Source organism: Lampetra fluviatilis, chromosome 51 (genome assembly GCF_964198595.1).
Source record: "Lampetra fluviatilis chromosome 51, kcLamFluv1.1, whole genome shotgun sequence".
Taxonomy (NCBI): domain Eukaryota; kingdom Metazoa; phylum Chordata; class Hyperoartia; order Petromyzontiformes; family Petromyzontidae; genus Lampetra; species Lampetra fluviatilis.
This window is the reverse complement of record NC_136325.1, coordinates 5793927-5866015: the sequence shown is the minus strand read 5'-3', so window position 1 is coordinate 5866015 and position 72089 is coordinate 5793927. Positions and strand designations below refer to the sequence as shown.

Genomic DNA, 72089 nt, shown 5'->3' with positions numbered 1-72089 from the left:
GAAACTGCTCTCTTATCTTCATTATTATTTGTGACCTACCAATGTCTGCAGCCAGGATCGATCGATCGATGACAATCTGATTACCTGCAGATATTTAACAGATGACATGCGTTGCACCGTTTATTCCTCCTGTTTGATTATAACACTGGTCAACACACTTTTCTTGGCATAAGGTATTCCAACGGGTTTAAGATAATTTTGGGGTGCCGATTCCAAATCTGGCATCAGTTTTTGTCTATCACATAAGGTTTTTGAGATATCAAATATTGCATTTTCAATAAAAACTGCAGAAGAAAAATATTAAATAAATGTGGATATCTACATAAAATTATATTATAAACGCACTATCCTAAAAATACAGCACCATATTTTAACACTAAAGTAGTCACTGACTCGCAACAACTTGCAATCATAAGTGACAGAGTTAATTTCGGGTAAAATCAATGAAAATGGGGTATGCCGATAGCATAAAAATGAGATGTGATAGAGCAAATCTGAGATCAGATTTGGAATCAGCACCCTGAAATTAGTCTAAAACAGCTGCAAAAGTCCAGGCCAGAAATTTTTTTTTTTGTTGTTGACCAGTGTTATAATACTTCTCTTTTTCGATTTAAAGCTTTCGTGACTGCAGGGATTCATATTCTTGGTTCTTTCGGTAAAGTCACGTAAAAGGGAAATAATAAAATAATAATAATAAAACAAAATTCTCACAACGTTTCGGCCACAACGCAAGCAGCCGTCCTCAGGTGAAGAAACAGAGCTGTCGGAAAGACAGCGTCTTATTTCCCTTCTACGTTACTTTACCGAAAGAACCAAGAATATGAATACTTCTCTTGTCCGTACGCATCTGTGCAGATAGGTTTTTTGTTGTTACGGTTAAGCCATAGTCCCCACACACCGATTGTATCAATGTGGATAATAGGAGCGGCCACCCACTACTCTGTAGAGTAACTTTGGTATAAACGCTTGTGACAATATGAACAGCGCATTGAAAACGCGTACTATTTCATGTACCGTTTGCAAAGTGTGTCCACAATTCCACACACTGAGAAACACGATGATTGACAGAGGGGTGTAAATTATTTTTTCGATAGTGTATTTAAATAGAGGTACTGCAGGTAAGTAGTTTTTAGTTTTAAAGGCATCGTTTAACAAGACAACACTTGCCTTCAAACCCATTGGTGAAAAAGAGAACAGTTTTTGTTTATATTCTTGGTTCTTTACCGAAAGAACCAAGAATATGAATCCCTGCAGTCACGAAAGCTTTAAATCAAAGTTTTTGTTTACATTATAATATAATGTTTACATTGTAATGTAATGTTTACATTATAATGTTTACATTGTAATGTAATGTTCACATTATAATTTAATGTTTACATAATGTAATGTTTCCATTATAATGTAATGTTTACATTGTAATGTAATGTTTACATTATAATGTAATGTTTACATTATAATATAATGTTCCCATTATAATGTAATGTTTACATAATGTAATGTTTACATTGTAATGTAATGTTTACATTGTAATGTAATGTTTACATTGTAATGTAATGTTTATGCGAGAGCCGGGGGCTTATGGGACCCCGGGGTCCAACCATCAGATTAATTTCATGAATTGTTAACTTTAATGTACACACGTGTAACAACACTGCACATTAATTCAAATGTGATACATTGAACTCAGGTGGGAGGTGATATTGGACACAGTGGTCCGGATGTCTTGTGACCCCCAATTAGTGCAAGCTGTCATTGTGTGAATTGTCAACATTAATGTACACACGTGTAACACTGTCAATTCATTCAAATGTGATAGCTTGTACTATGAAGGGGGGGGGGGGGCGGGGGGTACAGGACAGAGTAGTCCAGTTGACCCCTAATATTTTTTATTAAAAATATTCAGGTTAAGAGAATTGGGGGGGGGGGGGGGGCACAAGACATCTGGACCACCTTTTGCTGTATAGGCAACGTATCCAACACAAGTTTACAAGCATGATGGACAATGTCAGTGTGGAAACACAACCATGGACTTTTCAACCCACTCCATCGTAACCACTCTCTGCCCACTATTCGTGTGCTATTTAGGGCCATTTCCCAAAGACACCTCTTATATATTTAACCTTTTAAGGCCGCACAAAGTGTTATGGATGAACGTGTTGGGTTGTTTTTAAATCCTTTATATTAAGTTCACTTGCTTGCGCGCTTACGACCGTGCAAATCTTTCGGTCGTTTTTTTACCCACTTCCCGTGATCCAATCGAGCTGAAATTTTGCACACAGACTCGTTGTGCGTGACAATTAATTTTCGTGAAAATTTGTTTAAATTTTTTTACACTTTTTAGGAAAAAAAATGTATATGTAATTACCAATTGCTTAATGGTGGCAGGCAATCATCTGACCCATAGGTGGCAGCCATCTCAAGCCAGAGGACGAGATGACTCTAGCCGCCACGCATATAAAGGATTTATAGTGAAAAACTTTGTTTTTACGGGTTAATTTTTTAAATGTTATTATAATGGCTGCTTGGCGATTTGATTCTGTTCCTTGGCAATCGCCGCTTGCGGTCATCCTTGCAGTGGCGGCCTTCAGATGCGCATCTGCGGCCTGTCTTGAACGCTGTTCCTTCCAATATCACTGGTCAACACACTTTTTCTGGCATAAGGTATTCCAACGGTTGTAATGTAATTTTGGGGTGCCGATTCCAAATCTGGCATCAGTTTTTGTCTATCACATCAGGTTTTATGAGATATCAAATATTGCATTTTCAATAAAAACTGCGGAAGAAAAATATTAAATAAATGTGGATATCTACATAAAACTATATTGTAAACATACTATCCTAAAAATACAGCACCATATTTTAACACTAAAGCAGTCACTGACTCGCAACAACTTGCAATCATAAGTGACAGAGTTAATTTCGGGTAAATCAATGAAAATGGGGTATGCCGATAGCATAAAAATTAGATGTGATAGAGCAAATCTGAGATCAGATTTGGAATCAGCACCCTAAAACAGCTGCAAAAGTCCAGGCCAGAAAAAATGTTTTTTTTGTTGACCAGTGTATTAGGAAACCACTAGGAGTTATGGACTTTTAAATATACAGTAAAACATTGGATTGCGAGTAACTTGGTCTGCGAGTGTTTTGCAAGACGAGCAATTTTTTTAAATAAATATTAATTTGATAAACGAGCGAGGTCTTGCAATACGAGTAGCACGTGTGTACGCTTTGTCTGCCGAGCGTCACGTGATCACAACTGATGTACGACGAGTGCTTTGGATGACAAACACGTTTCCAGAACGAATTATGCTCGCAATCCAAGGTTTTACTGTATGTTGAAAAAACTAATTTCTTTATAACTGCAGTTTGTGTTTAGTTTGTCGTCGTCCCCCCGCACCCCTCAGATTAGCAACAACAATAATTAGTTAACAAAAAATCTCAACACATTCGCCACTCTCTGGCCGATTCACCTGCTCTGAAAAAGTATAATTTAATCTAACATCACATATATTTACAGTATTTATATTCCTCTTAAGGCTGTTTTTTTAGTTGTGCTTGTGCACCACAGCTAATGCAGTAATCGCCAAATAATCGACCAAAATGTAGTAATATAGGTCAGCGACAATATACGATTTTGCAAGCAACTAAATAAGTACGTGTCAAATACAGGCAATATAAATGAGTGCACCGTGGATGAACAGTAACACCCCGGTTTAAGTCGGAGATGTGTTCCTGAAAGTTGCGACGGATAAGGAGACAGGACGGACGATGCTGTCAGCGACGTGAGTGTGGGCTTGAGGCCACGTAAATCAGGTGGCGGTGTTAATCAAGTATTTGCGACTTTAAATGGGGAAGACGTAAATCGGGGCATTACTGTGAACGTTAAGCCAATCGTACACAAGCTTTTACATCATTGGAACCTCATTTGCCAGTAAAAAAATATGATAATTGGTTTTTTACCCTTTTATCTGGCAACAAAACTGACACCTGCGCCTTTTGGCGTCATCTGGTCCAACACCATTTGAGACTAGGCTCTAAGGAAAGCTGTCTCGGGTGTGGACCAATCAACTTCAAGGACAGTGCATACATTATCAGAGTTATGTTTTTTGTTTGCATTATGACCGCAGGTATTGTGGTCAATGCAAACATGACTCCTTGTAAAAAAGGTGTCAGTTTTGTTGCCAAATAAAAGGGTAAAAAAACAATTATCGTACACAAGCTACTGACTGAACTTCATTAGCATCATTGATCAGCAGGTGCCACCCAGCCGCTAGACACAGCAACCACGTTACATTCACACGGTGAGCGGGAACCTGTAAAGGCCGGCACACGGCTCACGGCGGAGTGGGTGGGCCAGCACCACGCCCGGCCACCCTCGACTCCACGGTGGCGATCTTGACACATCGCGACCTCGGGGAAGCCCAGGACCAATGCAGATAATCGTCACCGGTGTTGGCCGTGAGCGGAAATCTCCGAGCTACGACGGCTGGACGCCGACCGCCTCCCCCGCGTGCTTCTTCTGGTGGCGTACGAGGTGGTGCTTGACGCGGAACGGCGTCCCGCAGACGTGGCACGGGTAGGGCTTCTCGCCCGTGTGGATGCGGCGGTGCGTGCCGAGCTCCGAGGGCCGCGCGAACGCCTTGCCGCACTCGACGCAAGCGTAGGGTCTCTCGCCCGTGTGGCAGCGCCGGTGCATGACGAGCCAGGAGCGGCGCGCAAACCCGCGGGCGCACACCTCGCACGCGTACGGACGCTCGCCCGTGTGGCTGCGCGCGTGCGTCGCCAGGAAGCCGGCGCGAGCGAAGCTCTTGCCGCAACGCTCGCACACGTAGGGGCGCTCGCCCGTGTGGCGGCGCCGGTGCAGCGTCAGGTTGGAGGAGTGGGCGAAGCGCCGGCCGCACTCCTCGCACACGTACGGACGCTCGCCCGTGTGGACGCGCCGGTGCGCGGCCAAGTGCGCCCGCTGCCCGAACGCCTTGCCGCACTCGGAGCAGGCGTGCGGCCGCTCGCCGGCGTGCACCAGCTTGTGCGCCTGCAGGTTGCAGCGCAGCGAGAACGTCTTGCCGCACTCGTCGCACATGAAGGGCCGCTCGCCCGTGTGCGAGCGGCGGTGGCGGTTGAGCACGGAGGCCTGCGCGAAGGCTTTGCCGCACTGCTCGCACGCGAACGGACGCTCGCCGCTGTGCGTGCGCTCGTGCTTGCGCAGGTCGTGGCGCCGCGAGTAGCGCTTCCCGCAGACGCCGCACGCCAGTCCCGCCGAGACGCCCCTCTTGCGGCGGCCGGGCCTGTGAGGGGGCCTCTCCATCACGTCCGTCGCGCTGTCGACCTCGCGATCCTCGACGGCTGCCCCCCCCCCTCTCGGACGCGTCTCGCGCCGCTCCCCTTCCCCCTCCTCCTTCTCACCCTCCTCCCCTTTCTTATCCTCCTGCCGCTGCTCCTCCGTGGCACCCATGATGACGATCACCACGGCCGCGTCGTCCTTGTCTTGGCCCCACACGCTGGCGGCCGCCGCGTTGTGATACACGGACACGTCCTCCTGCACGCCGCACGTGCTCGAGGCTTCCGTGACGAGCTCGTGATGTCCGTGCTCCGTGCGCTGTTCGTGCTGCTCCTGCTGATCGTACTGCTCATGCTGCGTGTGCTGTCCGTGATGCTCCTGCTGCTCGTGTTCCATGTGCTGTCCGTGATGCTCCTGCTGCTCGTGATACTCATGCTGCGTGTGCTGCTGTCCGTGCTGCTCCTGCTGCCCGTGCTCCGTGTGCTGCTCGTACTGCTGGTACTGCTCATCCTCCGTGACCTGTCCGTGCTGCTCCTGCTGCTCGTGATACTCATGCTGCGTGTGCTGCTCACGCTCAGCTGCGACCTCGGGGCAGGACTCCGCACCTGGTTCTGTCAGAGACGCCCCCCCTTCATCTGCGAGCGAGGGTCCAAAACGTACGTGAAAAATAAAGCCCTTCCCAAAATGAGACATAAGCACACACGCCTCTATGGTAAACAAATTATAAACTAAAAGCGTTTTTTTATTTTACCAGGTAAGGCCCACTGAGCTATAGATCTTTTTTTCAGAAGTGACCTGGCCACAGATGATAGCTCAACCGAGTGGCTTATCATGTGGACATTTATAGCAACCAAATACTCTAAACGCATGTTTCTAAATATGGAGGGAACATCCGGAAGACCCGGAGAAAAATCCACGCGACCAGAGTGAGAGACATGAAATCTCCAAATACAGTAGAACCTCGGAGATCGAACGCACCAGAACTCGAACAAATCGGTATTCGAACGACATTTCCGAACATTTTTTGCCCCGGAAACCGAACGAAATTCGGAGGTCGAACGGCCAATCGTGACTTGAAAAAACCTGTACGGCTGAGACGCGTATGGCCAGCGTGCATGACGCTTGCCCAGACAAAGCGGACTCCCCTTCCAAACAATAACACCACCACCTCCTCCTCCTCACCACCTTCCACTCAAGCCATCAACTCTCCTTACTACATTTATTTCATTTATTCCATTTATGTATTGTGTTTCTTGTTTTTTTGTATGATTTTATGCATCTAATTACTGCAAACTTCGTGTAAAAATGCTTTATAATGAGAGATTTCCTTGTGTCTGGAACCAATTAATGTCATTTACATTCATTCTTATGGGCAAAATTAATTCGGTGTTCGAACAAATCGGTGTTCGAATGGCCTTCTGGAACGAATTAAGTTCGATCTCCGGGGTACCACTGTATACAGAAGGTGTCAGGTTCGAGATCGAACCCACGATCTCCTGCATACCAGGCGAGGTAGTTAGCGTCTCTCCATCGTGGTGATGCTACTGCATTGGCGGCGATGCCTAATCGCAGTTAACAAACGTCAATAACACTGCCCTTAAAAGTCAAAATATTTAACAAGCGACGTTTCGGGTACTGATCCGTCTTCATAGCCCATGAGTCGACTTAGGGGGAGGCCCATGTGCTATGAAGAAGGCCCGATGCCTGAAACGTTGCCTTTTTTGTACACATACAAAGATCCCCCCTGTAGACTTTACAGACTTCTGGGGCAAGTGCTGTTAGTGAATACCAATGAAGGCCGGCACACGAGGTGGGTGGTGGCCACCACCACGCCCGGCCGTCTTTGTCTCCCCAACGTTGACGTTTTTACACAAACATACAACGACCACCACACAGACGCCACCGCACAATCTCACCTGGCTGTACTGGGGTCACAGAAGCAATATGAATAATCACTTGCGTGCATTCGTTTGCAGGGTCACAATCTTCGTCTGCAAAACAAACAAAAAAGGCACGAATAATGCCGTTATCAAAATAACATCTTGCGCTGAGCATTTTCCAAACAAGACGCTTTCTATGAGACCTCCTTTACCAGTGGCAAAATATAGTAGTAGGTTTTTACCCTTTAAACCTACTACTATATTTTGTCACTGGTAAAGGAGATGTCTCATAGTGTAAATGCTTACCCCGAGCTCTCAATACTCTGATAGTGCGCTGTCTTTGAGTCGTACGCCTTTTGGTGTCATCTGGTCCAACACCAATGGAGACTAGGCTCTAAGGAAAGCTGTCTCGGGTGTGGACCAATCAACTTCAAGGATAGTGCATATCATTATCAGAGTTGTTTCTTTTTGTTTGCATTTTGACTGCTTGTGTTGTGGTTATTGCAAACATGATGCCTTGTATAAAGGTGTCAGTTTTGTACCAGTTGAAAGGGTAAAAACCTACTACTATAAGACGCTTTCTACCGCGCGTTTCTTGATCAATGTAGTTATCGGGATCAATCCGCTGGCGTCTTGAACCACCTAAGGGCCAGTGAATGTCTCTCAACCATGCAGGGTGCTAGCGCTGAATCCTATTCATCATCTGCCATGGTCTACCCTCTGCTGGACGAAGCCCTTCCCCAAGCAGTCGCCATCTCGCTCCGATTCAGATGATCGTCGCTGATGTTGACTGTGAGCGGGAATAAAACTGGTGGCCAGGTTCGGGGAAGCGCAGTGCGCTACCCACGATACCACTGCTCCCCACTCGCCTTACGCAAACAACGATCGCTCGAAGAGCATTTAACAGAATGTTGGGTTCAAGTCCTGCTCGAAGGCAACGATGAAGGCCGGCACGGTACACGAAGCACCGTGCCCGACGCCCTTTGTCTCCCCAGTGCTAATGTTTATGCACCGCCTTCAGATAGACATTTCAGGTTGAGTTTCAAACAATGAAACTATTTTTATTTTACCAGCGATTAGCTAATTTTTTAGAAGCGACCTGACCACAAATGATAGCTCAACCAAGTGGCTTACTGCGTGGAAATTTATAGCGAGCAAATACTGTAAACGCACATTGATGCTAAATGTGGAGGGAAAAACCGGAGGACCCGGAGAAAAATCCACGTGACCACGGGGAGAGAGACGCACAAACTAAAAATATACAACAGGTGTCAGGGTCGGATTCGAACCCATGACCTCCTGTATACCAGGCGAGGTCATCAAATGTCGCCACCATGGCGCCCAACATCTAGACGAGGCTTCGGACAGGTTCAGGATAAGCATCAAACGGTGTTGGCGGCCGTGACCGAAGTCGGGTCGCCATCCCCCGTGCCCCCTCACCGTCGTAGCTGTCTCCACGGTCCAGCACCTCGCGAAGCACGCGGCTCAGGTCGGCCTCGTGTAGCTCGCTCGGCTCCACGGCGACGAACTTGATGGACGGTGGTGGCAGTGGCGGTGGTGGCGATAGCGGCGGCAGCGGCGCGTTAGTCGCTCCGGGTCCCAGGCCTGGGCAGCGAGCGTGGGGGGATCGGGCGGATGCGTCAATTCAACCGTCGGTGGGTATTTTCGCGAGCAGTGAAATCAAACCGAATCGTCGTCGCATCACTCCGTTCGTCGGAGCCTCCCGCCGGCTGCAATTCAAATCCCAGATCGACTCCAAACTTAGTACAGTAAAACCTTGGATTGCGAGTAACTTGGTCTGCGAGTGTTTTGCAAGACGAGCAAAATTTTTCAATACATTTTAACTTTATAAACGAGCGAGGTCTTGCAACACGAGTAGTACGTGTACACGCTTTGTCTGCCGAGCGTCACGTGATCACAACTGAGCCGATGGTTCTTCTCTCTCTCTCTCTCTTGCTGCGGGATTGTGGGTAATCGTCTTCCATGCTCAGTCTCAGTCGGCGTGCCTCACTCGTATAGTCAACATCCGTGCGAGCATATACCGTTTACTATAGTGTTGTGACCACGTGTGTGTGCGTAAAGTGTCATTGGATAGGTTCCTTGTTAAAGTCGCACAAGAAGAAAAAGATTCCAGTGAGCCAACAGATGGCAGTGATTCCGTTAGTGATGGTGAAAGTCGTCCTACACAATAACCCTCCTCCTCTCCTCTCTTCTCTCTCGTCTTCCTCACACCAGCCACGATTCAATTTAATGAATAATTGTGATTACTTTATATTACATTTTAAATAATAAAAATATAAAAAGGTATTTTGTATCAATCATTTTTTTAAAAATATTTTTGGGTTGTGGAACGAATCATCCGAGTTTCCATGATTTCTTATGGGGAAATTCGCTTTGATATACGAATGCTTTGGATTACAAACACGTTTCCGGAACGAATTATGCTCGCAATCGGCCTCGGTCGTCCTCGCAGCAGTAGCCGTGGCGGCTTTTAGCTGGTCGTCAAACGAAGACAGATCACCGCATCGAGCGCTATCAGGTGCGCTTCTGCGGCCGTCTGGAACACTCTTCTATTCGATGTTAGGAAGGCACTGGAGTTATGCAATTTTAAATCTCGATTTAAAACTCATTTCTTTACGACTGCTTTTTGTGTTTAGGTTGTTGTCCTTCCCCCGCACACTCCGATTAGCACTGTTGGTTACAATCTTGTTGAACTTTGTAGTTTGCTCTTCAACACACCGGTGGCGCTGCTAAAGCAGTAATAAACAGGTTTATTCAGGTGACTTGATTAATCGGCTGTGTTGGGTGGAGGAGGGTTTACAACACACATTTTACTTTTGTGATCCGACCCAAATTTTTGCTTTTCCATACATCTGTCTTTCCATATATCGCCACAACCGCCGCCACCACCACCGCCAACACAGCCTCTCGTGGCAGAGGCCTACACAGCGCGACTCACCCTGCATGACGCCCTGGCACGTGACAAGGTGGGAAGAGGTGGCCACCTCGACTGTCCACGGCGCCAGCACCTCCAGGCCGCACGAGAGGGGGGCCTCCTCCACTGCGGAGATGAGACAATCCCGGCAGGGATAAGACCCGACTAGCCATCGCCCGTGGCACGAAGGGTAACTCATCAGCCATCGCCGAATCGATCGACCCTCATCACCTTACCATTAGTACGGTTAGCTACGTACGGTGCGAAAGAAGTTCTACATACAGCGAGGACGAAGTGAGCAGGGACCAACGTGAAAAGGACGTCATCCTTTTCACGTTGGTCTCTGCTCACTTCACACATCGCACTACGTTCCATTCACCAAAGGCCTGGGTCAACAGGTCAACAGGTCAACAGGTCAATGCCATCGGTGCCACTGCACTTCGTCAGTTTCCTTCAAGCCGTTATATCCGGCGGTTCTGTCCACGGTCGACACCTGACCTCCGTGGTTCATTCTTACAGATTCACCACCACAACCGCCACCACTTGAGGTCTTCCCTTCAGTCTGGGCAAACTGCCCTCCATCCTACACATATCGACACCTCGCCTACTTATCCAATTACATCGACGACAATGAACAGAAACTTAAGATCTCTGCCCCCCATAGCAACACGGGCACTATTCCTTTCTCAAACACCTGGCAAGTAAACACTTAAGTTGACCTCTCTACTTGTCTTAAGTAAAAACTATTAAACTATTTGTATTTTACGAGGTGAGGTCCACTGAGCTACGTAGCTATTTTTCAGAAGCGACCTGGCCACAAATGACAGCCCAACGAAGTGGCTTATCGCGTGGAAATTTAAAGGAGCCAAATACTCTAAACGCATGTTTCTAAATGTGGAGGGAAAAGCCGGAGGATCCGGAGAAAAATACATACGAGCACTGGGAGAGAGACACGCAAACTCCAAATATACAGCAGGCGTCAGGGTCGGGATCGAACCCACGACCTCCTATAGACCAGGTGAGGGAGTTAACATCTCGCCGCGGTGGCGATATATTAAGTGGCTCGTGTAGCGTTTGCCACAGACAGATTAAACTCAACACAGTGGGGGGACAGGCCGGATAGTGGCGGTGATCAAAATAAAAGCACGGCGCGGCGGCCGGAGACCGACAGCCGCACAGGGGCGGGAGCGAGCGCCAGAGGTCGCAACCGGGTACCCGATACCCGTACCCTACCCTGGTGCGGCCGGGTACGGGTAGGCCGTGAGTCACTGGTGAGTCACCGTTTGTCACTCATTTCCCAACGTCTTGTCTCTTCTCACGATTCAAGTTCCTAGAATCAACCCACCCGCGCCTGCAACATGGCTTCATCCCAGAGGTCGCAATCGGGTACCCGATACCCTACACGATACCCGGCCGGGTACGGGTAGCCGGGTATCGGGTAGGGTACGGGTACCCGTTTGCGACCCTGGTGCGGCCGGGTACGGGTAAGGAATCAAAACCCGTTTGCGACCTCTGGCGAGCGCGCGGCCTCCGCGGCCCACCCACCCTCGTCGGCGCAGGCCCCGTGCTGCCGCTGGTGGCGCGCCATCATCTGCTTGGTGCGGAAGGCCTTGCCGCACAGCTCGCACACGAAGGGCCGCTCGCCCGTGTGCACGCTGCGGTGCTGCGCGATGGCCCAGGCGCGCGAGAACCCGCGGCCGCACACCTCGCAGCGGAAGGGCCGCTCCCCGGTGTGGCAGGCGCGGTGCTGCGCCAGCCACGCGGCGCACGCGAAGCCGCGGCCGCAGCGCTCGCAAGCGTACGGCCGCTCGCCCGTGTGAGCGCGCCGGTGCACCGCCAGGTTGGCCGAGTGGGCGAACGCGCGTCCGCAACGCTCGCACACGAAGTCGCGGGCGCCCGCGTGCTTCCTGGCGTGCACGGCGAGGTAGCGCGCCTGGGCGAACGCCTTGCCGCACTCGGCGCAAGCGTGCGGCCGCTCGCCGGCGTGCACCAACTTGTGCGCCTGCAGGTTGCAGCGCAGCGAGAACGTCTTGCCGCACTCGTCGCACATGAAGGGCCGCTCGCCCGTGTGCGAGCGGCGGTGGCGGTTGAGCACGGAGGCCTGCGCGAAGGCTTTGCCGCACTGCTCGCAGGCGAACGGACGCTCGCCGCTGTGCGTGCGCTCGTGCTTGCGCAGGTCGTGGCGGCCGCTGAACATCTTGGCGCAGACGCCGCACGCCGCCGGCTTGGGGTCGAGGCGCGGGCGCCCGCGGGGGCGGGGGAGGCGCGGGGGCAGCGTCGGGCTGCCCTGCCCCGTCTCGTCGCTCGCGACGTCCGTCGGCGGGGTCGGCGTCTCCACTGTGACCGCTTCTCCCGCTTCACGGCTACTAAGCGTGCTCCTCCTCGTCCTCGGGGGCTCCCTCACCTCACCTGCGCGTCCCTCCGCCGCGTCTCTGCCTTCTGCACTCACGAGTGGACATGCGCGGTGGTCAAGTGACCCAATTCATAGAGCTCCTTAAAAAACTAAAAAAACAGACCTCTTAGCTTGGAGATGTCAAGCAGCCTGAATATTACCAAGCACTCTGACGTCTTCACGATCACTAGAATGTCTAGGCAGTCTGACACACGTTTCAAGCATTGTTAATAACAGCGATGAAAAAAATACTTTATAGTTACAATCAAGCCCACCATTCCAGGCGGCTGGGAATTAATCTCCTAAGGAAGCCGGCAGCACGTGGAGCGAAACTAGGGACGTCGCGTTTGCAGCAACCCCCGCCCCCCCCCCCCGCCCCGAGCAAAACGTTTCATCTCCTCACCGCCTGTGCCATCGGGAGGCTGTGGTCCATCCCCAGCGGCGCTCGGTCCAGCGACGCTCGCTCCCCGTCTGCGTCTCTGCGTCCCCCGTGGACTGTCCCAACCGGGGTCCCGTCCCCCGCGCCCCCGACAACCTGGGCCCCTCGCATCCCCGGCTCCCCCGGGCCGCTCAACGGCCACGTCGTCGTCCGTGGCGCCCAGCAGAGGCGACGCGGGAGACTCGAAGTCAGCGGCCGCCCCGAGGGCTCCCGTGTCTCGCCCTGCGTGCAGCCGATTAAGACGCAGATCCCCCGTGTAGGCCTCGGCAAGGTAAGGTAAAAGTGTAAAAACAACGAGGCTACCTTTACCCTACCTTTTACCTTACCACAATACAATCACTCTACCCTACCTTTTACCCTTTAGCAGGTAAGGTAAAAGGTAAAAAGCAACGAGCCTACCTTTTACCCTACCCTTTACCCTTACCCCTTGGCATGTCGACACCTTTACCCTTTTACCCGGTAAAAAGGGTACAATTACCTTACCTTGCCGAGGCCTACTCCCGTGTAGGTGGCAGGGCGTGGCGGTCCCCCGTTCACCGCCGAATCTCAGAACACGTTAATTTTATTTATAGAGGCGTAACGCTGCTGCTTTTAAAGACATTGCACTCACCGCAGGGGACTGTAACGACACGACCGCACTCTATGATAGCCGGCGCCAAACTGAACCAGCCGCCCTCCCGCATGGCCTCTTCTGATTCCGTTCCGATGACGGAAAAGGTTGAACAGACCGTCAGGGCAAATTCTCTTCTCCATTAACTATTAATAGCGGCATGACACGCGAGGGGATGGCGGGGTCACAGCACCATGCCTGGCCGCCTTCGTCTCCCCAATGCTAATGTTTACACACCGCAGCAGGCGATTGTTTAAGGCTGAGTCGACCTAGAGGAGGCCCAGGACCGGTTAAAATATTCGTTGTCGCGCAGTGCACAAACCACTACAATAACACTCCCCCCCCCCCAATTAAATACACACATGCGCAACAACAGGCATAAACTTTTCCCAGGGTGCATCACTGATCCTAGAGACTATTTTCAAATGTCGTAAAAAATGGACATAGGCACACCCCATGGGAGCAAGAACTGAGCTAAGATCAGATGTAGTGTTGTTATAAACGAAGGTGTGTGCTTTTATCAGAAGTTACCATTTGCCTTCACCCTCTCCTACCAGTGAAATACAAGCATGCTTGCTGCTATCGGGTTGTGACTATGTACCGCTTTTACTGAATAAACACTTCTGTGTAACTGGTTCAAAGTAAAATGACATTTACAACCATCAGTCTATGGGCCTCCCAGGCCAATATTTCCCACGGGCACGTGTTCTCCATCTCAGAGACTAATCGTCATAGTGTAGCCCGCTATATGTATGCCGCTGTACTATCTAAACGGCTGACTCAGGCCCTGTTTCTGCGCTGTACGAACGCTGGAACCATCAGCAGCAGCTGTAATACTGGGTAGAGAGGGGAGGGTGCGGAGGGGCTGGGTGGGGAGGGAGGGACTGGGTGGGGAGGGGAGGGTGGGGAGGGTGGGGCTGGGTGGGGCTGGGTGGGGAGGGGCTGGTCACCCCGTGGTGCCCTTATAAAACTCAACGTTTAACCTACTCACGCCGGCTTGTGCCCGCCCTCACAGTCGGGCATATTTGCGAAATACACCACGCCGCCGTTGACCCTGGCCATTGACCGAGCAACCCAACGTTCCTACCAGCTCCCTCCGCAGGAATGTGTTCGAGTTCTCTGAGGTCACCTTCACTGTGGTCGGAGATCCGGTGTGCAGATTTGGCACCGAGCTGCTCCTCTTCCCTGGATGAGTTTGCATTTACATCCATGCCTGGCGGTGTGAGAGGGACAGAGCATTCAATGCTATACGAATTACATGGTGGTGCACAAGAACAAATATCATGAGAAAAAAACAACACGTGTCAATAACACTTTTGCCTCAAAATAAAAAATATTTGTAACAGGTGACGTTTCAGGCAATTGCACAAAGTATTTGATGTGTTGTGAAAAAATGGCCATGGCCTGAAACGTCACCAATTAGATTTTTAATTTTATGTTGACGCACGTTTTGAGTTTCAGTCCAGACCGCTTTACAGTTTGTTCAATTCATCAATTATAACCCAAATTTTCAATACGATACGAAGCATACGCGTTCCGTGCAGAGGTCATTTCTGTGTGATCTCATCTGCTGATGACCGTGTGACCTGATGAGGCCAAGAGATTCATTCAGTCGACAGGATTATCTTGAATCTGTAGAATCCGATGGTTAGAGATCATTAAAAGTGTCTGGGTTAAGGCTAGGATAGAGACAAAGTTAATTCTATAGGTAAAATGGTAGTGCCATTTTCTCGGCTATAGTTAATGCAGGAGTCAGGATGTTGTTAGATGAATGGTCAAAGTTAATCAGGTCACGATTAAAGATATATTCAGCACTTGAGATAATGCCATTGTCAGGGTTAGGGCTAGGGCTAATCCAGGGGTCATAGTCTTAGGGTTTGAACCAGGGTCAGAGAGAGGTGGAATGCTTGGGTGAGAGCTAAGATCATGGTTATCGTCAGGGACAGGGTTACAGCCAAGGTGTGGGTAAAATACTCCGGTCAGAGTCAACGCAAGAGTCGGTGTTTGGGGTCAGTGTGGGAGGTCAGGTCAGAGATAATGCAAGGGTCAGAGCAGGGGTTAGGGTCATTGGAACAGGGATGGTTTGAGGGTGAGGGTTTTGTCTCGGATCAAGTTTAGGATCATGGCTAGAGAAAGGGTCAAAGCTAGGATCAAGACTAGTTTTAGAGTCGGGGCTAGGGTTAGGATCAAGGTTAGGATCGGGGCTAGGGTTACAAACACATTCCTGCGGAGGGAGCTGGTAGGAGCGTTGGGTTGCTCGGTCAATGGCCAGGATCAACGGCGGCGTGGTGTATTCCGCAAATATGCCCGACTGTGAGGGCGGGCACAAGCCGGCGTGAGTAGGTTAAAACGTTGAGTTTTATAAGGGCACCACGGGGTGACCAGCCCCTCCCCACCCAGCCACACCCTCCCCACCCAGCCCTCTCCACCCAGCCACTCTCTCCCCACCCAGCCCCTCTCTCCCCACCCAGCCCCTCCCTGCACTACGGACGGACGGACACAATAATCCCCTGTGGGCTGGTGGAACCAGGTGGTTCCTACCAGTATTAAGGTTAGGATCAGGGCTAGGGTCAGGATAAGGGTTTGGGGTTAGAGTCAGGGATGGAGCTAAGATCACTGCGAGGGTTTAAGATCAGGGCTATGGATAGGATCTTCTTTAGGCCCAGGGTCAGGATCATGGCAGGGGCCAGGATCATGGCAGGGGCCAGGACCAGGGTTCGGGCCAGGGTCCTGGGAACCATAGGATTACCTGAATCTCAAGGCCCAAACCTCCCTCCCCGCGAGGATTTCTCCACGATGCCGACCCGCCCGCCTGCCTCCTCTCTCTCCCCGTGCTCTCGGAGTGAGACGCGTGGAGCCAGGGACACGGGAGGACACAGAGGGACACGGGAGGACACAGAGGGACACGGGAGGACACAGAGGGACACGGGAGAGACACGAGGTCGTGACAGAGGAGACGACTGCTGCCACTCGACTTGCAGGACAGCAACAACTTGAGCGTGCCATAAACCGGCGTGGATCGATTACCGGCTTGGGTCGATTACGTCGGTGTCGATTTGCAAAGTTGCCGATTCCGTTGGCGTCGATTCCGCACGTTCACGCAAACTTCAGGGGTAGTTCATTAACGTGGCCAACGTCATCCATAATATTGAGGTTTTTTGGGGGGTTAGATCGCCTAAATCAGGGGTGTCCAAACCTTTTGCAAAGAGGGCCACATTTGATAAAGTGAAGATGCCCGAGGGCCAATAGTTCCTTTGGACATTGTTTTAACCACAAAAGTTACGTGGAAACACACACTGTTATAAAACAATTTTCATTGTCACAATTACCTTTATTTTCCAAATGACAATGTAACCAAATATAAGCCACTCAGGCAGACGGGAACAACTCTAAAAACGCAATTCTGCCTTTCATTCAGTCAGATAACATTGAACAAACTGTATAGAATACCTTAAATTTCCATGAGATAAATATCTTTGCCTCATGAACATTTTAAACAGGAGTTATAAGTAATGCAAAGTGGTCTGTTATCATTAAACTTTAAAACAAGTGCATTTTGCCCTTGTCTTTTACAAGATCTTTCAGAAAGCAATAGTTTGTGTCACATCTACAGGTACATAACATCAACAGTTATAACCAAATCTTATTCAAGAGTTTAATAAAACAAGTGCCATAAGTCCAAGTGCATTAGTGTGCTTTAGGCTTTTCACTGTTAATAGTGACATGTTACCGTTCAAAACACTCAATTTCAGATTGATCAAGGAACAGATAACTTGCTGACACTAATGAGAAGGGTGATACTGAGATCTACATTTCAGTAAAGAGATCAGGTCTGGCTTGAGGACAGTGGTTGAGATGCGTAAAATGTCACGCAAGTGGGAGTCACTCATCCTTGACCTCAATCGGTTCTTGTTTAAGTTCATGACTGAGAATGTTTGCTCACACAAATATGTGGAGCCGAATAAGCTCAGCATTTTCTTAGCGAATGACCGCATTTCTCTTTTTTGCAGTCGCCATGGCAGAAATGACTCGAAAAGGGTTTGCGGCACGGATGCAGACAGATATAATTAGAATGGTGCTGCCACCGTGTGGTGAAAGGAGGAATTACAACTTTAAAGTTTTATGATTTATAAGACCGAAGCTGCGGGCCGTATGAAATCTGACCGCGGGCCGGACTTTGGACATGCCTGGCCTAAATATATGAATGTGTCGTTAAACCCGCCACCCGACACAGCTAATTTGTAGTAATCTTTGTCACGTAAACAGAACGTGCCAATTCGTTACTAGTCCAGCACCACCGGTGTGTTCTGTTTACGTGACAAACCTTACTAATGGGCTGTGCCGTGTTTAACGACACATTTATATTTACTCGATCTAACCCCAAAAAAACATTATTATGGATTATATTGGTCGCGAAATCCTAAGTGTTTAACGTGTTCTAATAAACACATTCCTGCGGAGGGAGCTGGTAGGAACGTTGGGTTGCTCGGTCAATGGCCAGGGTCAACGGCGGCGTGGTGTATTCCCATAGACTCACATAGAGACCCATAGACTCAGACAGAGACCCATAGACTCACATATAGACTCATAGACTCACACGAAGACCCATAGACTCACACAGAGACCCATAGACTCACACAGAGACCCATAGACTCACACAGAGACCCATATAATCACATAGACCCATAGACTCACACGAAGACCCATAGACTCACACGAAGACCCATAGGCTCACACAGAGACCCATAGACTCACACGTAGACCCAGAGACTCACATAGAGACCCATAGACTCACACATAGACCCATAGACTCACACGGAGACCCATAGACTCACATATAGACTCATAGACTCACACAGAGATTCATATACTCACACAGAGACCCATAGACTTACACGGAGAACCAGACTCACACAGAGACTCATAGACTCACACAGAGACCCATAGACTCACACAGAGACCCATAGACTCACACAGAGACCCATAGACTCACAGTCAAGATTTAAACGAAAATTATTTAATCATCGCGATGTGCAACGCTCATGAAACATCTAATTATGTTATCCTTATTTAAACACTGAGTGGGGGGCAGAGGTCGCAACCGGGTACCCGATACCCGTACCCTACCCGATACCCGGCTGGGTACGGGTGGCCGGGTATCGGGTAGGGTACGGGTACCTGTTTGCGACCTCTGGTGGGTGGGGGATGCGTTCATCATAGAGCCTCTGACTGTCGTGGAGACGCCGAGAGAAATCGATTCAAAACAAATGGGAATAATTGAGAATCGATGTGCGTCACGTGACGACGGTCCTCCGCCCCCACCCTTCTCCGCCCTCGCTCCTCACCGGAACCCCCCTTACCCCTCCTACCCCCACTACCACACGCGCTGCGATTGGTCCGCACACCCCCCCCCCTACAACCGCCACACGCTCTGTGATTGGTCCGCATTCACCATTACCCCGCCCTCCCTCCATCGGTAACCCCCTCAACTCCCCCCCCCCCCGCCACAGCACGCGCCGCGATTGGTCCGGATAGCTCCCCCACCCCCGATTTTTCCGCACAGCCCCCCCCCACTACTGCCACACGCTCCACGATTGGTCCGCATATCTCCCCACCCCTCACCCTTCCCCGCCCCCATTGGTACACCCCTCACCCCTCCCACCCCCCACCGCAACACGCCCCACGATTGGTGCTCCCCCCACCCATCACCCCGCCCTCACATCCCCCCCCCCCCGCAAACCGCACGCGCTGCTATTGGCCAGGCAACAGCCCTCCCCCACTGCCCCCGCTTCCCCCCGCCGCGTGACGTCACCGCGGGCGCGTGGCAGAACAACCACCGCCGCCGCGAGCAACTCATCTCCCCCCCTCCTCTCCTCCCATTGGCTCCGGGGCGCCGGTCACGTGGCGCCGCGTCGACCAATGGGAGACGTGAAAGAGAGACGAGAGATGGCGGCCGCTGGTGGTGGTTCTTCGTCGTCTTCCCGCGGCGCGGCGCGGAATGGGGGCCTCGAGGTGACCGCCGCCTTCCTCCCTCCCTCCCTCCCTCCCTCCCTCTCTCTCTCGCCCCCCTCCACTCCCCTCAGACTCCTCGGCGTGCGAGACGTTCGGTTCACGTGCGAATGCGATCGGTGCCGCCGCCGCCACCGTCTCCGTTGTTGCGCGCTAGTAGTAGGGTGCACCTAGCCTGGCACGCGTGGTGTTTGCATCCAGGCTGGTACGTGAAGTGTGCCGAGCCTGGCACGCGAGGATCAATGTTCCGATTAATCGATTATCTTGTCCAATTTGCGCCGCCTATGATGCGGTCTCGTCGTCCGTGCACTGCCTCGTAATTTATCACTGTTATTAACTCTTTAATATTACAGGACATCGTTTTTTTAATATATACTTTAAATATATACTTTTATATATATACTTGACATTATTCGTCGATAAAGCGCACGCGGGCACGATTAGATACGGTGCGACTTCAACTGATGACTTGATTGATCATGACGCGTCTGCCGATATAATCAGCTGTAGCTATGTTCGATCTACTGCTGGATTAAGCCCTCAAGTCTCCCTCTATCTCAAACCTTTAATGTAAGAACCCCCCCCCAGAAACCGCTTCAAACACTGTAGATCCAACTTTATCACCGCAGAGGCAGATACAATGCGTTATTGTGTGCACCGTCCACTATAACTACGCAAGTCAGTCCGCTTGCCACTGATGGCACTTATTTTAGATTCAAACTCCTGTCATCCTGTCAGATCTTATTCGTTGTTCATCTCTTCACTGGCTTCCTGCCAAGTCTTCAAGCAGCATTGTTAAAAAGAAAAAAACAGGAATCCATCCTGGGTGGCTTTGTGAGCACAATGAGACATATGGTAGCGTTTGATGGGGGGGTCATCGGTGTCTGATAAAATCAAAACTATTTTTTATTTTACCAGGTAAGGCCCACTTAGCTATATATACTGTATAGATATAGATTTTTCAGAAGCGACCTGGCCACAAATAATATCTCAACGAAGTGGCTTATCACGTGGACATTTATAGCAGGCAAATAAACTTTAACAAAAACTTGAGTGGGCATCGAATATGGTTGCTCATTTTTTTTGTTATCCTGACTCGAATGTGCAGCCTTTTGTTATTGTGTGAACATTGGCATGTCACGTTCACGAAATTCGTTCAGCTGGAGATCTCTTCCAGAGACCGGGACCCGACTCTGAACACGACAGAGCGTGCGTCAACGAACTTACCCCGGTGCCATCGGATTCCTCCTCCAGTATAAACACAATATTATCTTTAGATTTAAAGCTTTCGTGACTGCAGGGATTCATCTTCGTGGTTCTTTCGGTAAAGTCACGTAGAATGGAAATAATAAAATAATAAAAAATAATACAAGAATTCTCACGACGTTTCGGCTGCAACGCAAGCAGCCGTCCTCAGGTGGAGAGCAGGTCTGTCGAGAAGACAGAGTCTGAAATGTCGAGTAGACAGAGTCTAAAAGTCTACTCGGCAGACCTGCTCTCCACCTGAGGACGGCTGCTTGCGTTGTGGCCGAAACGTCGTGAGAATTATTTTATTATGTTTTACTATTATTATTTTATTATTTCCATTCTACGTGACTTTACCGAAAGAACCAAGAAGACACAATATTCTCATTCTGAACTTGGGGCGATGTCGGATGGTCAAACGAAACGTTGAAATAACATTTAAGAGCTGGACAATATCAGGTTGGTTGGGAGTTCCTTTGGAAAGCTGTGCTCAATTTATCAAGGGTAACATACAAAACGTGTCCAAAGTAGAATGCGTTTAATCTGTACTGCACCGCTTGGTAACGTGGTTCAGAAAACGCGGTCGCTACCGAAAAATATTGCAACGTGAAAAGCAGACGGAAAAATCATGGAGCGATGCACCCGTGGAATCGCATTTAAAGGAGGAACGCGTGGGTGAGAGACCGTACCACGGGGCAATTGAGACACGTCACGGCGAGAAGGGATGGTGGCAGATGGTCAAGAATAATAACGGCGTGGCAGACGAGAGATGTCGTAATACGGTCGAGCGCGGACGTCAACCACGGCTATGAAATCAACTCAAAAGGCACCTCCGATTAAGAACTGTTGGCTACGTACGGCGCGAAAGAAGTTCAACGTACGAGATCTAGGTCAGCCGCATGCGGCTCTTTTTAAGGACTGCTTCGTGACATCGTTTATTAAGCACCACCCTCTCTAGACGTATTCACATGCATTGCGGTTCTTGAAACTTTTTTTTTACCGAATTCTAAAATAATGGCGGCTTCTTGTTATTTTTGTTGCCAGCCCCTGGTGTAGGTGGATAGTTGCATCCCAGTATCGTGAGCGATCGGTTAGGGGAGGGACGCCTTCATGTAGAACTGCAATTTCCATGGCTGATGATCATAAATAATCGCCTTCCGTGAATTGTCTTCGGTAAATATTGTGAATATTACCTTCGGGATTTTTGTTAACCAGCAGAATTTGTTTGAACACGTGCAAACTCTCGACCGGATTTTACCTCCTGGGTCTCATCAGCAGGCAGGCGTGCCAAGCAAGAACATGCTGCTGCTGCTTTATAAAGTGTTGTTGGAAAGTGCTGTCTTTCTACGCCCATTTAGGGGCCGTTTTTCTCAAAAAAACAACGGAATAATTTGACATCCCTTTGTAAATTCGTGGCTGGATGAAGTCCTGCCCACGCCGTGTTGGTCTGTGGAGTTGTTTGGACATTCTGTACCATACTGGTCAGTGTGGGTTGGTAAAGATGAGAAGGGGGTGGGGTGGAGGCCCAGGACCGGTTCAGATATCACCCGCTTGCCACGAATGTTATCTGCGGCTGGGGCATCTTTGTCTTCGTTATCGGAATTTGGGGGGGGGGGCAAGCTGAGACTGAGCCGCCGTTTTGTTTTCCCGCAGCGGAGGAATGACGACGAGCCGGTGAAGGTGGACAAGTGGGACGGCACGGCGGTGAAAAACGCCTTGGACGACGCCGCTAAGAAGGTGCGTACGTGTGCGTGTATGTTGAACTTAAGTTGGCACAGCAGCGGGTACAGCTGGTGCATCTACCGGTAATCTCAGTCGGCCAACGCATGGCACCTGCCTCTGCCGTGGCCTCCTGTCAGCGAGCCTTCGACACTTCACGTGACCTCGGTGCACCCGGCCTGGCACAGGCGCAGTGGTGACGTCACTGTCACTTAGTGGCGAATGGCGGGTAATGGTATTGATATGTTTAACTTCTTGGAGAATCTTCTTGGTTCTTTCGGTAAAGTCACGTAGAAGGGAAATAATAAAATGATGAAAATAAAACATAATAAAATAATTCTCACGACGTTTCGGCCACAACGCAAGCAGCCGTCCTCAGGTGAAGAACAGGGCTGTCGGAAAGACATCGTCTGAATGAACACCACCAGGCTTGGCAGCATATATTTAAGCTGGGTTGGAGGGGGGAAGGGGCGCCTTGACAAAGGCATTTGCATATCAAGAGGAATTTAGCATATTTAGGGAAATGCAGATATGGGATTAGTCACTACTTGTGTAGGAGGTGGGGGGGGTTTTCAAAGTCATATTATGCCCGTGCATTATGCAGTATGCAGGATTAGCAGCATCAAAGGGAGGGAGTAGGGTTAGCAGTAATAGAGGGAAGGAATTTTAACAGTAAGGAGCTGCAGCAGCTTAACCACCACGTAAAAAAACTAGAGAATGTTGACGCGAGGGGTAATCCATGGGCCGTGTTTCGAGCGCAGGTGCTGTTGGATAACTACGTCTACGAAGAGAACTTCCGCCTCATCGATTGCCGACTGCTCATCTGCACCGTGTCCTGTGGCTTTGCGCTGTTTGCGCTCGCCTGGGACTACCTGCACCCCTTCCCCGAGTCCCGCACCATCCTCGTCTGCTGCGTTGCGTCATATCCCTCGTGCTCGCTCGGGGGGGCGGGGGGGGTGGGGGGTCACCCGTTTTCACCCTTCGGGAAAGCCGGTCCAGCGTCCGGCGCACGTGATTGTAACGTACGAGCACCTGCGTGTCGACAAGTCTTTTTGGGGGGATTGTTTAGCTGTACTTCGCCGCGCTGGTCATTGCGCGTTGGTCAAGGTTGGGTGGCGGCAGCGCAGTATTGGTTTGGACATCAGCCATGGCCAGGGTATCCAACTCAGGCTTGCTGGGTTGAGAGCGCCGTGCTCAGCGCTTGTGATCCTAGCAGACCGTATTCCGGATCCCTGTCACGGATAACATCAGTGGCAGAGCGATTTATTTGAAACGGTCCTGAACATCCCATTTACTGACCTGCACTGACAAGGTGAAATATAGTTGAATGATCTGCAAGGACCTGAATGGCTAGGTAAGGGGTGGGGTAGTTTGGGGGGGTGGGTGGTGTTGGGCTGGGTGGTGTGGGGGGGAGGCGGTGGTGGGTGGTGTTGGGCTGGGTGGTGTGGGGGGGAGGCGGTGGTGGGTGGTGTTGGGCTGGGTGGTGTGGGGGGGAGGCGGTGGTGGGTGGTGTTGGGCTGGGTGGTGTGGGGGGGAGGCGGTGGTGGGTGGTGTTGGGCTGGGTTGTGTAGGGGGGAGGCGGTGGTGGGTGGTGTTGGGCTGGGTTGTGTTGGGGGGAGGCGGTGGTGGGTGGTGTTGGGCTGGGTTGTGTTGGGGGGAGGCGGTGGTGGGTGGTGTTGGGCTGGGTTGTGTTGGGGGGAGGCGGTGGTGGGTGGTGTTGGGCTGGGTGGTGTTGGGCTGGGTTGTGTGGAGGGGTGGTGGGGAGGGGGTGCCGTCTACCATCAGTGGGTTGACGTAAGGGCTGCACTGGTGTACATATGTACGCTGGTTGTGATTGGTTGTCTTTAGAAGTGTGCCGTTTGAACGGCGGCGCGCGCATCTCCCCAGCGTTGCTTTTCCTTGACGGACGCCACACGTACTTCCTGCTCATGGTGTTCCTGACGGTCTACACCTCCTACGTGGAGCAGAACACCTTCCTGGTCGCCAAGGAGAAGGACCGCTCGGGCCTGGACCCCGACAACACGTGGACACTCGCCTCTGGCATCAAACGGTGAGGGGCTACCACCACCACCACCCCCCGGTCTCCCGTCTCGTGATGTCGTGTTTTAAATGTTAACGCCCACGTGGGCGTAAGCTCGCGTGCGCCTGCGCCTAAAGCACGCACCTGTGGTTTTGAGTAAAAGGTGGTGAGCCGTTAACTACCTCGCCTGGTATATAGCAGGTCGTGGTTTCGATCATAGCCCTGACAACTGTATATTAGGCGTTTGCATGTTTTCCTTGTGGTCGCATTGATTTTTCTCCGCGTCTTCCGGTTTTTCTCCTAAGCATTCACAGTCAAAGTGCATTTAGAGTATTTTGTCTGCTATAAATTTCCACACGATGACAAGCGGCTTCATCGAGCCGTCATTCGTGATGGTTAGGTCACTTCTGAAAAAGAGCTGGTAAAATAAAATAAAAAAATTCTAGTTTAAAAGGTAATTACTGGGCCTGTTGGTCCAAACTCCATTGCATTGCCTTTCTTGATCACGTGCTCTGGACCGCCAGCTTATACACTCGATAAACTTCTCACGCCTCCATGAGAAGTATCTCGTGGGCTTATCTACACCCTTCGGGGGAGGGTATTTTGGTTTCGTGCCTCGCCAAACGTCTTAGAAGTGGTGGAAGCCACCCACACTTTGCTTCAACACGTGCGGTGGTACCTGCTGTCAATCTTGTCAATGGGGGGCCAGAGGGACCTAATGTAACCTCTTTGGCACCGCCACACGTAGCCAACCGGGCTAATCGGTTGGCTATGACCTCGCAGCTTTGTTTCAACTGCCGGTTACTTGAGTGTTCTTCACTCCACACTTAGAAACATGCGTCTTGTTGGTTTAGATTACTTGGGTGCTTTCAATTTTCACGTGATAAGCCACTTCGTTGCGGACCATTTGTGGCCAGGTCGCTACTGAAAAAAGCTGTAAAGCTCTGTGTGCCTTACTTACCTGGTAAGATAAAATGAATTCTAGATTTGAAGCTTTCGTGACTGCAAGAATTCATACTCTTAGGTTTTGTCGGTGAAGTCACGTAGGTAGAAATAAAGAATAATATATTATTTTATTTCTATGATTATTTCTATGATTTTTATTAATTATTATTTATTTTTACCTACGTGACTTAAGAGTATAAGATAAAATTAGTTTATTTTTATATATATGTTAAGTGATTTGTTTACCTTTCTCTGTACTTGGCAATGTTGTTTTTGTAATGTAACGTTCTGACCTGCCCCCTTACTGGGCAATCTGTGAAAAAGAGCTTCATACTCATCGGATTCCTCCAGTAGAACTACATATTTTGATCACTTGGCAATCCTCTTAACAGGCCGGAGACTCCCTTATGGGGGTACCGGCTCGCTGGTTCCGTTGTGTTGGTGCCGCGCCGTTCACCTAACGCCGATCGCGCGCGCCCGTAGGTTTGACGACAACTACACCCTCAAGATGACCTTCAGGGACGGCAAGAGCGGTCGGCACCGCGAGAGCGAGTTCACCAAGTCCGTGGCGAACTTCTTCGACGAGAACGGCCTCCTCCTCGTCGACCTCTTTGAGCCGGAGGTGTCCAAGCTGCACGACGGCCTGTCCAGGGGCAAGAAGACGCAGTAACGCGGTGTCACGTGGGGGGGGGGGGGGGGGGTCGTGCGGGGTCACACGCGGGGTCACACGCGGGGTTACGCGCGGTGTCACGCGCGGGGTCACGCGGGGCAGAGAAACAGGAGCGTCGTCAAAAATGTGCTCATTTTGCGATCCAAGTGAGAGGACGGCGTGGACGGCGACGGAAATAAAATCCACAAAACCCAGGACGACGTGAAGTGAAGCTAAACTAAAAAAAATAAAGTTGCTTTTCTTAAAAAGGTGGGCGTTATAATTTTTACGAAGTTTTTTTGTCGTCGTCGTTTTTCTTTTCCGCCTTTGTGCCGCTGCTTAATTTCAATTGTTGCCATTTAAAACGTGAAGCAGTTTTTTCCCCATTCGAAAACCCAGAAAGCGCACCCCCCCCACCACCCACAGGCAGATCCACGCATCGTGTTGAATAAAACAAGTGACATCGATCACCCATCGCCTGACCGTCCTTCCAGGGGCCTGTCCTGCGCAATCGATGCGCAGCTACAATACACGTGACTCACTCACGCTTTGTTTACACGTGCGGTCGTCGGGAGACCGCGCGAACGCCGCCAATCAAACTTCATTTCCACAGGAATGTTGTCATGCAATTTTGGGTCGGTGGGTAGGTGGGATAGACCGTAGCTCTGGATTTGAAGCCAGGATCTTGGTGTCCGCTGCGCTTCCCGCGATTGAATGGGGATCCACTTAGCCACCGTGGGCCGTATGCCCACCGCGTTCTCTTTAAAGTCGCTCAGCCGTCGTTTGCAGCTGCTGAGAAGCACGGGGTTTGTTTGAAGTGGGGTTGGTGGATTGCTCGCAGACAATAACCTTCATTTATTTACACTTGTCTCAAGTACCTTTTTTTTGGCCAGAGGTCACCAAATGCTGTACAGAGCTAAAAGGGTTATGGAGAGACAGGAAAAGGTGACAATAAAAGCACTGGGCCAGTGATAGGAACAACCCCACCAAATAAAGACCCCAAGGTTCAAAAAAACTAAACATAATGTGTTTTAATTATGTGAAAAGGCCTTTAAGAATCCACATGTGCTCTGGTGGGATTTGAAGCCAAATGCGTGAGGCAAAGCCGCAAGGGGTGGCTGTACAGAAAGTAGGTTGCCGACTTACCAGTCCAGCGTTATCCATTCATCCCCTCGTACTGATGAAGTGACCAGTCACATTTTCACGTTTACTTAGAAGTTCATCATATACCCCATATGTACCGTTCGTTCAAAAAGGGCACTGCATATAACGCACCGTTTCAAGTTTTTCAATGACTTGGTCATTTTCATGTAAAAGTTTATACGAACTGTGCCGCCGAGTGATTGTTTTAGGAGCTCATCGAGAAAAGAGACGGAAACCAGCAAAACGCATGCTTGTGTAGTATTTTTACGAACATTTAGCCTCGCAGTAACCTGCTTGTGTACCGGTTATCGCTTCTCATTATTTGCAGTTATGAAGCACAGGCGGTCGTTGGGAGGGGTTGAAGGGACACGATGAGACAAGTCTGTGAAGCTAGGGGTTTCTTAAATACAATGCATTGTAACGATTCAGTCTTGTGTGGCATTGGTTTAAAACGTACAACGGATGGGGGCTGCGTTTGCAAATTGGGCTGCGCTGGGTGGTCAGCCGAACCGCGATTGTCCGCAGAGTTTACGATGGCAACTTATGGTGCCTTCCTGGTGCTCGCGTGCATTCGGTGTGGTTTGCATAAATGAACAATTTGGCAAAAGGTGTGTGCCAGTTTGGAAGGTCCTATTGCCCACCCCAGTGGTGGTGCTTATGTACTGGAGGTAGCGAGGGTTGGCAGATCTTCGCACAAATGTTGTGAAACTTCCCCCGTGGGCGTTGAGGAGGAGCCTTATTCTTAGGTTTTTCGGTAAATTCACGTAGATAAAAAAATGGGAGGGTGGGCCTGGGTGGGGGGTGGAAGGGGTGGGGCTGGGTGGGGAGGGGCTGGTCACCCCGTGGCGCCCTTATACAACTCAACGTTTAACCTACTCACGCCGGCTTGTGCCCGCCCTCACAGTCGGGCAAATTTGCGGAATACACCACGCCGCCGTTGACCCTGGCCATTGACCGAGCAATCCAACGTTCCTACCAGCTCTTTCTGCAGGAATGTGTTTTCTGTACCAAAATATAACAATAGGTTTTACCCTTTCTGGCAATGAAACAGTTGTGTCGATATGTTAAAACACCAAACAGAAACCTTCAGCAAGGAATCGTGTCTGCATTAACCAGACATACTTGTGGTGAACATGCGAGTAAAAACATGCTCTGGTAAAATCGTGACTTAAAGCTTTCGTGACTGCAGGAATTAATATTCTTTGGGTCTTTCGGTAAAGTCACGTAGATGGGTTCAAAGAAAATTTGTGCCATTTGGAGTTTTTTTGTTATTTACTTTGAACCTATCTACGTGACTTTACCGAAGGACCCAAAGAATATGCTCTGGTAATGTTTGCATTGTCTTGTCAAACTGATTGGTCCACATACTTAATTTGGAGCTTTCGTGACTGCAGGAATTACTCTTTGGTTCTTTCGGTAAAGTCACGTATAAAGAGAAAATAATAAATTAAATACTAGCATACGACGTTTCGATTGCAACAAACAATCATCAGGTATAAATTAAATAGAAACACAAATCTAGCATACTTAGAAATGTAATGTAACACAACATAACAGTCAACACCCTACCTGGCTGATTACGTTCTTCCTGAGAATGCTAAATTTGAGAGAGAGATCAAACACAGAACCAGAGACATATAGACAGACATATAAGTAGAGACAGATATCACAGAGATACATAGAGAGAGAGACGTACATAGGCACACAGAGAAACCACGTCTCTGTGTCGAGGCCACACCAGAGACAGCTTTCTTTAGAGCCTCGTCTCAAACAGTGTTCGACCAGAGGACGCCAAAATGCGAACTGCACAAAGATACTGCCGCTGTCAGGGCATCCATAGCTCGGGGTGAGCAGCTCCATCAAGTCTCCGCTCCCAGGCTGCAACAGCACACACGAACCAACGTGGTAAAGTAAGGTCAAATATTCTGCACGATTTGCAAGGAAAGCCTTAATCATCCATCCGCAGTGGATTGGAACACGGCGCGTTGTACACTCATGATGCTGTGCATGCAGTCGTTCTGTAACCAGCACTCGCCAGAGGTCGCAACTGGGTACCCGATACCCGTACCCTACCCGATACCCGGCTACCCGTGTGCGGCCGGGTACGGGTAGACCGTGAGTCACTGGTGAGTAACCGTTTGTCACTCATTTCCCAACGTCTTGTCTCTTCTCACAATTCAAATTCCTAGACTCAACCCACCCGCGCCTGCAACGTGGCTTCATCCCAGAGGTCGCAATCAGGTACCCGATACCCTACCCATAGCCGGCTGGGTACGGCCGGGTACGGGTACCCGTTTGCGACCCTGGTGCGGCCGGGTACGGGTAAGGAATCAAAACCCGTTTGCGACCTCTGGCACTCGCCATCTGAGATGCGAATCTGCGGTTGGCCGTTTGTCACGAGCAGACGTTCCAAATCGTTAATCGGAACTGGCCAAACGTCCAGATCGATGCAGTCCCCTTTCTGAAAAATTGTCTTGAGGCTCGTCCAGGTTTCCTCGTTAAATTGCAGCTGCCGCATTGGCCAAAAGGACCGGCTGTTTAAATAAAATACCACCCGCGATTTGGTTGATTGTTGCAGATTTAATTTCGGCGAGACCACGTTGAGGGCTTGTTGTTTATTTCGCAAGGGACATCTTCTTGCACACCGCTGCGTTTCTCACGCGCCCCTGTGTGGCACGGACTCAGACGGTGGCCTGCTCCTGCCAATCACATCACGGCGGGGGGAGGGGGAGGGGGGGTCTTTGCTGTGCAGCAGCAGCAGCCTTTGCAGTCGTTCTCAGTTGCGAGCAGGCGCTTGAACTCTCGGTCCCGGTCAATCTGCCCCAGCGGTGGCTGTGTGGCAGAGGTTGCAACCGGGTACCCGATACCCGTACCCTACCCGATACCCGGCTACCCGTACCCGGCCGGGTACGGGTACCCATTTGCGACCCTGGTGCGGCCGGGTACGGGTAAGGAATCAAAACCCGTTTGCGACCTCTGCTGTGTGGGCCACCTGGCTGGGCAACTGCACGCGGTGACGGGATTCTGGATTTCGCCTCCCGTGTCTGCCACGCGGCGCGGCCGTCACTCTTCTTGTCACTCCCCTCACCTCCGATTGGCACGGTTGGCTACGTACGGTGCGAAGGAAGTTCAACGTAGATGCACACTCAATATTCCGTTCGTGGGTCGCCACTCTCTGCCTTGCTACGACTGTAGCGTCCACTCTCCTCACCACCACGCGGAGACAGGTAAGCGTTTTAGTTTATCCTTTCCATCACACACAGCTCCCTCCTTCATCCACAGCTCTTTCTCCTCCCCGTAACTCCCTAACGACGATCCCTCGCACCCCCACGGACCCCCTCTCCCATTCCCTCATCCGTGTCTCCTGATGTCCAGCCATCCAATCCCCTTTCTTCATACTAAGGGGGTTCCTCCCGCTGAACTAGGTGCAGAGCTTTGACATTCAGGGGGTAGGGAATGGTGATGTGTGGGACCGTTATTGTGGGCTGTTACACGACAACAGCGATACTACTCATTTCATAGCCAACAGCGTCGTTCACACAACTGCATCTGACCACAGTGTGAGATCAAGGCCTCAAAATAGCCCTGATAATGCTTCCCCCCGCAAGGCATCCATTATTCATCTGTACATTATTTAACCAAGCTGGTGCCGCTGGTAAAGTGCTGCTGCATTTGGGCGTCTCTGCACCGCCGGAGAATTCGGAAAAGGCCCTCAGTTTTTATTTTCAGTTTTTCAGTTTCAGTTATTAGGTATAGCCCTGTGAGCCATTCGGCTCTTGAATCGGGTGCAACCGCAACAAACAAAAAAACATGAACAAGAAAACATCTCTTAATTTGGAGCTTTCGTGACTGCAGGAATTACTCTGGTTCTTTCGGTAAAGTCACGTATATAGATAAAATAATAAATTAAATAATAGCATACTACGACGTTTCGATTGCAACACAAGCAATCATCATCAGGTATAAAAGAAATAGCAACAAAAATCTAACCAGAAAACTATAGACAGACATATAAGCAGGCAGATATCACAAAGATACATAGATATTTGCCTGCTTATATGTCTGTCTATAGTTTTCTGGTTAGATTTTTGTTGCAATTTCTTTTATACCTGATGATGATTGCTTGTGTTGCAATCGAAACGTCGTAGTATGCTATTATTTAATTTATTGTTTTATCTTTATACGTGACTTTACCGAAAGAACCAAAGAGTAAGAAAACATCTTAAAGTGACTATGCGCAAACAGAAAATCTGGGAAAAAAAAACTGCAAAGTCTTCCAGAAAAAGCACAGTACACCAACGCTGTGCAAAAATCCCAGTGGGATGCAAGTCAAACAACAACAACCACAAAACCACTTAGATTAAAGCCATCATTCTAACTCCGTACTACAACAAACCAAAAAACTTTTCGAAATCACCAAAATAAAGCCATAAGCAATGTAACAGTGATCACTCAATCGGTGGCTGGGAGATGTTCACCACCTCGCCCAGTATGCAGGAGGTTGTGGGTTCGATCCCGACCCTGACGCCTGCTGCTGTATATTTGGAGTTTGTGTGTGTCTCTCTCTTATCATCATTACGGTGGCTAAGAGATGTTAACTACCTCGCCTGGTGTACAGGAGGTCGTGGGTTCGAGCCCGACCCTGACACCTGCTGTTGTATATTTGGAGTTTGTGTGTGTCTCTCTCTCTCTTATCATCATTACGGTGGCTAAGAGATGTTAACTACCTCGCCTGGTATACAGGAGGTCGTGGGTTCGATTCCGACCCTGACGCCTGCTGCTGTATATTTGGAGTCCGCGTGTCTCTCTCTCTCTCTCCCTTCGTGGTCGCGTGGATTTTTTCCCGGGTTCTCCGGGTTTTCCTTACACATTTAGAATCAACGTGCGTTTAAGAGTGTTTGGCCGCTAAACATTCCCACGTGACAAGCCACCTCGTTGAGCAATCATTTGTGGTCAGGTCGCGTTGGGGCCGTCCATAAATGACGTCACGCACCTGGGGGGGGGTCAGATTTGTGACGTGTGACGTCACATCAAAATGCGCAACTTTAAATAAATAAAGACAACACGTTCTACTTAATTAAATAGACGTTTTAATAAATGTTTTCTCCTACAACATCAGTGCAGCGCCACATTAAATACGCACTACAATGACAATAGTTTAAAGCGATCTGAAGCATGTTTGATATATTTTTGGGGGGGGATAGAGCTTTGTGACGTCATATTTGAGGGGGGGTCTGACTTTTTGTGACGCCGTGTGACGAAGAGGGGGGGGGGGGTCAAAAATCGTCCAAAATCGCATGACGTCATTTATGGACGGCCCCTTACGTGATAAAACATGTTTTTTTTAATAAAAAGGTTTCAATCTCACACCGAGGACTGCACAGCAACGCCTCTGCCCGCTACGATCATTCATCGTCTTTGTAAAGCTGTGAGTCTCTTGGGCCCCCGTGTGTGAAAGTCAATGAATCTCCATGTGGGCACGAATCTCCAAAGCGAGCCTACGGTATGCAGCAGGCATCGTCGGGGTCCGGGATCGAACCGTCGAATTCCCTTTGCGCGACCAGACGGGGGAGACGGGAACCTCATTGTCACTGTAACTCGCAAGCAGACAGCCTGCCTCCTTCCGATGAAATGGGGCGCTGTGGCCCAAGCCCAGTGCCTGATTAAGCTAGTATATGTTCATCTTCTTGGTTCTTTCGGTAAAGTCACGTAGAAGGGAAATAATAAAACAATAAAAATAAAACAATAAAATATGTTTAAATAATAAAATAATAAAAATAAAACATTATAAAATATGTTTTCTTTTTCTTTTATTATTTCCCTTCTACGTGACGACTTTACCGAAAGAACCAAGAAGATGAATCCCTGCAGTCACGAAAGCTTTAAATCGAAATCTAGTATATGTTATAAAGGGGTCCTAAAATAAAAAAATGACAAAAATATTAAAACACAAATTTTTTACTTGCACAGTAAAGCAATTGTATTTTTTTTATTTGCTATACAGCCAGATAATACGACAAATCGCTAACCTTAAACGCCCAGTCGTTCGTAAAAGTTGAAGGCAGTATAGTACTATAGTAATAGAGCGAGTGCAGAATCACTGAACCCTAATTGATAGCTTGAAAGCATTTAGCGCGGGGCCCTTGAAAGTGCGGGGCCCGTAGCTACTACACATGTAGCTACTACTACACATGTAGTAGCCACTGCATTAGTAGCTACTACACGTGTAGTAGCTACTACACGTGTAGTAGCTACGAGCAGCTACTACACGTGTAGCTGCTACACGTGCAGCTACTACTACACGTGCAGCTACTACACGTGCAGCTACTACACGTGCAGCTACCACACGTGCAGCTACTACATGTGCAGCTACTACACACGTGTAGCTACTACACGTGCAGCTACTACACGTGCAGCTACCACACGTGTAACTACTACACACGTGTAGCTACTACACGTGTAGCTACTACACGTGTAGCTACTACACGTGCAGCTACTACACGTGCAGCTACTACACGTGCAGCTACTACACGTGCAGCTACTACACAGCTACTACTACACGTGCAGCTACTACACGTGCAGCTACTACACGTGCAGCTACCACACGTGCAGCTACTACACAGCTACTACTACACGTGCAGCTACTACACGTGCAGCTACTACACGTGCAGCTACTACACGTGCAGCTACCACACGTGCAGCTACTACACAGCTACTACTACACGTGCAGCTACTACACGTGCAGCTACTACACGTGCAGCTACTACACGTGCAGCTGCCACACGTGCAGCTACTACACGTGCAGCTACTACACGTGCAGCTACTACACGTGCAGCTACTACACGTGCAGCTGCCACACGTGCAGCTACTACACGTGCAGCTACTACACGTGCAGCTACTACACGTGCATCTACTACACGTGCAGCTGCCACACGTGCAGCTACTACACGTGCAGCTACTACAAGTGCAGCTACTACACGTGCAGCTACTACACAGCTACTACTACACGTGCTACTACTACACGTGCAGCTGCTACACGTGCAGCTACTACACGTGCAGCTACTACACGTGTAGCTACTATACATGCAGCTGCTACACGTGCAGCTACTACACGTGCAGCTACTACACGTGTAGCTACTATACATGCAGCTACTACACGTGCAGCTACTACACGTGCAGCTGCCACACGTGCAGCTACTACACGTGCAGCTACTACACGTGCAGCTGCCACACGTGCAGCTACTACACAGCTACTACTACACGCGCAGCTACTACACGTGCAGCTGCCACACGTGCAGCTACTACACGTGCAGCTACTACACGTGCAGCTACTACACGTGCAGCTACTACACGTGCAGCTACTACACGTGCATCTACTACACGTGCAGCTGCCACACGTGCAGCTACTACACGTGCAGCTACTACACGTGCAGCTACTACACGTGCAGCTACTACACAGCTACTACTACACGTGCTACTACTACACGTGCAGCTGCTACACGTGCAGCTACTACACGTGCAGCTACTACACGTGTAGCTACTATACATGCAGCTGCTACACGTGCAGCTACTACACGTGCAGCTACTACACGTGTAGCTACTATACGTGCAGCTACTACACGTGCAGCTACTACACGTGCAGCTGCCACACGTGCAGCTACTACACGTGCAGCTACTACACGTGCAGCTGCCACACGTGCAGCTACTACACAGCTACTACTACACGCGCAGCTACTACACGTGCAGCTGCCACACGTGCAGCTACTACACGTGCAGCTACTACACGTGCAGCTACTACACAGCTACTACTACACGTGCTACTACTACACGTGCAGCTACTACACGTGTTGTAGCAGCTACTTGTGCTACTTCGCTAACCCGGCACTGGGTCCGTGATCGAACCCTCGCCCTTCCCCGCGACCAGGCCAGGAAGACGGCCATCTCGTCGCCGCCGTAACTCGCAATCAGCCGCCTGCCTTCTGCCGACGCAATGGGACGCTGCGCACCAAGCAGAGGTCGCAAACGGGTTTTGATTCCTTACCCGTACCCGTACCCGGCCGCACCAGGGTCGCAAATGGGTACCCGGGCCGGGTACGGGTAGCCGTTCCCTACCCGTACCCGGCCGCACCAGGGTCGCAAACGGCTACCCGTACCCGTACCCGGGTATCGGGTAGGGTACGGGTATTGGGTACCCGGTTGCGACCTCTGGCCCCAAGCCATCGGGCTCGGGCGGCGGCGGTGGTTGACGTTGAGACCCATGGGCGAGTGGGTGGGGGTGGAGCTGTCAATTTACGAGGCGACGGGGATTTTGCGGCGTCGTGGAAGACGTGGGAATAAAAAATTAACCCGTAAAAACAAAGTTTTTCACTATAAATCCTTTATATGCGTGGCATCGGTTTTATTTTATTATTCATTTCTGTTTTTCTTGAGAGTTTCATTTTTATCACATTGGTATTTTAAATTAAATATGATTTTTTTTTCCTAAAAAGTGGAAAATTTTGGAAAATAATTTTCACGAAAATTAATTGTCAAGCACAACGAGTCTGTGTGCAAAATGTCAGCTCGATTGGATCACGGGAAGTGGGTTAAAAAACGACCGAAAGATTTGCACGGCCGTAAGCGCGCAAGCAAGCAAGCAAGTGAACTTAATATAAAGGATTTAAAAAAACGGCCGTCCCAAAGGTCGTGTGTCATTTCAATGCGTGCTTTCGTAATTGGTAATTGCTTGGAATTAAGTCATCCTTCACTCGGCCCCATAACTAAGGGGGTGGTGGGGGTTGGGGGATTGACTGCTGCTGCTGCTGCTGTGATGAGCCCGGCACGAGACGACTACATTTATCTTAGGGGCTTCGTGCCTCTCCCCCCCAGGGGACATTCCGCGTTTAGTTTAATTTGGCAGGATTTGACAAAATTCCATCCTAATACGAAGGCAGATATTTACGAGATCTTCCTTGGGGGGGAGGGGGGGTATAAGCTGGCGGTCCAGAACACGTGTGAGTGACTTCCACCACTTCCAAGACGTTTGGCTCGGCACGAAACCAAAACACCCTCCACGGAGGGTGTAGATAAGCCCTCGAGATACTTCTCATGGAAGCGTGAGGCAAGGCCGTAATTATAATATATATTGGGGGACACATCCCCCCCCCCCCCCCAATATTCAAATATGCTCAAAATGTCCCCTTCAATATATTGCTAGAAAAATAAATAATAGCTATGCTTTGTAAATAAAAACAACAATTTGCTAAACCTTGGCCACAATAGCTGGACTTGTCTTCATATAAATCAATGCATACATTTCTGTTCATATGATTGTGGTTATGGTTGCACTTTATTAATCCCTAATCTCTGCCATTACGTACAATGAATCAATAAATGTTAAAAAGTAAAAACAGAGCAATGTAATACAATACACTATTAGACAATATTGTACAAAAATAAATAAAAAGTCATTTATTTTTATTTTAGGCAGGAAATGAGTTTTCAAACGTAGATATTTTTCTGGATTGGGACTCCCAGACACCCTGGAAGATTTGTTCCCCCCACCCCATGTTGACTCCATTGGTGAGAAGTGTCACGGAGTGCATCAGCTGGCGGTCCAGAGCACGTGATCGCCAAGGGCAATTACATTTGAGTTTGGAGCAACAGGCCCGCTGATCGCGAGGTGGCACTCATCACACACAAAGCGCTTGCCACAAATGAACCACAAACACCTCGCTGATCTCATCAATGAGCATCAACCATCACGGGGACTCCGGTCATTATCGCACCAGCGGCTTTTGGATAGCCATCGAACAAAGGTGGTGGTCACCGCATCGCGCGCTTTCAGATGCGCTTCTACGGCCGTCTGGAACGCTCTTCCTTCCGATATAAGGAAGCCACTGGAGCGATGCCACATTTAAATTATCTAGATTGAAAATGAATTTCTTTAGAATTGCTTTTTTTATGTTTAGTTTGTTCTCCGTACCCTGAACCTCCGATTAGCTCGGTCGGCTACGCGCGGTGCTAAAGAATCTCAAAGTACACATTTGCTCAATTTGTTAGGTCAGCAAAGTGACTTGGGATGCAGTTCTACGTGAACTGGTGGCGTTTCATGATTGCGACGCTGTGGGAGCCTTTCGACTTTACCGGCCTGCACTGGTTGTCCTGTTGTGATGAACTGTTGTCGTCCTTTAACACGTGAGCATGACCGGCCCCTGTCTGCAGATGCACGTGGATAGAACGACGGTGCACAATACTTGGCCGGTGGAACTACGTGTAATAATCTCTTTAAAGTCTTTAAAAACTCATTAACGAAGCTCCTAACTGATTCATGCTTGATTGCCAACACAAGAGACATTTTAGTTTGCGGGGTTTTTGTTGTTGTTGGCTAAGCTGCGTTAAATAATTAGGTCTCTTTTTCGGTAAAGTCACGTAGGTAAAAAAGAAAACAACTAAATTAAACCACGACGTTTCGGGCGCAACACAAGCGTCCTTCTTCAGGTGGGGACAACGTGGCGAAAGCACAAACACTTAAGCGTTTGTGCTTTCGATCCTTGCAGTCACGAAAACTTCAAATCTAGAATTAGGCCTCTTTTGTTTTTGCGCATAACAGAATTTAGTTTGGGTTTTTAATTGGCCCATCGCGTCTTCTCTCGACGCGTGTTTACCTTTTCATTCAGTTTGCGTTACATTTATACCTCGTCAATGGCCATGCGTCTGAAATAAAAAAAAACGAATTAGCAGGCATTTCGACTCCTTCCCATAATATAATGTTCCTCTGCAAGTCCATGTGGTTATTAGCGGTAGGATAGTGATGAGCGCATTGCACTACCACCCAAGTTCGATTCCCATACCTGTCAACCCCTTAGCAGTGCCTTACCTTATTACAGACCAATTCAGACATTATTGGTCACCCCGTGCCCTTATACATCTCAACGTTCATTCTACACAGTCCCAATCACAAGGGAGAAACACAAACAAATAGACAAAAACATATTTTTGCTAAATTTCCCTGTACAATAATACGGGTAACCCGTGTGGGTTGACAGGGAATGGATTACCTCTCAAGGCCACCACCAATGAAGATTATCTGAACCGGTCCTGGACCTCCCCTATGTCGACTCAGCCTCAAATGAGAGCCTGGTGTGTAAACATCGCCACTTGGGAGACAAAGGCGACCGGGCGTGGTGCTGGTCACCCACCCCCTCGTGTGCCGTGCCGGCCTTCATAGGTGCTGCTCGCTAACAGCACTTGCCCCTACAGTCTGTTAAGGCTACACGGGGGATCTTTGTCTTTGTTGGGTAATTTTTTGAAAATATTAATACTGCGAATTTGTTTGTATCCTGTAGATGTCCCTCCAGATTAAACAAAAAACATATATAGTTTAGCACGTAGGCTTTCGCGAGCAATATAATTTATAATAAACATTTACAATCTGAGTAGTCCGACGTTTCGCTGGTAATTGCATCCAGCATCATCGGGCGATTTGCCAGAATGCGTGAATCAATCCTCCAGCTCCCGGTCTTAATTCGAGAAAGATGACGCCATCACTGAAGCCGTCGGGTTACAGAGATCGGAGGCGCTGGAGGGTCGTTCTTGTAATTCGCCCGATGATGCTGGATGTAATTACCAGCGAAACGTCACAGTATTAAAATTGTAAATGTTGTGGATTTACTCTCAAAAACACCGGTGGGCTGAAGTGGTAAACTAATTGGCGCGTAAAATTTAGATTTAAAGCTTTCGTGACTGCAGGGATTCATATTCTTGGTTCTTTCGGTAAAGTCACGTAGAAGGGAAATAATAAAGTAATAAAAATATAATTAAAAAAATTTCTCACGACGTTTCGACTGCAACACAAGCAATCATCATCAGGTGTGAAATCCAAAGCAAGGACATTTTTAAATATAAAAAAAAATTCTTGCTGTGGAATTTTTTTTCTTGCTGTGGATTTCACACCTGATGATGATTGCTTGTGTTGCAATCGAAACGTCGTGAGAATTTTTTTTTATTGTTTTATATATTTTTTATTTAATTATTTCCCTTATACGCGACTTTACCGAAAGAACCAAGAATATGAAATTGGCGCGTTGTTTACGTGACAAACCTTACCGGTCGTGTCGGGTGGTGGAGGGTTTATGACACAACATTAATACTTACGCGATCTAACCCTGAAACACCTTCATTATGAAAAACATTTATAAAAGTATCTAAATATTTTTTTACACGTCCCAATCAGCCGTCGTTTCAGCAGCAACACAAAGCAAATCTCCGCATGGACCGTATTGCGCCATGCACGTGTTCTCAGAGTCAGCTCGGCTCGCTTGAACCACGACACGCCGATGGTGTTGACCAGCCCGATGAGTTATAATGAATGCAACACAAGAGGACCCCCCCTCCCCCAGCCGCCACAAACCCCCCCTTTTAGGTGCAGCGGTTCGGGCGCAATATGCAGACTGCGGATGTGAAAAAAATATATCGTGTCGTGAGCTGCAGACACGGGGTCAGCAAGAGCGTCCTTGAGAGAGAGACGCAGAGAGAGGGGGAGGGAGGGTTGGTGGGAGGGAGGGGGGAGGGTGGCTGGGAGGGATGGAGGGAGGGAGGGGAGAGAGGGGAGGGAGGGGAGGGTGAGGGAGGGAGGGGAGAGAGGCGAGGGAGGGGAGGGGAGGGAGGGTGAGGGAGGGAGGGATGGAGGGTGGGAGGGATGGAGGGATGGAGGGGAGGGAGGGAGGGATGGATGGAGGGGAGGGAGGGTGAGAGGGAGGGATGGAGGGAGGGAGGAAGGGAGGGTTGGATGGAGGGCAGGGGATGAGGCGGGGGCCGCTTGGGATACGGGGATGGAGAAGCGACGGGGTAGGGAAATGAAATCGTCGCTGCGTGCGCTTGCACGTTGGACTTCTTTCGCGCCGTACGTGGACAACCGTGCTGATCGCGGAGGTGCTGGGGGACGGGCAAAACGCGCGGCGACTCGCTGCCGTGACCCTGAGCGCTGCTGTACGTGCCTGGGGTAGCGTGCGATGAGGGGGTGGAGGGGGAGCGGTGGCGCAGCGGTTAGCGCACTGCGCTGCGAACGACGAACGCCGTCGATCCGAGTTTGATTCCCGCTCACGGCCAACGGGTGAATGTGAAATCCGAACCGCCCTGGGCCTCCCCTTTAGGTCGACTCAGCCTCGAATGAGGACTGAATACCTGGTGCGGTGTGTATACACATCAGCAGAACTAGGGAGACAAAGGCGGCCGGGCGTGGACACCTACGTCGTCCATGTGCCGTCCCGGCCTTAAATAGGTTACTCACTCAAAGCACTTGCCCCAAAAACAGTCTGTTAAAGGCTATACGGGCAATCCTTACCTTTGGTATTTTTGTCGATGAGACTGTGTGCATCACCTATGTGCTTGTGTGGAGCATCTCGGACTCGCTGTGTGCCCCGTGGCACGGCACACTCGCTCACCCCACGGCTCACCCCACGGCTCACCCCACGGCTCACCCCACCGCTCACCCCACGGCTCACCCCACCGCTCACCCCACCGCTCACCCCACCGCTCACCCCAGGGCTCACCCCACCGCTCACCCCACCGCTCACCCCACGGCTCACCCCACGGCTCACCCCACAGCTCACCCCACCGCTCACCCCACCGCTCACCCCACCGCTCACCCCAGGGCTCACCCCACCGCTCACCACACGGCTCACCCCACGGCTCACCCCACCGCTCACCCCACCGCTCACCCCACAGCTCACCCCACCGCTCACCCCACCGCTCACCCCACCGCTCACCCCACCGCTCACCACACGGCTCACCCCACGGCTCACCCCACCGCTCACCCCACCGCTCACCCCACGGCTCACCCTACGGCTCACCCCACCGCTCACCCCACGGCTCACCCCACCGCTCACCCCACGGCTCACCCCACCGCTCACCCCACGGCTCACCCCACGGCTCACCCCACCGCTCACCCCACCGCTCCCCCACCGCTCACCCCACCGCTCACCCCACGGCTCACCCCACCGCTCACCCCACCGCTCACCCCACCGCTCACCCCACCGCTCACCCCACGGCTCACCCCACCGCTCACCCCACGGCTCACCCCACCGCTCACCCCACCGCTCCCCCACCGCTCACCCCACCGCTCACCCCACGGCTCACCCCACCGCTCACCCCACCGCTCACCCCACCGCTCACCCCACCGCTCACCCCACGGCTCACCCCACGGCTCACCCCACCGCTCACCCCACGGCTCACCCCACTGCTCACCCCACGGCTCACCCCACCGCTCACCCCACCGCTCACCCCACCGCTCACCCCACCGCTCACCCCACCGCTCCCCCACCGCTCACCCCACCGCTCACCCCACCGCTCACCCCACCGCTCACCCCACGGCTCACCCCACGGCTCACCCCACCGCTCACCCCACGGCTCACCACACGGCTCACCCCACGGCTCACCCCACGGCTCACCCCACGGCTCACCGCACGGCTCACCCCACGGCTCACCCCACGGCTCACCCCACGGCTCACCCCACCGCTCACCGCACGGCTCACCCCACGGCTCACCGCACGGCTCACCCCACGGCTCACCCCACCGCTCACCGCACGGCTCACCCCACGGCTCACCCCACGGCTCACCCCACGGCTCACCCCACCGCTCACCGCACGGCTCACCGCACGGCTCACCCCACGGCTCACCCCACGGCTCACCCCACGGCTCACCCCACGGCTCACCCCACCGCTCACCCCACGGCTCACCCCACGGCTCACCCCACCGCTCACCCCACGGCTCACCCCACGGCACGCAACTCACCACCCAACGCACATCTCAGCACCTCCCCCACCATTCCATGCTCGCAACGCGCCCTTGCAGTCACCGCCAACCCACGACTCCGCGTTCTCTCTCTCTCTGTCTCTCCTCCCTCTGCGCAGACAGGCAGCAGACCCCAGAAGCTGATGCTGCTGCTGCTGCTACACAGCGAGCGGTGTGGACTGCACAACAGTGGATACAGTGACGGCTGCATGATGTGTCTGTGTGCGTCTGTTGTGTCTGTGTGTGCGCGTGTCAAGGGGGGAGCCGGTGGTGCAGTGGTTAGCGCTGCGCTGCGATACGAACACGACGACCCCGTTTCGATTTCCCGCTCACGGCCAACACCGGTGACGATTATCTGAACCGGTCCCGGGCCTCCCCCTAGGTCGACTCAGCCTCAAACTGAGTACCCGTTGCGGCGTGTCAACATCGCCACTGGGGAGACAAAGGCGGCCGGGCGTGGCTTGCTGGCCACCCACCCACCCCCTCGTGCGCCGCGCACGACTTCACCGGTGCTCCTTGCTAACAGCACTTGCCCCTACAGCCCGTCAGGCTATACGGGGGACCTTTGTCTCTGTCTGTGTACGGCGGGGGGACAATGTCGGCGTGGGGTTTTGTTTTTGCTGCAGTCCGCCCGTCTGCGGACGCGTCTCGCTGCCTCCTACCGAGGGGGTTCCACTTTGGGTGAGGTGGGTTCCACTTTGGGTGAGGTGGGTTCCACTTTGGGTGAGGTGGGATCGGTGGCTTGTGTTCGTCAAGGACAGGCCGCTGCCGCTGTGGCGGCACTGCACACACGGTGTGTGTGTTTACACGTAACAGCACTCGCTGCTGTGCCCTGAGCTGTCTAGAGAGGGGATGACAATTTGTGTGAATCGGGGAGCGGTGGTGCAGCGGTTAGCGCTAGGCTGCGCTATGAACCTGGTGATCCGGGTTCGATTCACGCTCACGGCGAACACCGGTGATGATTATCTGAACCGGTCCTGGGCATCCCCTAGGTCAGCTCAGCCTCAAATTAGTACCTGGTGCGATGTGTAAACATCGCCGCTAGGGAGACAAAGGCGGCCGGGCGTGGTGTTGGCCGCCCACCCCGTCGTGTGCCGTTCCGGCCTTTATAGGTGCTACTCGCTAACAGCACTTGCCCCTACAGTCTGTTCAGGCTATACGGGGGAACTTTGTCTTTCTTTGTGTGAATGGGGGAGCGGTGGTGTAGTGGTTAGCGCGCTGCGCTACGGACCCGAGTTCGATTCCCGCTCACGGCCACCAACACTGGTGACGATTATCTGAGCCGGTCCTGGGCCTCCCCTAGGTCGGCTCAGCCTCAAATGAGTACCTGGAGCGGTGTGTAAACATCGCCAACTGGGGAGACAAAGGCGGTCGGGCGTGGTGCTGACCACCCAACCCCCTCGTGTGCCGTTCTGGTCTTCATAGGTGCTCGCTAACAGCACTTGCCCCAACAGTCTATCAAAGGCTATCCGGGGGATCTTTGTCTTTGCAACCGCAGCCGATGCCGCGTGTTAATTCGCGTCTCTTTCCCGACAGGTGAACCAACTTTAAGCAGGGCCATTGCCCGAAACGTCGCCTACACGATATCCCCCCCCTCCCCCAACCCTCTCCCTAGTTAAGGACACGCGCGCGGTGCTACACAGAGACGAACGCGTCGAGTAGCTGCGTTTGTTGTTGTTGTTGTTTACAAGCAGTGGCTCGCTGTGTTTGTTGTTGTTTGTTTACAAGCAGTGACTCGCTGTGTTTGTTGTTGTTGTTGTTTACAAGCAGTGGCTCGCTGTGTTTGTTTACAAGCAGTGACTCGCTGTGTTTGTTGTTGTTTGTTTACAAGCAGTGACTCGCTGCGTTTGTTGTTGTTGTTGTTGTTGTTTACAAGCAGTGGCTCGCTGCGTTTGTTGTTGTTGTTGTTGTTGTTTACAAGCAGTGGCTCGCTGCGTTTGTTGTTGTTGTTGTTGTTTACAAGCAGTGGCTCGCTGTGTTTGTTGTTGTTTACAAGCAGTGACTCGCTGTGTTTGTTGTTGTTTGTTTACAAGCAGTGGCTCGCTGTGTTTGTTTGTTGTTGTTGTTGTTTACAAGCAGTGACTCGCTGTGTTTGTTTGTTGTTGTTGTTTACAAGCAGTGACTCGCTGTGTTTGTTGTTGTTGTTGTTTACAAGCAGTGACTCGCTGTGTTTGTTTGTTGTTGTTTACAAGCAGTGACTCGCTGTGTTTGTTGTTGTTGTTGTTTACAAGCAGTGACTCGCTGTGTTTGTTTGTTGTTGTTTACAAGCAGTGGCTCGCTGTGTTTGTTGTTGTTGTTGTTTACAAGCAGTGACTCGCTGTGTTTGTTTGTTGTTGTTTACAAGCAGTGACTCGCTGTGTTTGTTTGTTGTTGTTTACAAGCAGTGACTCGCTGTGTTTGTTTGTTGTTGTTGTTGTTTACAAGCAGTGGCTCACTGTGTTTGTTTGTTGTTGTTGTTGTTTACAAGCAGTGACTCGCTGTGTTTGTTTGTTGTTGTTGTTGTTTACAAGCAGTGGCTCGCTGTGTTTGTTGTAGTTGTTTACAAGCAGTGACTCGCTGTGTTTGTTGTTTTTGTTGTTTACAAGCAGTGACTCGCTGTGTTTGTTGTTGTTTGTTTACAAGCAGTGACTCGCTGTGTTTGTTGTTGTTGTTTACAAGCAGTGGCTCGCTGTGTTTGTTGTTTTTGTTTACAAGCAGTGGCTCGCTGTGTTTGTTTGTTGTTTGTTTACAAGCAGTGACTCGCTGTGTTTGTTGTTGTTGTTTACAAGCAGTGGCTCGCTGTGTTTGTTGTTGTTGTTTACAAGCAGTGACTCGCTGTGTTTGTTGTTGTTGTTTACAAGCAGTGGCTCGCTGTGTTTGTTGTTGTTTGTTTACAAGCAGTGACTCGCTGTGTTTGTTGTAGTTGTTTACAAGCAGTGACTCGCTGTGTTTGTTGTTGTTTGTTTACAAGCAGTGGCTCGCTGTGTTTGTTTGTTGTTTGTTTACAAGCAGTGGCTCGCTGTGTTTGTTGTTTTTGTTGTTTACAAGCAGTGGCTCGCTGTGTTTGTTGTTGTTTGTTTACAAGCAGTGACTCGCTGTGTTTGTTGTTGTTGTTTACAAGCAGTGACTCGCTGTGTTTGTTGTTGTTTGTTTACAAGCAGTGGCTCGCTGAGTTTGTTGTTGTTGTTGTTTACAAGCAGTGGCTCGCTGTGTTTGTTGTTTTTGTTTACAAGCAGTAGCTCGCTGTGTTTGTTTGTTGTTTTTGTTGTTTACAAGCAGTAGCTCGCTGTGTTTGTTGTTGTTGTTGTTGTCTACAAGCAGTTCGCTCGCCCCTGCAGTGGCGCATTCACATCGGCCGGAGTCTGGAGGCGGACAACGCCAACACTCACGGGCACACGCTGAGCTGCTACTGCTGCTACTGCTGCTGGTGGTGGTGGTGGTTGATGTTGATGTTGGTGGTGCTACTGCTGCTGCTGCCAGCATCGTGAGAGCCTCGCAAGGGACCCGTCTCGCGTCTCGTCCAGCAGCGGGCAACGACATCATCTTGTTTAGTCGGTGCTTCATCAATCGAGATCAGCACCACGACCAGCACCATCTGCACCACCAGCAGCACCACCACTACTACTAACATCAACCACCACCAGCACCACCACCACCAGCACCAGCACCACCACCACTAGCACCACCACCACCAGCACCACCACCAGCACCACCACCACTAACATCAACCACAACCAGCACCACCACTAGCACCACCACTAACATCAACCACAACCACCAGCACCACCACTAGCACCACCACCACTAGCACCACCACCACCAGCACCACAACCAGCACCACCACCACTAGCACCACCACCACCAGCACCACCACCAGCACCACCACCAGCATCAGCACCACCACCAGCACCACCACCAGCACCACCACCAGCACCACCACCACCAACATCAACCACCACCAGCACCACCACCAGCACCACCACCACCAGCACCACCACCAGCACCACCACCAGCACCACCACCAGCACCAGCACCACCACCACCAGCACCACCACCAGCACCACCACCAGCACCAGCACCACCACCAGCACCACCACCAGCACCACCACCAGCACCACCACCACCAACATCAACCACCACCAGCACCACCACCAGCACCACCACCACCAGCACCACCACCAGCACCACCACCAGCACCACCACCACCAACATCAACCACCACCAGCACCACCACCACCAACATCAACCACAACCCACCACTTCCAGCGGCGTCTCCTCGGCGGGCCGACCTCGTCGACACCGATGAAGAAACACGACTCGGGAAAGGAAAGAGGAGGGGAAGAAGAAACAAACAACAACACAAACAACACAAACAACAACAACACAAACAACAACAACACAAACAACAACAACACAAACAACAACACAAACAACAACAACACAAACAACAACAACACAAACAACAACAACACAAACAACAACAACACAAACAACAACACAAACAACAACAACACAAACAACAACAACACAAACAACAACAAGACAAACAACAACAACAACACAAACAACAACAACACAAACAACAACAACACAAACAAACAACAACACAAACAACAACAACAACACAAACAACAACAACACAAACAACAACAACACAAACAAGCCGCCACTGCGCAGCAGCGATGTCGCGTGGGCTGGCTGCGTGAAGAGCCCCTCCCCTCTCTCCATCCCTCTCTGGGTGCCGAGGGGCCGTGCCAAGGTTGCGGCTGCGTCCGACGTCAGTGCGGTGAGAGAAAATCCACGGCGGTGGTGGGTGAGCGGTGGTGGTCGTGGTTGTGGTGGGTGGGTGGTGGTCGTGGTTGTGGTGGGTGGGTGGTGGTCGTGGTGGGTGGGTGGTGGTGGTCGTGGTTGTGGTGGGTGGTGGTCGTGGTGGGTGGGTGGTGGTGGTCGTGGTGGGTGGGTGGTGGTGGTCGTGGTGGGTGGGTGGGTAGTGGTCGTGGTGGGTGGATGGTTGTGGCTGCTGCTGAAATCTGTGAGCAAGAGAGCGGCTCACAGACTGACGCTGCCGGACCGAGCCGCTGCTGTTCGGCACAGCTGAGCTCTCTGCGCCGTCCGCGGTGTCCTCGTGGGCCACCAACAGATCGATGATTTGTTCAGCTCCGCTTCTCGCTCTGCTCGTTATTCTCTCGTCCACCCAGGAAAGTCTCCCGACTATTCTACCACGAGCTTCTCGCAGTCGGAGGTGGCATGGGGGGGTGGTGGGAGCTTAGCGCTGCGTCTCTCATCCCAATCGAGTCGCTTTTCGACGCAAACCAACTCTTCCAATTATTGTTGCCCGACTGTTGTGAACCAGTAGTCCCCCGGTCCACACCAGAGGTCGCAAACGGGTTTTGATTCCTTACCCGTACCCGTACCCGGCCGCACCAGGGTCGCAAATGGGTACCCGTACCCGTATCCGGCCGGGTACGGGTAGCCGGGCATCGGGTAGGGTACGGGTATCGGGTACCCGGTTGCGACCTCTGGTCCACACACACAAAGCGACTTCTATTACTCCCCTAGGATCTTTAACGCCACAAAAATTGTGAGCGCGGCAGCCGCTGTTATTACACACAACGACATACATATTCCACCCCCCCTCCCCCTTCCACGTATAGCCTTAACAGAGTGTTGGGGGCAAGTGTTGTTAGCGAGTAGCGCCGATTAAACGGGGCGGCCGGCACTTCTAACCGCGATTCTCTGCGTCGACAATCGGCGAATTGCTTCGAGGTTCACCCTCCACCGCGTGCAGAGACGGTGCAGTAGGCACGTGTCGGGGCTAGGTAGGGGAGTACTGTGAGTACTCTGTGTGTGTACTCTGTGTGTACTCTGTGTGTACTCTGTGTGTACTCTGTGTACTGTGTGTACTGTGTGTGTACTCTGTGTACTGTGTGTGTACTGTGTGTACTGTGTGTGTACTGTGTGTACTGTGTGTGTACTGTGTGTACTGTGTGTGTACTCTGTGTACTGTGTGTGTACTGTGTGTGTACTGTGTGTGTACTCTGTGTACTCTGTGTACTGTGTGTGTACTGTGTGTGTACTGTGTGTACTCTGTGTGTACTCTGTGTACTGTGTGTGTACTGTGTGTACTCTGTGTGTACTCTGTGTACTGTGTGTGTACTGTGTGTGTACTGTGTGTACTCTGTGTGTACTCTGTGTACTGTGTGTGTACTGTGTGTGTACTGTGTGTACTCTGTGTGTACTCTGTGTACTGTGTGTGTACTGTGTGTGTACTGTGTGTACTGTGTGTGTACTGTGTGTACTCTGTGTACACTGTGTGTACTCTGTGTGTACTCTGTGTACTGTGTGTACTCTGTGTACTGTGTGTGTACTGTGTGTGTACTGTGTGTACTATGTGTGTACTGTGTGTACACTGTGTGTACTGTGTGTACACTGTGTGTACTCTGTGTGTACTCTGTGTACTGTGTGTACTCTGTGTACTGTGTGTGTACTGTGTGTGTACTGTGTGTACTATGTGTGTACTGTGTGTACACTGTGTGTACTCTGTGTACTGTGTGTACTGTGTGTACTCTGTGTACTGTGTGTACTCTGTGTACTCTGTGTACTGTGTGTACTCTGTGTGTACTCTGTGTACTGTGTGTACTCTGTGTACTCGGTGTACTGTGTGTACTGTGTGTACTCTGTGTACTGTGTGTACTGCCGTATTCTTGTCCAGGGGAAATTTGAGTTTTCAGGTCCGTGCTGCGCACAGCCGTTTCAATGCAGACACGTTAAAAAAAAAAAATATCATTTGTGTCTATTTGTTTGTGTTTCTCCCGTGTGATCGGATTTTGTCGGATGAACGTTGAGATTTGCGAGGTCTGAATTGGCCCTTAACGAGATAGGCACTGATAAGGGGTTGACAGGTATGGTACTGTATGTACTGTAGCATGTATGTTGAACTTCTTTCGCACCGTACGTAGCCTGTCGCGCGCTAATCGGAGGGTGGGAAAGACAACAAACAAAACACACAATAACGCGATTTATGATTGAAGAAATGCATTTTCAATCAATGCTGCATGCGTGCAGCTGTTTGTATTCTCGATGTTGATTTCGTCACATCATCATCATCTTCTTGGTTCTTTCGGTAAAGTCACGTAGAAGGGAAGTAATAAAATAATAAAAATAAAACATAATAAAATAATTCTCACGACGTTTCGGCCACAACGCAAGCAGCCGTCCTCAGGTGAAGAATGAGGACGGCTGATTGCGTTGTTATTATGTTTTATTTTTATTATTTTATTATTTCCATTCTACGTGACTTTACCGAAAGAACCAAGAAGATGAATCCCTGCAGTCACGAAAGCTTTAAATCGAAAATCATCATCATCATCACAATGAAGAGCTCAGTCCCCCCTCCCCCCCGTCCCCTCCCCTCCCTACCCCGTGCAAGGCGTGTGTGCGAAACGTCGCTCACCCAAGGCTGACGCCTGAGACGCCGCGGCACTTGGAGTGGTGGCCACGTGGAGGAGACATCGATCTGCTGCACGGCCACGTGGGTGAGCGAAGCGACACGTGCCAGAAGGACCACGCGTGGATAGGCGATGAACACAGAGGCTCATTCCCATGCGGACACTTCACAGGGCGAGGACTACCCCGTTAGAGCAGTTGCACAGACATTTGAATAACAAAAAAGTAACAAAAAAATGATGAATCATAATTTTAATATTCACTTTTTTTTCTTCTATCTACGTAACTTTACAGGCACGAAAGTTTTCAGTCGAAATTTAATTGATAAAACTTGAACAGGGCCCGTGGACACACACACAAAGATAAAGATCCCCCCATATAGCCTTAACAGACTGTAGGGGCAAGTGCTGTTAACGAGCACCTATGAAGGCCGGGACGGTACACGAGGGGGTGGGTAGGCCAGCACCACGCCCGACCGCCTTTGTCTCCCTAGTGGCGATGTTTACACACCGCACCAGGTACTCATTTGAGGCTGAGTCGACCTAGGGGAGGCCCAGAACCGGTTCAAATAATCGTCACTGGTGTTGGCCGTGAGCGGGAATCGAACCCGGGTCGCCAGGTTCATAGCGCAGCGCGCTAACCGCTACACTACCGCTCCCCCATACACAGTCACACACACACACGCGCACACGCTCTCATGGGCTACAGTGCACGACTCTTCTATTCAGATAAAGTCACGGGATCTTTAGCGCGCGCTCTGAAGCAGACGCCTCGTCGCCCTATGCGGTCTATGCACTCCGCAGTACTGACCAGGGCGGACGCTGGAGTCGGAACCGCCGCGCCTCTGCAACAGCGAACCGCGTTTCCGCCGGTCCATGTCACCAACTCTCTACTCGTGATGTACCTGCATTGCGTGCGTTGAACTTCTTTCGCACCGTACGTAGTAGCCAAACCGTGCTTAATCGGAGGTGCTCAGCGTTCAAGACTGCCCCCTCTGCTCAACTCGGCACCACCGACTGCGGTGCCTGAACGTGGCATCTTGATCCGCGGGGTCCTCCAGCTCCAGCGGACAAGCAGTTCTCGTCTGGATCAAACAACGCAAACTTGAAACGAACGTTCAGTCCGGCGAGCTCCGGATCCTCCTTGGAGGACCCACCTCTGAGCTGAGTGGCCGTCTGCCAATTCCGGGAAACTCGGCGTCAGCTGAGCTAAGACTCTTTAGCTCAGCGTCACGAACTAACGCGCTCGCTCTTGGCCCAAGGAAACGTTTCCATCTGAGCGCAAGGGATGACATCTTAGGCCGGGCTCCAGGTAGCTGGCGACGTCGCAGCCGACGGAAATCGGCACTTGGCCCACGAGCCAAGCCCCTAGCGCCGCTGGATGGGGAACCTCGGCCACGCAATTAGCCCCGAGCCTTCCATGCGTTCTCCTCCAGTGGGACTCAGTCTTTAGCCCGGGGGAGTCGGGGGGTGGGGAGAGGAGCTCAACGCGAGACACCCGCGGACTCACCGTGCCCACCACGTGTGCCGCTAAGCGGCCTGTCCCATGAGCTGGCCACGCGGCCGTCAGCCGGAGGTCCCGGGGTGGCACGACCGCCTGGCACGGCACAGCTGATCATCCTTCGTCGTCGTCATCGTCGCCGCCTCTGGCTCTGCGTGGAGGTGCTTGGGTGGCGTTGTTGGGGCCTCGGGGCCCATGGGCTGTGGGGCCAGCGTGGAGCTCTCCTCCCTGCTCCGCCGACTGCTGCCCAGCGGCTGCGTGGAGACGCCGGGATCCGAGCTGCCCACCACGGCCCCCGTGGAGGCGATGGCGGTCTCCGTGCCAACGTGGATGCCCGTGCCGCAGATCCTTCTCTCGCCGGTAACACGCGCCGCCACGCGAACACCTCCTAGAAGGGCTTTCTGTGAGGCTTGTGTTGCTTCCGAAACGTCGTGATTTCATCTTCTTGGTTCTTTCGGTAAAGTCACGTAGAAGGGAAAAAATATAATAAAATTATTCTCACGACGTTTCGGCCACAACGCAAGCAGCCGTCCTCAGGTGAAGTACAGGTCTGTCGGGCAGACAGCGTCTGATGGTGCATTTTCTTTGAGTTGTTCCGACAGACCTGTTCTTCACCTGAGGACGGCTGCTTGTGTTGTGGCCGAAACGTCGTGAGAATTATTTAAGTGGTTTATTTTTATTATTTTATTATTTCCCTTCTACGTGACTTTACCGAAAGAACCAAGAAGATGAATCCCTGCAGTCACGAAAGCTTTAAGTCGTGATTTCATTTAGTTACTTTCATTTTTTTGATAATTGTTTTTTTTTACCCTTTTATCTGGTAACAAAACTGACACCTTTTTTTTTACAAGGAGTCATGTTTGCATAGACCACAATAACGGGTAAGGAATCAAAACCCGTTTGCGACCTCTGACCACCGTCCGCTCATTTCAGAGATGCTCGATCCGTGCCCCTGGCAGTCAACGCTCGACCACTCGAGCGCTTCCTGCCACGGCCATGAATCAAAGCCAGGCCGCCAGGGCATCCCCTACACACGTAAACCTACTAAGGATATCCCCTTCACCCACCCACCCCCCCCCCCCCGTATAGGCTTTAACAGGCTGTTGTTGGGGCAAGTGCTGTTAGCGAGTAGCAGCACCTCAAGTTCAAGTTCATTTCAAGTTCATTTATTAGGTATGGCCCTGTGAGCCATTCGGCTCTTGAATAGGGTGCAACCGCAACAAACAAAAACAAAAACATGAACAAAAAACATCTTAAAGTGAATATGTGACTAAGTGCAAACAGAAAATCCAAGAAAAGACAGCAAACTATTGCATAAAAAACATTGTGCACCAACACCTATGAAGGCCGGCACGGCACACTCCCACCTCCACCTCCATCCCACCTCCCACATCCACCTCCCTCCCACCTCCACCCGACCTCCACCTCCCTCCCGTCCACCTCCTTCCCACCTCCACCTGAACCAAGACAAAGATCCTCCCCACCCCGTGTAGCCTTAACAGACTGTTGGGGCAAGTGCTGTTAGCGAGTAGCAGCAGCAGCACCAATGAAGGCTGTCGGCACTGTGGCACACGAGGGGGTGGGTGGTCAGCATCACGGCCAGCCGTCTTTGTCTCTCTGGTGGTGATGTTTTGCGTAGGGGCCGTCCATAAATGACGTCACGCACTTAGGGGGGGGTCAGACATTTGTGACGGGAGGGGGGGGGTTGAGAAATGTGACGTCACATAAAAATGCGCAAATTTAAATAAATATAGACAACACGTTCTACTTAATTAAATAGACTTTTTAATAAATGTTTTCTCCTACAACATCAGAGTGCAGCGCCACATTAAATACGCACTACGATGGCAATAGTTTAAAGCGATTTGAAGCATGTTTAATGTTTTTTTGGGGGGGGGGCAGAGCTTTGTGACGTCATATTTGAGGGGGGGTCTGACTTTTTGTGACGCCGTGTGACGACGACGATGGGGGGGGGTCAAAAATCGTCCAAAATCGCGTGACGTCATTTATGGATGGCCCCATATCGCACCGTGTGTTCATTTAAGGCTGAAGCGACCTCGTAAAAAAACCGGGAACGGATCAGAGATGCTCGTCACTGGCGTTGAGCCGTGAGCGGGAATCGAACTCAGGTCACTGGATTCAGGGCGCAGTTACGCTAACCACTGCGCCACCGCTCCCTCCCGAAGACAAACGCGCACGCACTGCGGATGTGAATTGATTGGCAATCACGCTCGGATGATGTTGGAAGGGAAAATCTCGGAAGGAGAATTGAGTGAATATCGACCGGACATTCATGTGACACGACTGAATGTGCATTCCCCCCCCACCCTCCTCTCTCCTGGCGTCTTGTGATGATATACACTGTAAATGTAATAGTGTTCAGCCAGTGTAAACCGCACACAGTCTGAGTTCTATACTGCAGGGTGTGTGAACTGGTGATCGCGCAAGCGGTGACGCTCACGGCTCACCAGCTAGAAGGGCCTAGGGTTCGATCTGCGTTGAGTTTGCATGTCACCACCCTCCCCAACACCCACCCACGCCTGTTCCGAAAACATCTTGATATGTAGAGAACCGCAGAACTTGGGCAATTGTTTGGTAGCCTCGCTGCTGCTGCTGTTGCCTTCCCGGCACGTCTGTGGTCCCACAGCGATGGTGAGAGATGCAATGTTCGTCACATGACGGTACTCTATGTATGTAAGTGTTGAACAAGGGGAGTGCACAAGCGTGGTCACCACATCTGCGCCTCTATGTAAGGAACGAAACAGGTGGGCTTCTCCACAAAGCTGGCTGTCCGCCTGATAAAGCTGGTTGTAATTACTGGCGAAACGTCGTAGCTCAGACTTGTAAATGTTGCGGCTTGGCTCTCCAACACACCGGTTAGTGCTGTACTAGTACACTACACTACACACTTGCGAGGATTCATGTCTGCATTAACCACAATACTTGCAGTCAAATGTAAACAAAAACACACTATGGTTTCAGTTTTGTTGCCAGAAAAAAGGGGGAAAACCCTATTTTTTTTGTTTTTTTACGTGGTGGTTTGGCTGCTGCAGCTCCTTGCTTTTAAAATTCCTTCCCTTTATGACTGCTAACCCTACTTCCTCCCTTTGTTGCTGCTAATCCTACATAATGCACGGGCATAATATGACTTTGAGACCCCCCCCACCTCCTATGCATTCCGCAAGTAGTGACTTATCCCATATCTGCATTTTCCATAAATATGCTAAAATGCATCTGTTGATATGCAAATTCCTTTGTCAAGGCGCCCTTCTTCCTCTAACCCAGCTTAAATATACGCTGCCAAGCTTGGTGGTGTTCATTCAGACGCTGTCTTTCCGACAGCCCTGTTCTTCACCTGAGGACGACTGCTTGCGTTGTGGCCGAAACGTCGTGAGAATTGCATTTTATTATGTTTTATTTTTATTATTTTATTATTTCCCTTCTACGTGCCTTTACCAAAAGAACCAAGAAGATGAATTCCTGCAGTCACGAAAGCTTTAAATCGAAATGAAAACCCTATTATTAGTAACGAATTGCCACGTTTTGCTCACGTGCCAAAACGTTACTGTGTCGGGTGGTGGCGGGTTTAACGACACATTTACATATTTACGTGATCTAACCCTCCACCAAAACTCCCCTTTATCATGGATAATATTGGTCGCGAAAGCCTACGTGTTCAAATTAATTAAATAAGTAAAATAATAGATATTTTTTTAATCACTCGGGGAGAACACCACGCACCTCTGCAAGGGTGAATAAGAGATTGCGTGTTCGCGACACGCTTCTTACTGTAACAATACAATGCCAAGACCATATCTATTGTAAGGTTTTGTTACATTCTCGAAGACTTGTACGTATGAACGTCCGTACGTTTGAACGTCTTTCGCGCCGTGCGTAGCCAACCGTGCTAATCGTAGGTGCGAAATGCCATACTGGTGAAAGAATTAGAGTGATTGTTCAATAGTGATGGCGATGATGATGATGATTTACAATCTGTAACTCGTAGAGTTTGTCTCTCATTCTCCGAGAGAGAGAACGATTCGGAGGCGTGGGAAACCACGAGACAAGCGGGATAGTAAAGCCAGGACCGGCGCGATAACAATAAATAATTGTCCGAGTTCTGCTGTCCTACATGAGGATGTTTGGTCACCTCCACTAATGAGTGGTTGTGTGTGGTGAGAGGAAACCGGGAGTGCCCTGAGGAAGAAAAAAACCCACGTGGTGCATGGGGAACAGCCATTTAACTAATTCATGACGATTTTAATTTCCCCAAGTAAGGCCCGCTTAGCTATACAGCTTATTTTTCAGGAGCGCACTGGCTATCACAAACGATCGCTCAACGAAGTGACTCATCATCACGTGGACATTTATATCGGCCAGATGCTCTGAACGCGTGATGTTTTTTTCTGAATTTGGAGGGGAAAACCGGAGGACCCGGAGAAAAATCCACGCGATCACGGGGAGAGAGATGGAGAGAGAGAGAGAGAGACGCAAACTCCAAATACACAGCAGGCGTCAGGGTCGGGACCGAACTCATGATGCCCTCCTTGCATACCAGGCGATGTTGTTGTTTGACTTGCATCCCACTGGGATTTTTGCACACAGCGTTGGTGTAGGGTGCTTTTTCTTCAATATTTTGCTGTCTTTTCTTGGATTTTCTGTTTGCACTCAGTCACATAGTCACTTTAAGATGTTTTCTTGTTCATGTTTTAGTTTTTTTGTTTGTTGCGGTTGCACCCGATTCAAGAGCCGAATAGCTCACAGGGCTACACCTAATAAATTAACTTGAACTTGATGTAGTTAACATCTCCTAGCCGTTCTAGATTTGAAGCTTTCGTGACTGCAAGGATTCATACTCGTAGGTTTTTTTTCGGTAAAGTCACGTAGGTAAAAAATAAAATTAAAAGTTAATAAAAGTAATAATGGAAATAAAATAAAATGAGAAATCACGACGTTTCGGAGGCAACACAAGTCTCCGTCATCAGGTGGGACCGTCACAGCTAAAATGACTGCATCAAATCATGATGCAGTAATGCCTCCGAAACGTCGTGATTTTTTTTATTTTATTTCCATGATTACTTTTATTAACTTTAAATTTTATTTTTTACCTACGTGACTTTACCGAAAAAAAACATAACAGTATCTCCTAGCCACCGTTGCGAAATTATTTCACGTCGCTGTGCCGCCTTAACCCTGGCACGTCGGGAGGTGGCGATGCCGCATCACGACGGGGTCCGAGGGAGCCGTCTCTGGGGAAGCGACTCCCCCACCCACCCCCGGGGCCATCGCGAAACCAAATCGCTCGCCCAAGTCGCCTTATTGTCGCGTGCAAATTGAACTCTGCTGCAGCGCGAGCCGGTTTCCTCAACCCCCCAATGTCACTGCGAGGTCAGCAGCGAGGGCTGGTCGGTGCATCGCGCACGGGAACGTTGCGAAACTCTCTTGCCGGAGGCGTCGATGAGATGCCGCGTGTCCTGAGCTCGCCAGCAGCGCGGGGGGCGGTACAGCAACGATGTGGACCTCCACCGGGTCCGCCTGTCCTGGATAGCGTGTTGCCCCCTCGCACGCGTGGATGTTTCTAAGCGTGCTCCGGTTTTTTGTTTTGTCCCACGTGTGTAAACACGCGTTGTTAATCGACCGAGAGCGCCTTTATGTATAGAGGGCTGCAGAGCTTGGGAAATAGTTGGTGGTGGTGGTTGCTCCTCGCAGCGTGGCTGCTGCTGCTGCCTTCCCTTTCGTCTGTGGTTCCTCCTCCTGGTGCCTCTTGAGTCGTCCTCTCTCTTTCTGAGTCTTTCTCTCTCTCTCTGAGTCGTCCTCTCTCTAAATCGTCCTCCCCACCTCTCTCTCTGAGTTGTCCTCTCTCTCTCTGAGTCGTCCTCACACTCTCTCTCTCTCTGAGTCGTCCCTTCTCTCTCTTACTGAGTCGTCCTCTCTAAGTCGTTCTCTCTCTGAGTCGTGCCCATTCTCTCTGAGTCGTCCCCCGCTCTCTCTGAGTCGTCCTCACACTCTCTCTCTCTGAGTCGTCCCTTCTCTCTCTGAGTCGTCCTCTCTAAGTCGTTCTCTCTCTGAGTCGTCCCCATTCTCTCTCTGAGTCGTCCTCTCTCTCTCTGAGTCGTCCGCCCTCTCTCTCTGAGTCGTCCTCTCTCTGAGTCATCCCGTCTCTCTCTCTGAGTTGTCCTCTCTCTCTCTGAGTCGTCCTCTCTCTCTCTCCGAGTCGTCCTATCGAGACGAACCCTCTGCCAGCCGAGCGCGCGTGGTGTTTGCGGAATGGAGGAAGCTACCTGGCGGACTTTTCACGCTGAATGAATGCAGGCCCTCTTAAAATACCCAAACGGTGAGCTCGCGGAAAGTTTGTGGTGCTCCGCACGCCTGAGACGATGCCGAGGGTCAATAATCGCCGGCAAAGGCTTTCACGTCACGCACTCACAGCCCCACGCCGCCAACGGAACGACTCACTTCTCTCGACGGAACCCGCAGTCCAAAAGGGGTCATCGCAGCGACCACGCCATCGCTTCGTTCGTTCGTCCTTCTTCCTTGTGTCGCGAATGGAACGAACCCGTCACGCAGTTCGGGATTAAGGCGCGACTCCAATCCGCTGTGCCCTTGCTTGTTTTAGCCACGGTCGCAGGGAGATGTTAACTACCTCGCCTGGTGTACAGGAGGTCATCGTGGATTCGATCCCGACCCTGACGCCTGCTGCGTATTTGGAGTTTGCGTGTCTCTCTCTCATCATCACGGTGGCTAGGAGATGTTAACTCCCTCGCCTGGTATACAGGAGGTCGTGGGTTTCTTCCTGACCCTGACGCCTGCTGTGGTATTTGTAGTTTGCGTGTCTCTCTCCCCGTGGTCGCTTGGCTGTTGTACATTCCCACATGAGGATGAGCCCAGTGGCGGCTCCTGCAAAATCTCTCAGGGGGGGCAAATGTCTGGATGATTGATAAGGATAAGGTCCACCCATGCAATGGATAAATTAACAGCTTAAGCATGTCAAGGCAACTTCACTTCTTTAATATTAATGAAAAATAAAGTGACTCTTACAATACATCTCCTTGTTTGTTTCTATACTCACTATTAAAACAAACCACTCGAGTTTATTTTATTAAAGATTCCATTAGGTGGCAACAAATTATATTGTTGGATGAAACGTGCTTACGTATGATGACGTAAGCACGTATGATGACGTAAGCACGTATGATGACGTAAGCACGTATGATGACGTAAGCACGTTAGGGCGAGCCCTCCCGGAAGCCATAGAGAATGCATTGCAGCGCCCCCCGTTCGAAAAAAAACATCTTTGAATGTAAGTCTATGGGACCACTCGGGGCGATTCTCAGCTGGAGGGAAATCGCCCAAAAAGAGGCGGTACTCCACAGAACGTAGCATGACGCTGATTGGACTATATCCAGCGGCACAGTGACGGCTAGCGTGACTCTGTGGTTGAATGACATTGGTGGTGCGTCGCCCAATCGCCCTAATGAAGAAACCGCCCCTGGATGAGCCCACTTCAGTTGAGTTGTCATTTGTGATAGCCGGGTCGTTTCAGAAAATAGAGCTACGTAGCTAAAGTGGGCTTCACCTGATTTAAAGCTTTCGTGACTGCAGGGATTCATCTTCTTGGTTCTTTCGGTAAAGTCACGTAGAAGGGAATTTTTTTTATTATGTTTATTTTTTATAAAAAAATTTTTATTATGTTTTATTTTTATTATTTTATTATTTCCCTTCTACGTGACTTTACCGAAAGAACCAAGAAGTTGGCTTCACCTGGTTAAAATATATATTTTTTATCGTTGAGTTTATTTGGAGTTTGCGTGGTCTCTCTCCACATTTCGTTGAGCTATCACTTGTGATATCCAGGTTGCTACCGAAAGATACCTGTATAGCTGAATTGTGCCTTACCTCGTTTATACAGTATATATAAAAAAAAGAAGCGTAATAGTTTTTTTTATTGAAGTGGCATTCGAGACTTTGGCAGAAAAAAAACGTTGTTTTAGTTTACATTTTAAAGCCTAGACCACCGGCTCGACAGAGCTGAACGCGTGACCGTTGCTTAGAGGTCACCGACTCATTCCACACGACACGCACGCAGGGCACAAGGGGCAAGTTCATGATGTGGGGGGGGGGGGTACTGTCGCCGATAAGACATCGTGAGTGTGAGGTCGTGACTGCGGTCAGAACAGAGAGTACACAGTGCACAACGACGCAATGCCCGATCCACGAATACGATGGAGACATCATCACAGCGATACGATCCGCTGGCTCCCAACGCGGTTGTCCGCGCTGGACGACCACCTGAACGTGCAATTGTGGTCGTTGTCTCTGCATCTACAGCAGCCTTACGAAAAACGAAAGAAACCATTGGGGGTGGGGGTGGGGGGGGTTTGACAGCACGATGATGACGAGGGTTGTTTCCACATTTGTGCATTGCCCGGGGGTTGCACGTCAGGGGCCGTGCTGAAAGGCCATCGGTGACCACCCAGCAGAGGTCGCAAACAAGTTTTGATTCCTTACCCGTACCCAGCCGCACCAGGGTCGCAAACGGGTACCCGTACCCGATACCCGGCTACCCGTACCCGGCTACCCGTACCCGGCCAGGTATCGGGTAGGGTACGGGTATCGGGTACCCGATTGCGACCTCTGGGATGAAGCCATGTTGCAGGCGCGGGTGGGTTGATTCTAGGAACTTGAATTGTGAGAAGAGACAAGACGTTGGGAAATGAGTGACAAACGGTGACTCACCAGTGACTCACGGCCTACCCGTACCCGGACCCGGCCGCACCAGGGTTGCAAACGGGTACCCGTACCCGGCCGGGTACGGGTAGCCGGGTATCGGGTAGGGTACGGGTATCGGGTACCCGGTTGCGACCTCTGGTTCAAATGCTGAAGCTGCCATTTAGTCCGAGGTCAGGCTAAACCGTACAGCACCCTAATAAGGACTAATGCTTACTAAAGGATTGCGGTTACTATTTTAACGGTCATGGATTTTTTTTTCTCAACTGCCCGCTCAAAGTGCCCACTACAACCTGTGTTTTGTATGTGGCAGGTGAACACATAAAACCACCGTCATCATCATCACCATCACCACCATCACCACCACGATCCATGGGGCAGATCACCCATAGGTGTCCACTGCACATTTCGTTATTTTGGTATCCACTTTCCATCTGTCTTTGTGCCAATATGCACCAGTTAGTGCGTGCATGTTTCCCGGCACCAGTCCATCGTCGTATCGTCGGCAAGCCCGTTCTTCTGTGCGGGTTTCCTATCTTTTCTCGTTCCTTACAGGCTCAGAACCTGCTTAGCCTTTCTCTCAGTGTGATGGGTCCCGCGCTCGTTGTGTGCAGAGTTGGTCGTGGGAGAGGAAATACATTTTTTTGCAGGGCGATAAGAAACACAATAAGTGATATTTAAAATACTTTTTTTAAACACGCTTTAATGACATGCACCGTGCTAGTAATGGCAGAACTCCACGACTCCAGGAAGTGGCCACAAAGCTTGCAATAACGTAAGGAGCCGTGGTGATTTACAGCCAATGTCAGTTGAGCGTGGACAATTAGACCCAAGCCGAAACATAACATATAATAAAGGATGTAAAAAAAAATTTGATAGAATATAATATTGTCATCAGTATGACATAAGTATACCAAATTTGCAGTCGATACCACATTGGGAAGTGGGTAAAAAATGAGTTACAATGTTTGAGGATACGACAACAACAACAAAGTTAAATAAAAGCGTGTAAATAGAAACACGCGCACGCACGCACACAGCGGGCTCTAGCCCGGCTCTATAAAGGGCATCGGTGCAGGATTAGTGACGAGAGGGATGACCCCGCGTGGGTCACTCGAGGTCAAGGTGCCCCCCCCCCCCAATAACCCGACGGCGATGGGCGGCCACTTGGGGAAGGACACTGCCCCTGGTTGGGAGTTCAAGTGCGTGGTGCCGTATTAATGGATTACGTATTGGGCCAGGCAGATGCGGGGAGCGGTAGCTACGAATCCGGCTGTGAGCCGAGTTCGATTCCTCGCTCGCGGTCAACACCGGTGACGATTATCTGAACCGGTCCCTGGGCTCCCCTAGGTCGACTCGGCCTCAAATGGGGAGACAAAGGCGGCCGGGCGTGGTTGCTGGCCACCCTCCCCCTCGTGTGCCGTGCCGGCCTTCATAGGTGCTGCTCGCTAACAGCACTTGCCCCAGCAGTCTGTCAAAGGCTACACGGAGGGGGCATCTTAGCCTTGTGTGTGCGTACTGCCACGAGCCATGCCATGAGTGACACATGAACTCAACTTACGCAACTCGCCGGCAGTGGTGAGACGAGGAAGCACTGCTGAAAGCCCTCTAGTTAAACATTTCTTTTCGAAATTTTTTAAAAATCATTATCGCTGCCCTCCCAGTTGAAACCGAGTGATTAAATCAGCGAACGCTGCTGCCTTTGCCTGCCCTCATCCGAACAGGCCCGCGACAAGGAAGTGAGTGAGTTTCGCGGTCGGTGCTAACATTTTCTTTTAAAGGTACCTGAAGTGGCCATGTACGGTAAATAAACATCAGCCCCCATTCTCGCCCTGCCCGAGTTCTGGATTGGCGAGTTACATTCTGCCTATTCTTAGGTTCTTTCGGTAAAGTCACGTAGGTAAAAAATTAAAATTTAAATTAATAAAAGTAAAATAAAATAAAAATCACGACGTTTCGGAGGCAACACAAGCCTCCGTCTTCAGGTGGAACCGTCACAGCACGATTGCTGTATCAAGTAAGAGAAATTCCAAGAAAACAGTCCTTGTATATATACTGGTTAAGGGTGGGAGGAGAATTTATCTTACTTGATACAGCAATCGTGCTGTGACGGTTCCACCTGAAGACGGAGGCTTGTGTTGCCTCCGAAACGTCGTGATTTTGATTTTATTTTTTATTTTAATTTTATTCATTTAAATTTTTTACCTACGTGACTTTACCGAAAAAACCTAAGGATATGAATCCTTGCAGTCACGAAAGCTTCAAATCTAGAATTATCACATGCTGCATGTTTACCGATTCGCTATTCGCGGCCAGTTGGACTTCAGTATTCGCGGGTGTGTGCGTCGCTGCTACAGGTGCGCGCAGCATGTTAATACTGTACATGCTGCCACTGTACATGCTGCCACTGTACATGCTGCCACTGTACATGCTGCCACTGTACATGCTGCCACTGTACATGCTGCCACTGTACATGCTGCCACTGTACATGCTGCCACTGTACATGCTGCCACTGTACATGCTGCCACTGTACATGCTGCCACTGTACATGCTGCCACTGTACATGCTGCCACTGTACATGCTGCCACTGTACATGCTGCCACTGTACATGCTGCCACTGTACATGCTGCCACTGTACATGCTGCCACTGTACATGCTGCCACTGTACATGCTGCCACTGTACATGCTGCCACTGTACATGCTGCCACTGTACATGCTGCCACTGTACATGCTGCCACTGTACATGCTGCCACTGTACATGCTGCCACTGTACATGCTGCCACTGTACATGCTGCCACTGTACATGCTGCCACTGTACATGCTGCCACTGTACATGCTGCCACTGTACATGCTGCCACTGTACATGCTGCCACTGTACATGCTGCCACTGTACATGCTGCCACTGTACATGCTGCCACTGTACATGCTGCCACTGTACATGCTGCCACTGTACATGCTGCCACTGTACATGCTGCCACTGTACATGCTGCCACTGTACATGCTGCCACTGTACATGCTGCCACTGTACATGTTACCACTGTACATGTCACTCCTGCACATGTGAAACTGTCTGCGAAGAAGAGGCACTCCGTCTTCGGCTGCCCGCTTTGTCCTCAGTGTCGCTCGCCACTGCGCATTCTTTGTTGACTTTGTAACATAGTGCGCTCACTTTATAGATCTAGTTATCAACGGATCGACTGTGAGGTCCGTTCAACAACAGATAACGTGAATGCAGTCGGGGAAAGTGTTTGCGGAGAGCGCTTCCCAGCGCGCTGAAATGATAACGACTCAGTGACGTTATGAGAACACCCGGCATGCACTCGGGCTGAACGATTAATCGATTTCAAATCGAAATCGCAATTTGGAACGATGCGATTAGCAAATCGTAAAGGCTGCGAATTTTTGCGATTTGAAAAGTCCTATTGCTTTCTTATTGAAATTGTTTAATATTTTATTATTATAATTTTATTTATTTAACTTAACAATTGTTCTATGATTGTTCTATTTAAATTAAAACATTTTAATAAATACATGTTGGAAGCAATTCGTATCTTTTAACTTCTCATCCTTGCATTAGAATATATAGAGCAGCTCATATGTTGATGGTATCAGGTGGCGATGCTCCATCACATGTTTTAAATCTATCACACAGTGAATATTGAACTGAAGCTTGACTTTAAAAAATGTAATCGCAAATCAAATCGCAATATCTGTCAGAAAAATCGCAATTAGATATTTTCCCCAAATCGTTCAGCCCCCAGCATGCACCTGCAGATGAGTCGTCCTCCTCCATTCCTCACCATCGTCGTCGTCAAATCATCATCATCATCGTCTTCGTCGTCAAATCATCGCCATCGTCGTCGTGAAAAGTAAAACAAAAAACCGATGCATTACTTCGCGGGGGGTTTTACATGTTTTTCGAGATGCAAAATAAGTTCCGTGTAATCGCTGAAAAACTTTCCCTGGAAAAATCGATCGTTGCAAACAACGTGCCCGGTAAATATATGCAAATATGGCAACGTTGGGCCAACGTTACGTTGTGACGTGGTTGGGACCTTTCGATTTAAAGCTTTCGTGACTGCAGGGATTCATCTTTTTGGTTCTTTCGGTAAAGTCACGTAGAAGGGAAAAAAAAATAATTATCACGACGTTTCGGCCACAACGCATCATTCAGCCGTCCTCAGATGTTATTCACCTGAGGACGGCTGCTTGCGTTGTGGCCGAAACGTCGTGAGAATTATTTTATTATGTTTTAGTTTTATTATTTTATTATTTCCCTTCTACGTGACTTTACCGAAAGAACCAAGAAGGTGGTTGGAATCGTTGAACCAACGTCAGTCCAATGTTCCATGTTCACTAGGGGTGTTCTACTCGCAAGGCGGATTAAAATGGCATACGGCCTTTCATTTCCACCTTTGTCAGCCCACGATGTATGAAGGCATACTGCCCCCCGTCGCCATGCCTCACGGTCCTTCGATGCATCCTCGATACGCAGTGCAGTATTTGTATCGCAAACGATGTGCCATTTGGGATTCGGTTAAAGGATTTGAAAGTTGGCATGTACGGCGCGCGCGGCGGATGCTGTCCGACCGCAGATGGCTCCGACCGGGAACTGTTAAAACACCCAAAAGCATTCGCTGCATTAGTCACAGCGCACGCAGCCAGATGCAGCTCAAGATAACATTCCAAATAGAAACACGGAAACGTTACCCAACCTACACGAATCAATGTCCCGTGGCACTCCCACCTGTGTTGATGAAGCCGCTATTTAATAATATTCGAGTCATAGTCTCAAGCTTGGTCAGCCGCTAAACCTGTGGAATCAGAGTCGAGTCCGCGTCTGTGGGGTTTAACAGAAGTCGTTCTCTTGGTCGAGTCGACTCAATCAGCCAGCGAGTCCACTCTGAGTTGTTAGACGTTCGTGTGAGGGCGACTCGGGGTGACTTGGGGAGATGCGGGGAGACACGGGGAGACTCAGAGAGACACGGGGAAATTCAAAGAGACACGGGGAGACTCGGAGAGACACAGGAAGACACACGAATACACAGGGAGACACGGGGAGACCCAGGGAGACGTGGGCTGACTTGGATAGACACGGGGAGACTCAGGGAGACACGAGGAGAGGGCCCTAGACCTACATACCGCCCCTCCCCATCGCCCAATATCCGGTCAGCCGATCAATGTTTTCATGAAACCTCAACACATTCGAGGGAAATAAATAAATATGGGTGACGTTTCGGGCAATTGCCCTTGTGCAGAGCTCATAAACTGAGAAGGCCATAGAGAGGTAAGAGTCGTTAAGGGACGTCTTGCATGATACAGGGACTCCTTAACTTACGAACATGCGACTTACGAACTTTCAAAGATACGAACAAACAAGTTAATATGTCCAGTTGCCTGTTCGGACCGAGAGTCGTAAGTTCAACCGCTGCGCAATAGATGGCGGTGGTGGCATCTGCATCTACAGAACATGAAGAACCAGTGGCATCTACATCTGCAGAACATGAAGAACCAGTGGCATCTACTTCTGCAGAACGTGAAGAACCAGTGGCATCTACATCTGCAGAACGTGAAGAACCAGTGGCATCTACATCGGCAGAACGTGAAGAACCAGTGGCATCTACATCTGCAGAACGTGAAGAACCAGTGGCATCTACATCTACACAACGTGAAGAACCAGTGGCATCTACATCTGCAGAACGTGAAGAACCAGTGGCATCTACATCTGCAGAACGTGAAGAACCAGTGGCATCTACATCTGCAGAACGTGAAGAACCAGTGGCATCTACATCTGCAGAACGTGAAGAACCAGTGGCATCTACATCTGCAGAACGTGAAGAACCAGTGGCATCTACATCTGCAGAACGTGAAGAACCAGTGACATCTACATCTGCAGAACGTGAAGAACCAGTGGCATCTACATCTGCAGAACGTGAAGAACCAGTGGCATCTACATCTGCAGAACGTGAAGAACCGGTGGCATCTACATCTGCAGAACGTGAAGAACCAGTGGGATCTACATCTGCAGAACGTGAAGAACCAGTGGCATCTACATCTACAGAACGTGAAGACCCAGTGGCATCTACATCTGCAGAACGTGAAGAACCAGTGGCATCTACATCTGCAGAACGTGAAGAACCAGTGGCATCTACATCTGCAGAACATGAAGAACCAGTGGCATCTACATCTGCAGAACATGAAGAACCAGTGGCATCTACATCTGCAGAACATGAAGAACCAGTGGCATCTATATCTGCAGAACATGAAGAACCAGTGGCATCTACATCTGCAGAACATTAAGAACCAGTGGCATCTACATCCACAGGAGATGATACAACTGTTAAAGCCATTCGCCGTGTTTCGTGTACACGCCATACAACGTGTTTGGAATCGACGGGAGTAAAGTTGGACTTGCGAACAAATCGACTTACGAACAGACCTCTGGAACCCTAACTCGTTCGTAAGCAGAGGAGTCCCCGTACAGTGGTGTACAGCGAATAGCAAAAGTACCACGTTTGGCCTTCCTCATTGCTCTGGAGTCTCTGCTCACATGAGTCAACGTCGTTCAGCCCCCCCCCCCGTTCACTCGCCACAGTCGGTGGCCTTTTTGGCGGATCGTCACGCTCGGGTATAGCCGAGTAAGACAAGAGAAGAGCAGCGTGTCTGTTGCTGGACCTTGTTGAGTCAACACGATTACGACACAATTCACGTCGTTTTTTTGACACGGTGACTCTCGTTTGCCCGTTAATGACCTATCGTTTTCGGAAACCCCCACCCCCTCCTCTACCCCCGAGGGCGATAATTGAGTCAGGCAGTGTGCGGCGTTGACGATGAACGTGTCTTTCGTTCCATCACGTCATCTTGCGCCAAATAAAACGAATACAGGCAGTTCTCTACTTACGATGGAGATGCGTCACGACGACCCCATCGTAAGTCGAAAATATCATAAATCGAAGATGCCCTAGCCTACCCAGGAGTCTTAAAGAATGGTGATAATTTAGCAAAACAGAGCAATTTTCAGTACCGTACTGTATAAACTCTATACTGTATGTATTTATTAATTACAATACTGTATTGCACAGTAAAATGTAAAGGAAAAAAAAACCAAGGTAAATTCTTAGCCTACCTACAGTATATGAACTGGAATTTTTGTTGTTTCAGGAAACAATCCTATCTGCTATAAAAAACTTTTAACATGCATTGAACGTATCGTATCGTGGTGACCTTAAAATGAAATCGCTAAAGCTACGTATCATTACATGCATTGAGCGTATCGTAACGTATCATATTGTGCTGTACTCACCAAGATTCTGTCCGTCGTCTGCACACTTGAACGATGTTAGGTTGTTGATGGCAATTTTGTCGTATCGTATCGCCATCGTAAGATCGAAATATCGTAAGTAGGACCATCGTAACTCGGGGACTGCCTGCAATTATAATAATTAAAATCGACGGCACGACGTTTACAGCGTGCGCGGTGACGTCACAAGCGCGGCCTTCACTCGCCACGTGCAAGAGAGGGGGGGGGGGTCAGCGTTTGTGACAGATGTCAGGCGAATGTCAACTTAATTCGGACGCATCAACCAAAAGCAGAACGTGAAGAACCAGTGGCAGTTTTCTTCTTCTTGTTCTTTCGTATGGCATCTTATCTTAACGGAATTTACCTCGCGCCCTAAGCAAGGCGCTCTACGTGAGAATGAACGATGGCTCAACAACGCGCGCGTGCGCGCGTGCGTGCGTGTGTGTGTGCAGGTGTGTGCGTGTGCGTGTGCAGGTGTGTGCGTGAGTGTGGATGTAATGGTGATGAGACGAGGTGAGTGAAATAAACGAGAGGAAGCGATGGGGGCAAAATCTGTGACAATGATAATGAATGGATATAAATGGGTGACGTTGAAGATTGATGGCCATACAATGAGAATATGAAGAAGGTGTAGTAGTAGGTTTTTACCCTTTTAAACTGGTACAAAACTGACACCTTTATTCAAGGCATCATGTTTGCAATAACCACAACACAAGTAGTCAAAAAAGCAAACAAAAAGAAGCAACTCTGATAATGATAATGATATGCACTATCCTTGAAGTTGATTGGTATGAAGAGGGTGGTTGTGAGGGCGATATTAAGGTGAGCTAGGGAGCAATACGTGAGTTTTGAATGTCAGCAGACGGTTGTGTAGTTGAATGTAAAGGCCCTTAAACCAATCTAAGGCGTCAGTAGATGCTGTATGGATTGTATTGATGACGTCATAGTTGAATGTTAAGGCCCTCAACCAATCCAAGGCAGCAGTAGATGCTATATGGAGTGTATTGATGACGTCATAGTTGAATGTTAACGCCCTTCAACCAATCCAAGGTGGCAGTAGATGCTGTATGGATTGTATTGATGACGTCATAGTTGAATGTTAAGGCCCTTCCACCAATCCAAGGTGGTAGTAGATGCTGTATGGATTGTATTGATGACGTCATAGTTGAATGTTAAGGCCCTTCCACCAATCCAAGGTGGTAGTAGATGCTGTATGGATTGTATTGATGACGTCATAGTTGAATGTTAAGGCCCTTCCACCAATCCAAGGTGGTAGTAGATGCTGTATGGATTGTATTGATGATGTCATAGTTCAATGTTAAGGTCCGCCAGGGTGTTCAGGCGGTCTTCTGTTTACGACGGTTCACATAACGCCGCTCGGTTTCGATTTACGACGGATCTTCCGACGCAACTCCGAACGCATTAGAACAGTCTGATTTCCCACGCGACTCAGCGTGTATCTTCTGTTAATTCTCAAGTGGTTGTGTGTGTGTGTGTGTTTTAAGCCCGATTATAACTCGTTAAATATGGCCGCTAAAAGGCGAGGGGGGACACACACATACACACACACACCAGCAAGTGATGTTTCTGCTGTTTCTAGTTTATGTGGAAAGCAGGGTTCGATATACGACGATCCGATTTACGACGGCCCCCTTACCACCCCCCCGCCCCCCCCCCCCCAGTAACGCGTAGGGTAGTGAAAGCGGAGACCCGTCTGTTCAATTTCAGTTTATTTTGAATTACCCCGTGAGCCAAAAAGCTCTTACATAGGGGTTCCCTCAACAAAAAACAACACCGCTTATCCGACAAACGCGACAAGCCACAGTAAAATACATCAATAACAAACATTAACAGATGAGCGAAAAAAAATCGCAAATCATAATCGCAGGATACAGTTTTTTTTTATCAAATAAAATGCAAGTTAAATATAGGTTATCATCAAATAGCACGTTTTATCTCCAAAAACGCGTTGCTCATTTAAATCTGCCATATTCATTGTAACGCAGATACGGCCTAAAACACGATGGCACGAACCCAATGACATCGCCCTCGCCTCTCGCGTAGTTTCGACGACCTCTGCCGCTGCGTTACCTCTCGGTTCGCGGGCAGCCGTCTGCCCGCGTGAACTTTTACCACCGAGGGCTCTTGGTGCGTGTGGGAGGGGGGGGGCACGCGGTCACACTTCCATTCATTCAACGCTGTAGGTCCGATGCGGTGTGTGGGGTTGGGGCGGAGGAGGAGGGAACGGGGAGGGTGGGGAGGGCGGGCGGCAGCGTGCTGGGTGGTGGTGTTGGTGGTGAGTGGGCGGTTTCGTTGCTGATGGGTCGGTCCCAACTCTTTAGCCCTAAACTCGTTTGGCTACCTCCGGCTTGTCAACACACGCCGGCTGGCAGCCCTCCGAGGATTAAAAGCGGCAGCAGTTGGTGACATGGAGGAGCATCTCTGGAACTTTACACTGCGGCTGTGCTGACAGAATTGTTCTGTCCATCATCATCATCATCGTCGTTGTTGTCGTTGTGTGCGACGCTCTGTGTGTACACACACACACTCGTCACAAGTCACACGTGTCTCTGCCTTCACCTGGCGGGAGGGGGGTAAGTTGTGTTCATTTATTCGTTCCAGTTTTCGTGCCCGACACTCGTTTCACGCTCGCGCGTTGAGCGCGTTCGCATCTCGAGTACGACGCTTCCGTGACGGGCTGTGCGCGGAGGAAAAAGCGGACGGGAGGGACAAACCCAAAGAAAAAGATGACTGCTTTTTGGCCTGATGCGTCCGAATTGAAGTTGACATTCGGCTGACGCGTGTCGCGAACCCTTCACGCGGGCGCGGCGAGTTGAGGCCCCACTCGTGGTGTCAATGTCGTGCCGTCGAGATGAATGATATCTATGTTTGGCGCAACGTGACACTTGGAACGGTCGTTTTTCACGGTTTTTTTCCCCAACCCTTTTAAACTAACAATATCTATCTCGTGACAAACGTACGGTGACGTCGTCGTCACGACGCTGTTAAATGCGACAAGAAAAAAATGAAATATATTTCCGGCGAAGTTTTTTGGGCAATGTTTTAAAGTGCGGGTGGTGTTTTTGGATTGACCCTTCCCAGGTCCACACATTCATTGACTCGAACCAAGCGATGGTGACAGCCAAAGGGGGTTATTGACGCCGAGCGTAGAGAGACTGCGAGAAGGGCTGCGTGCAGATGCAGCACTTGTCGTAGTTAAAAAAAGAGCGAGAGAGAGAGCTACATGGAGTAGGAAGAGAGAGGGTACAGAGAGAGGGGGGGCAGAGAGAGGGGGGGGGGGCAGAGAGGGGGGGGCAGAGAGGGTGGTAGAGAGGGTGGTAGAGAGAGAAGGAAGGGGTAAGGGGAGCAGAGCGAAAAATATTTAGTTAAATCTTTCATTTAAAAAAAGGGGGTGGGGGGGGGGTTTACGTAAAGCAAAACATAAAAAAACGAAATGATGAACGAAGCAAAGTGCCGAATACACCGAGCATCTTCTTGTTTCCTCTGATCGTAAAAAAAAAGAGAGAACGAGAAAGAGAGAGAGAGGCACTCAGCTTGTTGGCATGCGTACGTCTGTCCGCACGCCACAGCTCACGCGAAACAAGCGGCGTGGACGCCCGATTGCCAGTACGTTCCACGTGTAACGTTGATCTTCCTTTCGTAACGATTTGGTTCTTTCGGTAAAGCCACGTAGAAATTAAATAATCATAGAATACGACGTTTCGATTGCAACACAAGCAACCATCAGCAGGTACAAATTATGCATTATATTTCCAAGTTTACTAAAAAAAACATTCATTTATTTCTTATTATTATTTAATTTAATTTCTACGTGACTTTACCGAAAGAACAAAATAGTAATTCCTGCAGTCACGAAAGCTTCGAATCTAGTTCCTTTCGCAACTTAAGCCAAAGCCGCGCTTGCGGGAAAAAAAATAAAAAAAAATCTCGCCGCTAGAACCACACTGTCAAGGGCAAGAATGAAACAAAAAATGGATTAAAGTCAGTCGAAGTTGGGCTCGCTGATCCTGTCAAACCAGTTGTGACGTTCAGGCATCGCCGTCTCTCCGTGTGGCCTCCTGAGCCGTGACGAGCAGCACGTGACAGCGTGCTGTTGTGGGGGGGGGGCATTCCCAGAGAATGTAGCGGGGTTCCCCAAACCCCCAAACCCCCACCTCGGGATATAGGGCGTTTTGGAGAGCCCCCTTCTAAGGGGGTATTTGGTCTACGCTTCCACGCTGGCCTGTATGCGTTTACTGTAGTGTTGAACTTCTTTCGCACCGTACGTAGCCAAGCGCGCTCGTCGGAGGTGCGGGGGAAGGGCAGCAAACTGAACACTAAAAATAAATTAAATTTCGATTTAAAGCTTTCGTGACTGTAGGGATTCATCTTCTTGGTTCTTTCGGTAAAGTCACGTAGAAGGGAAGTAATACAATAATAAAAATAAAACATAAAATAATTCTCACGACGTTTCGGCCACAATGCAAGCAGCCGTCATCAGGTGAAGAACAGGTCTGTCGGGGAGACAGCGTCTGGTCTTCACCTGAGGACGGCTGCTTGCGTTGTGGCCGAAACGTCGTGAGAATTATTTTATTATGTTTTATTTTTATTATTTTATTACTTCCCTTCTACGTGACTTTACCGAAAGAACCAAGAAGATAAAAATAAATTCGGAAGAAATGAGTTTGTCAATCTATGCCAGGGGTGGGGAACGTCTGGCCCGCGGGCTGTATGAGGCCCACGAAATCATTTGGTGTGGCCCTGCCAAGGCAACCGCAGGCGGGACTCGAAATTCAATAAATCTAGGAGCAAACCTGGAAAATCAATTGCGAGTAGCAACATCATCAATACCAGCTAACATCATCACACGCCGCGCCAAAGAGAAGCAGTTCCAGCCATCGCATTAGGGGCGAGTTAATTAAATGTTTGACCAAATAAAACAGGCTATTTTTTTTAAGTTGACGATTTTGTATGGCCCGCGAATGATGTTATACATATTTCTAGATTTGAAGCTTTCGTGACTGCAAGGATTAATATTTTTAGGTTTTTTCGGTAAAGTCACGTAGGTAAAACATTAATAAAAGTCACAGCTGTGACGGTT

The 72089-nt window shown here is 50.0% G+C and overlaps 2 protein-coding genes and 1 long non-coding RNA gene across 3 annotated transcripts in view; 2 read left to right on the top strand and 1 right to left on the bottom strand.

Annotated features, from left to right (window-relative positions):
• Positions 1–17143, bottom strand: part of LOC144948834 (uncharacterized) — a 17741-nt gene extending 598 nt beyond the window's left edge. Inside the window, exons 1-8 of the mRNA XM_078878485.1 lie at positions 16284–17143; positions 14664–14747; positions 12889–13146; positions 11639–12532; positions 10118–10219; positions 8599–8763; positions 7195–7269; positions 1–5913 (exon numbers count right to left, since the gene is read on the bottom strand). The exon at positions 1–5913 is cut by the window's left edge and continues 598 nt beyond it. Coding sequence (XP_078734611.1) covers positions 4478–5913; positions 7195–7269; positions 8599–8763; positions 10118–10219; positions 11639–12532; positions 12889–13146; positions 14664–14745 — 3012 coding nt within the window. The 5' untranslated portion in view covers positions 14746–14747; positions 16284–17143 and the 3' untranslated portion in view covers positions 1–4477. The remainder of the gene's footprint in view (positions 5914–7194; positions 7270–8598; positions 8764–10117; positions 10220–11638; positions 12533–12888; positions 13147–14663; positions 14748–16283) is intronic.
• Positions 17144–19423: 2280 nt separating this feature from the next.
• SPCS2 (signal peptidase complex subunit 2) lies at positions 19424–26591 on the top strand. Its single transcript, XM_078878588.1, has 5 exons — positions 19424–19546; positions 22442–22525; positions 23269–23429; positions 24423–24557; positions 25956–26591. Exons 1-5 carry the CDS (start codon positions 19454–19456, stop codon positions 26140–26142), a joined length of 660 nt encoding a protein of 219 aa, XP_078734714.1. The 5' UTR covers positions 19424–19453; the 3' UTR covers positions 26143–26591.
• Positions 26592–46778: 20187 nt separating this feature from the next.
• On the top strand, positions 46779–50557 carry LOC144948788 (uncharacterized). The gene is made up of 3 exons (XR_013640193.1): positions 46779–46801; positions 49445–49550; positions 50406–50557. It is a non-coding gene; the product is annotated as an uncharacterized LOC144948788 (long non-coding RNA).
• Positions 50558–72089: the final 21532 nt, after the last annotated feature.

What these genes read in the sequence shown, in the direction of transcription:
- SPCS2 (XM_078878588.1), top strand. Translation starts at nt 19,454, where the DNA reads ATGGGAGACGTGAAAGAGAGACGAGAGATGGCGGCCGCTGGTGGTGGT. An exon ending in CGCGGAATGGGGGCCTCGAG is followed by an intron (nt 19,547 to 22,441) that starts GTGACCGCCGCC and finishes GTTTTCCCGCAG; the next exon opens with CGGAGGAATGACGACGAGCC. An exon ending in CTCGTCTGCTGCGTTGCGTC is followed by an intron (nt 23,430 to 24,422) that starts ATATCCCTCGTG and finishes CGGACGCCACAC; the next exon opens with GTACTTCCTGCTCATGGTGT.